The sequence below is a fragment of the Pagrus pagrus genome, assembly GCF_965226575.1.
Source record: "Pagrus pagrus genome assembly, chromosome: 16".
Taxonomy (NCBI): Eukaryota; Metazoa; Chordata; class Actinopteri; order Spariformes; family Sparidae; genus Pagrus; species Pagrus pagrus.
In genome coordinates, this window is record NC_140200.1 from 9,350,075 (window position 1) to 9,421,627 (window position 71,553).

Sequence of the window (71,553 nt, forward strand, 5' to 3'; positions counted from 1 at the left end):
ACAGCAAGGCCTGATGATGAAGACACAGGTATGCTCGTACCTTCTAGATGATTTGACCTTTTCCATATAACTCACAGTGGCGGCAACAACAGCTGTCTTGACTGATTTATCAAGCGGCACTCTGGGAAACGGTGTCTAATGGTTTAAAAGCAGTCGCAGAATATACAGAGCATACAGGCTAACCCGCTGTAGAAAAACATGTATTTTCATCTTATTTTCCAGTATTAGGAAATAACCACTTCAGTCCAGAGTCTAATTCCCATCCATCCATTCTTCATACATCCATATCCTGCTTTAGGGTCACAGAGGCCGGGATGACTGACCGTCATCAGCTCATCAAAGTGCTGTCTCTCATTCTTCCACTAAAGTTCAGGTAGGAAACGCTGCAGATGTGAACCCGCTTTCATCACCATTGTTAGTCATCCTACCCTCATTTGTTATTGCCCTGTGGCGAGGTGTTGATAGATGAGGTTAAAATACAGTGAATAACCACTGACAGTTGTTTCCTTCATAGGAAGAAGACATACAATGAGCCCTCTGATTCTGTTGTTTCCCAGACGGGGTCCAGATTGAGGTGATGACTTCCTATGACTCCTCTGACTCACTTGCGTCTGCATCGAGGATCCACAGTATGTTGACCCAGACCCCGTGTGTCTGTCGCAAATAACAGACGGTAGATGGAGTGAAAAGACTGTTTTTTTGTACGGTAAACACGATACACGTACGATTCATGTGCACAAAAAGAACAACTAGTCACTTCATTGCAAATGCTCCCTAGAAATTCAGAGAGAACACAGCTGATCTTAAATTGAATAAATTAAAGTGAGGTTATCTTTTGTATTCAATTCAATATTCCTCCAAATTCAAAGTTGAAGACAACGGCAAAGAAAACCAACACAGCACACAGAATATAGTCATATGGTGAAGTGAGTAATCCCACGCTGCCTTGGCAGACGAAGCAAAACATGACAAGAACTGAATGTGCAACTTGAAGCAATTATCAAACAACACTCCTCCTCTTACCTTTCTTATCAAAGACCACGCATTTGTGGATCAGAATGTACATGGCAACATCACTATTCACGGCCAGTATGACAAATGCACTTGTAATCGTGTGTTTTTTTGTCCGCATGCACAGGCATGTTTCATACAGCTGCAGAGCATGTGGCCTGTAATTACCTGCTAATGTGTCACAGCATTAGACAGAGCTGTGACCCCTGGTGCTTGTTAGATTCCCCAGAGAACAGCCCGAGGCGTTCTCACACCGCATTCGAGCTGAACTTTCAACTCACATCAGTGACACAAAGGATAATGGCCACACACACAACCACACGCAGACACACACATATGTTGCTCTATTCACGTAAAAACTCATAAGCACATGCACACAAAAACTCAGTATGACAGAAATTGCCAATAACTTTGTTTGGCCACAGGGGGCGGCAGAAACAAGTTGTAAACACAAACTTACTACACACTCAGAGGTAATGGAGCAACATTGTGTCAAGTTTCTGGCCATCTGGCAAATGTGAGTCCAATATTCATTCTCTTTTAACCAGCCCAGTCACCCGGATATAATGTGAGCAGTTAATGTTCCTGCAGCCACAGATACATCAGGTTGACATTTGTAAAGTAATTACAAGCCACAAGGCCGCCGAGCGGTTGACCACAATGTCACTCTGTGGGGAGATTTCCAGCTGGTTTTGCGGCGACCAATGCAGGCCATTTGTTACGGGAAGGCGGACCGTCTCCAGATGTTTTAGTAGCAACAAATCAGGTGTTTGTTTAAGGACACCTGGGGACATTTCAAGACAGTTTTGCAGCAACCAAAACAGGTTGCCTATTTTCAGCCATGATGTTTACCTAACCCTAACAAAGTAGTTTTTGTGCCTACACCTAAGCAGACCATAAGCACAGCATTGTGACGAGCGAGGAAGAGAGAGATTTAACCAAAACAAACGTAAAGTAGCAACATGGCTTTGCAGAAATGTACTTGCCTAACATTTATTCTGGGGATTGGGTTGCTTTTGACTCTGTTTAGGTCTCTACCAACTTCTGAGGGAACTATCTGGGTCTTTAGCTGCTAAATGCTCCACTATGATTAGCTTTTTACCCTAAAATAGCTGCCTGCTGCAGCTGAAATTGACACTATGAGGGCGGTAAAAGTGAACCAAAACAGTAAAGTTTGCGGCTGGAAAGCCGACTGCAGACTTTTCATTACCGGGATAGTTTGGCCTTTATTTTTCACATAAAGAGTGTCAAATGAATCCAAGTCTCAATGTCTCTGTTTTATGTTTAAAGTTAACCTCATATGTCATCTTTTACTTTCCACTTCCTGTCTTTGTGTGTTTTCCTGCTCACCTGTGTTCAGTTAGTTAATCACTCCCTGTGTATTTGAACCTGTGTTTTTCCCTCACTCTTTGTTATGAACATAAACAAGCTAGCAGCTGTTACCTTTTCTTTTGCAGGGATGTAGCCGTTCAGTTCCCCACACGGAAATGTCCCACCAAAATAAGTGCCCCCTAACACTATTTAGCAGTTATATCCCTAGTTTTGTGGCATCTAAGAGCATTGTGATTGGTTTAAAGAAATGCAAAGAAACCGGAGTGTTTTCCCCTACAGCAGTATGATAATGGCTGCAGCCAGTCCTTTCTCATTTGCTTAGCGAGACTTTGTCATGGTGTGACACCAAAACCAATGAATAATATTACATTATTTAAAAAAAAAAAAAAAATCCAAACTATTACTTTAATGTAATAACGGCTTTTGATGGTCTTTTTTATCTTTGTTCAGCCAGAGCAGGTATTCAGCCCTGATTTATGTTCAGAGTTCTTGTAACAAGCTAATGAAGGAATTCCCCACTGAAGTCCCTTAAAATTGATTAAGCTAAAGAGTCCTGGGACTGTCCCTGGGGGGATTTCTTTTCTGAACACGAGACCAGGATAAAGGAATAAGGGGACATCAGAGACATCCTTCATGGCACTATATGTTAGATTCTGTTATTGAGAAGTGACCTTTTATAACAAGATTAGAGTAAAACGTCAAAGCGTATCAAAAACATTTCCAAAGTTTGCAAAAGGGCCATGTTTACTGTCATTTGAGGATGAAATGCTGCCAAGCTAATGCATTATTTTGAAAATATGTCATCAAAAATAGAAGCAATTCAGAGCACACAGTTATTGTGTGATTAAAAATCATTTAAAGCCCCGACAGAGTTGAGGTTGTGTTGTGTGTTCATTTGGCTGCGTCAAAGGGAAACCATAATTTCTGCTGTTCTTAATGATCCCTTGAAATAATCACTCACAAGCCTGTTAAAAGCATGACCTCCATCATCAATTCTTAGAAATCCAACCAAACAACAACTTATTAAATCAACTTCCACTATTTTTTCTGTGTCGAAGTGGAAAAACAAAAACTTCTGTGTCACCAGACTCTGTTCCTCATCATTTAGCACCCGTAATCTCCCAAGGCTTGTCTAACCCTCCGAGATAACTCTAGCTCGTCAGCGTTCGCCTCCCTCCTCCCAGCCGTCAGGTGTAGTGTGTCCGACAGCTTTATTCATGCAGTAACACCAGCAGTGAGGTTCACGCAAAGGTAATTAATCTGGAAACCCAAGGCTGCTCCCCATTCACAGCGCACTCGCTAGATAATTATAGCTACAGGCCTTTGGGGGTACAAGGGCAATGAAAGTGCTGAAAGACAGGCTTAAACGAGAGGCTGAAAAGTTATATCTAAAGTTTTTTCTTTTTGTTTTACCCTCCAGAGTTTCATTTGCTCTGTTAACCAGCCGTCCTTTGGGGAATGGGGAATTATCATACTGTGAGGATAGAATGAAAAACAGCACCAAACCTGTGCTTTTTCCATAACGCAACATAAAATCATTACAAAGGAGCTGATCACCATATTCCTCCTCCTCTCTTTGTGGTGATGCAGGTGTGGAGCTGTGTAACTAATGGTGCTGATAGATGAGTTAAGAGGGCAAGGTCAAAGTTCAAACCTTTAGGCCATGACGGCAAAATGACCATCTTAATGATCTCGCTGTTTGGACAGTCCACGACATCTGTGGGATTCCAGATCAGCTTAAATCCATCAGAAAATTCCAGACCTCTTCTGATTGCTGTTTTGTCATCACAACCATTTTGGTTTTTTTCTTGTTGGCATCCAGCCACCGCAGCCTCCACAGCCTCTTTACCTCGGCATCATCATGTGTAATGCTCATAGACTTATGGTCAGGCCTGATGGGAGACGATCGTTGTTAAACCACTACTGTATTAGCTATGAATATTGAATGAATACAGCTCATCAAATGCTTCCCCCAGTTGCACCACAAGGTCAGGAAATATTGCTTTAACTTCATCGTGTGGGCTTTTCCTCCTCGGTCATGTGCCTACTTGTGGCCAGGATGTTAAATGCTTTTTTATTATTACGAGTGGCTAATGTACCATAATGTGGGGGATAAAAAAAAAAGTGTGGTAATTTAGGTGAATGCATAATTTATAGGCCACTCCTGAATACATTTATTACCACTGAGTGATTCTTTTTTTTTTTTCAAACGTGAAGCTTTTCTTTTCACGTTCTCTTTTAACCGTTTGATCACATGCATGTAACAACATGACAGTTTGTAATAGTACACAGTAATGTTAATGTGTGGGGTTTTGTTTTTTATAACTAGCGAGGTGATTGCTGCACTCGTACACACAGCAGCATCAGAGAAGCAGGGAGTGCATGCAATAAGAAGTGTGTTAAAGGGACAGTTCACCCCAAAATCAAAAAGTCTATATGTAGATCCTGTTGTTAAAGTACAATATACGTGATAGGTTATAATTTCTCTTTTCCCTGAATTGTTAGGCATAAAACACATAGAAAAGGTGGTTATCAGACAAAACTTTGGATTTTAAGATGACTAAAAAAACAGCTCAATATTAAGTAGTTTGTGGCACTTTCTAAGAAAACGATAGCATACACTGTTCAGTGTGAATACAGTACTTGAATACTAGTGACCACTTCTTACTCAGTGGTTTTGGAAGTTAGCAGAAATGTCTCTGCATTTACAGTGAGTCACTCGCAGTAAGACACTTAACACCCACGACCTGTCTATATTAATATTTCCTGTTGCAGGGAAAAGTCCTTTGTGTGGGTGTAGTGCATCTCCATATGATTTAGTAGTGTTATAGTTCAGGATAATCAGGATCAGCTGTGAATAAAACACAAGTTACAGGACATAATAAACCTGTCAAATGCTGCTGAACCCATCAATAATGAATCTCTCGCCAAACCAGAAACACGGGTGGTGTTGAACTTTGATGAGAGCCAAGAAGAGACCCCATACCGTCAACCATGAACTGAGATATAATTATTTTTGCAGCTTAATATATTCAAAAGTAACATGTTAATTATTATAAGATTTTTCATTGAATATCATATCTCAACATTCATGGAGGAGATTAGTCTTATCAACATCAGTGATAAACGAGCTCCGCAGGGTATCTCATTGTGCAACTTCTCCCTCCTTTGGTCCTCTGATGAAAGGCAAAACTCGGCATCCTGCTAATACTCTAATTAAAGCCAAACAGCCGCGCAGCTTGCTCCAACACATAATCAGTCATCCCCTTCACCAAGATTCATTTTCACAATAGCATGCTTTATCTCCCTTATTCTGTCTTTCTAAGAAGATTATTAGTTAAAATAGCCTGAACGTGATGTGCTTCGTAATGAAAGAAAGGCTTTGTTGAAGAAGGTCAAAGAAAACCTGTGGTTTAATCTTACTGAAAATATATAACAGTTCTTTAAAAAAACAATCTCGAAAGCTACACTAGATGACAATGTCATTGGAATAATTTCCGAGATGTTATTTCAGACTCTCATTTTGTGTAATTTTATAAAATATTAGGGACCTCGGGACCAAATGTCAGGCCCTAAGACAAATGTAGAGTGTAAGAAAATCTGTGGTTGGACCACTTTGCAAAAAAAAGAGGCACCACATATGTTGTCTATTCGAATGGGAAAATGCACTTGTTGAAGCCAACCAGCTGCAAATGCAATCAGCAGAGGTTGTTACACGACTCGGTGAGGCGTGCCAAGATGTGAAGGTTTTTAACAGGCTGCAGCTGAAGAGTGTCTTGAGTAGCTGCAAACTAAACCTGGCATTGCTATTGATTCAGAACACAATATATCCTCAGCAAATGCTCAAGTATAAGTGTAAGGACGGGGGTCAAACCATGTCCCGGAGAGAAGAGCATGTGGAAAGTTAATGCACTTTTAAAACATATGATTATCCTGGGTCTTCTGCAGAGCATGTACTTGTCCTCAGACATGTGCTGACAAGGTAACAAAGTTCTTTAAAAGTACAAATTTAAGCAGCGACTGAGAGAAGGGCATTCACACCGTGCTGCAAATTTTGAACAACAGTTTTGTATTTTTAGAGAAGCAATAAAAACTGAGAAAACCACATGGTGAGCTCTAACCCGCGGGACTCTCTTAATTACCACACATCTAGGACACAAATGATCTTGTGCTCTGGCTGTGTTTCCATCGTGTTGACCTGCTGCATCGACAAGTACTGCTGTCTCCGACCGAGATGACACCTCATTATCAGAAGATTCCTTGTAATTTACAAGCTAACTGCATGCATCTACAGTCAGCAGGAGCAGCATGAGGATGATATGTAAAAATGTGGTATTGTCAGTGTCTGGTTTCCTGTCAGGTTTCATTAACATGTGCACTTAAATTTACCAGAATTTTCACACTGTGTCTTTCCACATAAACATAACAGATGCACCTGATGTTTTCCTTTTAACAAGACTCGATGTGGCTTGCATCTGAAACCACTAAATTTGTCAGACGTGCCGATGTTTACTCTCTGTGCTGTTGTGCCCCCTGACATTGCATTTTGCTCCTTACATGCCTTTTTAATGATTTTTAATTCTATGCATTTACATTGTAAGGGTTTTCTGTCAGATGGACTTTTCATTTTGCATCTTCCTCTGCAAACTAAAGTGTTGATCCATTACACATAATCTCTCCAAAAATGGTGGAGTTGGTTAACACAATTTATTGGGCCTGCAGCGTCAACACAAGCCAAGCCATAAAAAGAAAACCACAGATCTTTTCTGTGGAAAAATGGTAAAATCTGACAATCAGAAGGCCACATTTGCTTCTTGACAACTGAGAACTTGCTCTGCAAACATTCAGTTAGCTTCAATGTTAAATGAACAGTGAACAACATTTGCTTTCTTGCCAAGAGTTAGGTAGTAGCTGGTTAGCCTAGCGTAAAATAAAAAGAGGGGAAACAGCTAGCCTGGCTCTGCCCAAAGGCAAAGCAATGTGTATGAATGATGCACTGTGGTTTTATGGGAGGTTATGTAGATTTTGTTTCCTTTAGGCAGAGTTACTCTAGCAATTTCCCCTGTTTTCGGTCTTTATGCTAAGCTAAGCCAACCAACTGCTCTTATAGCTACATATTGAGCGTACAGACATGCAAATTGTAAATTTTGAAAATCAGTAGGCCACATTTGCTTCTTGTCAACCAAGAACTTGCTCTGGCAACATTCATGGAAAATATCTTATTTGCTTTCTTGATGAGAGTTAGCTAGTAGCTGGTTAGCCTAGCTTAAGTAAACAGAGGGAAACAGCTAGCCTGGCTCTGCCCGGAGGTAACAAAATGTGTACAATAGACCCATTGTGGATTTACAAGGGGTGTAGGGCAGAGACACACTCCCTGTTTCCACTGTTTCCAATCTTTATGCTAAGCTAAGCTTACCAGCTGCTGTTATAGCTTCATATTGAGCTTACAGACATAAGAGTGTGGTATCAAACTACTCCTCAAACTCTCAGCAACAAAGCACATTTATTTCCCTAAACGTCAAACCATTTCTTTAAATAGAGACTCATTGTCTCCATGTCCTCAAGAATCAGTCACGTCTGTAGGCTACATAAGATCATAATGATATTAAATTAGAGACAATGCAGACTTGTTCAACAACCAGCTCATATCTCTTGAAGAAGCTACTGTACCAAAACATACCCAGTGTGTGTGGGTGGTTGGTGTGTGTAAAAAAAAATAGGAAGAAGATTCATAAAGACAAACAAAATATTCAGTCCTTACGAATTATGCTAAATTCTCTCCTGTGGGCCAATTAATAATAAATCTTACAAATCACAAAGTTCACATATTACAGACTGCAGTTCAAAAGGTCCTAACAGTTACTGTTTTCCAGGTTGCATTATTCTCTCAACAGGCTGTCAAAACTTGACCCGAACTCCTACACAACACAAAGATTGATATTTGAAAATGTTTCCAGCTGTGTAACCCGGACTCATCCATGCTCTGTGCTGGGGCGGCTACAGTGACCCACTGGATCTCTCCACTGAAGCTCCAGCAAGTTTGGAAACAGTGATTAGACCAGCTGTAAATCTTAGTGGGCTTTCACTTCCTTTCCAGACTAACGAGTGAAAGCTTCGCCACTCCAACTATGTGAATCAAAACTGGGTTAAAACCCTTCACGATCTGGGTGTAGTCAAATCTTGTCCTCAGATAACCTGTTGGGATTTCCTGATTTACTGCACTGCACAGAAGACAGTTGAAGGGAATTGCTGCACATTTGGATGATGCAAACGAGCTTCGATTGCACTTGTGACTTGCATGTGCGTGTCTTTGCAGCACTGGAGTTAATTCTGACATCACCTCTGTTTCTGAGTGTTTGTGCACAAAATCTGAGCAGCCGTCCCACTGTGTGACTGCATATGCATGTGTGTCTTCCTTTCTGTGTGAGTGCGATACGAAAATGTGTGCGTGTGGACACCCAGCTGCAGCAGCTTCATTCATACAGGTGTCATCTTGTCCAGGAAAGCCTGTATTAGGTTTCTGGACATTGTCAGAGCAGGTGCAATGAATTATCTTCCTGTGCACGTCTTTGTTAAAGCCCTTTTTCTGTAATCTTCCATCCTTTTCTTTTCCCCTTTACAACCCCAAGGCAGGATCGTGACTTATCCAAACTGTAATGTGACACTAGAAGCATATTAGTTTTCTTGAACAGGTTTCAGAGGCGAGCTGTCTCCAGGTCAGGTGACTTGTCGGCAGAACGAACGTCATCGCGGCACATGCGGTTGAAGAATTCGCGGAAGTTTATCAGCTGATTCACAACTGAAGGCTCTTCGTTTATGACAACATTTCACAGAAAGGGGAAGTAGAATTACCACAGTCCTCTGTGTAGGTGTGGGGGGAGACCGAGGCCAGCCGCAGGATGGTGGATTTGCGGTCACATACAAACAGTGCAGATGGTGTCTGAGTACATTTGCTGTGGGAATAAACATCAGATTTCTCAGAAGTGTTTGTCACGCTACTTTCTTATCTTGTGTCGGTATGTTGACAAAATGTCCATGCAAATGCAGATTGTGTTACCTGGAATATTCTAAATACTGAAACTTTTTATAAAAAGTACAGAGAGAAGTGACAGGAGTGACAAAGTGTACAAAATGGTCACATACCAGGGCATCCACATTCAAATTAGTTTAGGTTGTGAAGTATCTTTTTCTTATATGTAAAGTGAATCTGCCAAATGTCACATCTTCAATAGATAATCATTACATTTTCTTGCTTAACTAAATTAGATGCAGGTAAACAACACAGATGGACACAATACAGAGACCTGCTCATTAAAACATGGCTCTAAAGCACCCCTAGTGGTCAAAAACTTCAAACTGTACCTTTAATGTTATCGTTTCATGAGCTATATGTCAATTTCTTTAAAGTCAGACTTGTATGACATTTGGTAGAGTTGACAAACAGCATTCCTCTGTGATCTGGTATTTAATTTTTAAAAGAATTGTTCAACATTTTCGGGAAATATATGCCTCTGCATTAAGTACAGAGCTGGGATGTGTTCAGCCTAGCTTAGCATAAAGCCTGTAGGCAGGAGGAAAGAGCTAGCCTGTGTCCAAAATTCAACACCTGTAAGTGCACTTATCAACATGCTTGTTTAACCTACACTCTTACAGTGATGTAAAAAAGACAGTTCGGTATATTAACGGGGAGTTATGTGCTGTAACCACTTTCACTTCCAGATTATCCAAATGCAAACTTGTTTATCTGTGTTGTCATCTTCACGTGGTCCGACCTATCTGACGTCTCTGATGTGCTCTTTGTCATACACTGTGTTGCTTTGCTAGCATCTTTGATAAAAAACAAATGTACCCACCAACGATATCTCACCGCCATCTAGACTAAAGGCCCAGACACACCAGGCTGACAATCAGCTGCCGGCCATTCTCAGGGCTGTTGGTGAGCGTCTGTCTCCTGCTGCTTAATCATAACACGGGTTATATATCCTCAGAGAGATGTTTCCTTTCATGCAAGTGCAGAACGTACAAGCTTGTTGGCCGGTGGCTCTTGACGGTGTGTTCAAATGAGTTCTCGTTTTTAGATGAATGGCATGGACACACTTTGAAATAATATCATCAAAAAGGCAAATTAAATTGCATGACAGCTACGTGACGCAGAGGTTTTCTACCCTGAGGTTATTGTAAACGGACATTGTGATCGGTTCTACACATACAGTACCACCCGGTTTGCACTCAATAATGTTGAAGAAGACAGCGTACACGTCGGATGAGAAATGAGCACCACCATCATGTCTCAGAACGTGCAGAGGGCAGACGGGGTGTGTGTGTGACGGTGTTTTCACTCTGCTGATGGATGTTGTTGCAATACTATTGTTACAGGGGTCAGTGAAGAGGTCCTTCCTCTGCCTTGATCCAATATAACGATAGTGAAAATGAGCGACAATGGGATAGAGCACCTTTCTGCCCTGAGATAAATTTGTTTCTGCCATACTCCAGAGTTTCTATCAAAATGCTGCCCTCTTCACACACTCAAACTCATCCACTCATGCTTCCTCTTGAAGGTAAATGGAAAATACAGTAAGTTGTGGTTTGGATGACAAATTAGTAGAGAGACCATTAGGCTGCGGTTTGTGTGAAAAGTTTCCCAGCGGCTCACTTGGTTGAAACACAAGTGCCCATCAGCACATGAATTTGAATAAAGACATTTTTAGTAGAAAGGGTATAACAATGGTGATTATATCACTGGTAATCATAAAGAAAGAATGGTGGAGATCCTTGTATGACTGAGGCTTGATGTGAAGTGTCATAACATTTATGAAGAAAGACAATGTTGGTGTTTTTAAACATTAAACATTTGTGCATCAGCATGACCTCGTGAACAAAGCAGACAGAGAGACAGAACAGGCAGCGGCGGCGGCGGCAGTTGAGAGTGTGTGTGACGCTTGTCTAGACGGCGAGCAAGATCCTTCCCGTCATTGTTGCTTGGCATTGAGGGGCTACAAAACAGGAAATAATCTCTGAGGGAAAACACACAGCGATGAACATTAGAAAGTCAAAGACGCATGCTGTACAATACAGCGCTGGAGGATTATATCAAATCATATTCAGTTTAAACTCTCACACTGACAGAAATGATTTAACAAAGCACAAGCTGCACTGGTTCATTCACTTTTGATTTTCTTCACTATAACTATAGTGTGTCTTACACGCAGCCCCTGAATACCTTTTATGTGACCCATTAAAAACTGAAGAGACCGTACAACATCAACTATTATGTCAATTTAGCAAAATTAAGATGGGAATATTACAACTTAAATCATTTAGGTCCGCTTTTTCTGTTTTTAAACTCCAGTTGAATTCAGTATTTGAATGGTCCGTCTGTGATTCCAGATGTAGGTTTCTAAATGAATTCTGGTCATTGTTTATAGGAGTAAGTAATCCATTACTGGACTATGACATTGCCTCTCGGTGGGATTTGTTCCCACAGTGGCGTGTACTTACTTAACGGTCTCTTGCACCATCTGGTGGCTACAGCAGGTTTGAAATGGCCCAATACCAAAGACACGTTTGTTTTATGGTTTATGACCTAAGGAGCCTAGTCTATTTGTTGGTAGAAGTAACTATAGTTTGTTTTGTTAAAAACAACATAAAAAATGCAACAAACATTGGTTCTGTTATCCCAATTTCAAAATATAACAACAAGGTCATGACAGTCCACTGCCCTAACAGATGTTTTCAATTAGTCTGGCAAATTAGACTCCGCTCAGGTTGAAGTTGGCAGAGCACTGCAGCAAATTACATATCATCAATCACTATGTATGAATAAGAATAGGAAAAGATGTCAACTTCAGTAATTCAGGAACTAAATGATTTGGTGGAAAATGGCTCCATCTTCTGATGGAATGGCCTTATGTCTAATTATATGTGACGGCTTGATCTCATTCAGGAACACTGAGTATTGTTTGGCATATTTTTTAAATATTCTTTAAAATGTTGACACAATAGCTGAAAAACAAAAACAAATGTAGACTTTTAAAAGCTGCTCCAAGTTTTGTGGTAGTTAAAAATAACTTTAAAATCTTTCTTTTATTTTTTCCGTAAAATGAAGAAAGAGGAGTTACATAGGCTAATGATTAAACCCCCTAAAGTTAAATTAAGTTTTGTTCCAGTTTTATTCCTTTTGTTTACTTTTTATTTTTTTTCTTCCTGTTTGTCATTTGAAGATTTTTAATAAAGTTTTATCAAAAAGCCACAGGCAAACGCATTCGTCGACCACGTGATCATACGTCATCTTTGTCCCTGCTGTTCTTGCTAACGGTGTAGCCGCAAAAACAGTCCCCTGCTTTTATAACTTTTTTTATTTGAATAAAGCGACAACCATGGAGATTGGGACAGAGATCAGCAAGAAGATACGAGTGAGTAGCATTGTGTGCTGAATACGAGTGCTTTGTTACGGCCTTTTAAATGTCAGTGTAGCGGAGCAGTTGCTAGCTAACGTTAGCATGCTAGCGACATTTGTCGGTGCGGTAGAATGGTACCAAGGTTTTTATTTACAAGGCCGAGGAGGGGTTTCCTACATGACCTAACGCTGTATCCAACAGGCACGTTTACAGACGTGTTAGCAGCTTTTTGTTTGAGTGTTGAGTCAACTTTTGCAGTAACGATACGTACGTGTTACGTTGTTGGTTGTTGCAAATGAGTGGTATCAGTGGAGCCAGCGTGCTGTCCACAGTATGTTCAACCAGGTGATGGCTATCATCTAAACTGCCCTTTTGGTCTGTTTCAGGCTGCTATCAAGGGCAAGCTTCAAGAGCTCGGTGCTTATATTGGTAAGTGAGTAAAATGCACATCTTCTTGATGCCTGGTACCCTTTTTAAATCAATCAAACATTACATGCTGAACGTGTTTCCCTTTCATATCCTCCGGTTTAGATGAGGAGCTTCCTGACTACATCATGGTGATGGTGGCGAACAAGAAAACCTCCCAACAGATGGCTGACGACCTCTCACTCTTCCTTGGAAACAACACCATGAAATTCACAACCTGGTAGGATCAAAACATACAAACACAAACACATCTCTGTCTTATTAAATTCTGTCGTTGTTCTCAACACAACCCTCTGTCTCTTCTCGCTGTAACTTCGGGTTTTTATTTTAGGTTACAGGGTGTCCTAGAGAAGTTGAGATCTGTCGCAGTCGGTGAGTAAGACTATGTTGAATACATTCAAGCTTTCCTCCATGTTATAACCAACTGTAGCAGGCATTAATGGATTCAAAGGGATGCTTGATTAATGTATTGACATGGTGGTGAAGCCTTCTGGGCACACTGCTTTATTTATGATGGCTCTGATGCTTGAAGTGACATTGACTGAGAGTTATGCACATTGTTTTTTCCCCTCTATGGTGGCGGGATTACACGTGACTCCATATTACGTGTGACATATTGTATAAGGCTGAGTGATTGCAACAGCGTTTTTGGTATTTGACTGTGTCCATGTGACCAGTTTCTCTCTAATGTCAGATTTGTGTTGTAATAAACTTGCATATTTAAAGTAAGGACAACTGAGGCGCATCAAGTACATTTTTTTAATTCATAAAAGGCTGACCAGAAGTACACATTTTTCCACTTCACCGCCTGAAGGGGTAACAGTTTTATACCTGTTTGAATGCATGTGACCTGTGGTTTTAGTGCCTCAGACAAGCTCATGTTTCCTTTCTCTACTTGTCTACATGGCTGTTACAGAGCCTGCATCCCTCAAACATCAGCTCCAGTCTGACAGTGGTGCGGTGGCCGGGAAGAGCCGGTCATCTGTGAGTGAAGACATCAGAGCAGAGGAGTTGAAGGTGCTGACGGTGTCCAGCTCTCGCTCTGATAGGACTGAAGCTCGTGTGTCCAGTTCCGCTCATGAAAACAGGTGCCTAATGCAAAGCTAGAGATGTTTTCGTTTGATATTTATTTTATTGTCTCTCGCTTATAATGTAAAAATCATTCTCAAACAACTCTCCCTCCGTTTGTCATCAGGAGAGGCACCATGGAGAGGACTTCCTCCCGACTCACCTCCACTGTGAAGCCCCTCATGGAGCTGCTCCCCTCAGAGGCTGTCATTGACATCAAACCGGAGATGGATGACGACCTCATTGCGGAGGACCCAGTGGAAATAGGTACCAGCCATGGTCGAACACGCGGCGCTGCTGGTAGACCCACAGCTGAAATCTACAGACCGGGTCAGAGCAAGTTTACATCCTCGAGCTCTGCAGACACATGTCGACCCACAGAAGGATCCTCTCACAGAAGGGAGCAGGACAGAAGGGAGCAGGACAGCAGAGGCAGCAGAACCTCCAGAATGGGATCCAGTAAGGTACGATTCAATGAGATAGATACACAATTTGACAAAAAGTCAGAAAAAATGTAGTTAAAGAGCCGTAATGTTTATGTTCTGCCATCTTTGTTCAGCAGGAGGAGTTTTCACGGAAACGTAAGGCGCCAGTCGCGAGTTCGGTGGTGCGAGTGAACCGAGCAGCAGACGAGGACAGCGATGACGTAGAAGAGGAGGAAACAGGCTACGGAGGAAGAGGCCTGTCCAGTAGAGTGTCCCTGCCCTCCAAACCAGAACGCAAGTCAGTGTTAACGCCTCATATAAGATTTGGGAACATTGCATGTAGGGATGGGGGAAACAAAATGTATTCTTAAATTGCGATTATGTCTTGATGTTGAAAAGTCAATAACTGGAAATGTAAAACCCAGTTGCTGACATTATGAGTGCTTGTAACAATTTTGGAAAACCGAGCTTTAAATTCCCAAACGACTGACATGTTTCTGGGCTTTAGCATTAATGTGGTTTCTGTTGTTTCAGACCGACTCTCCCTCCAGCCAAGCAAGCCAACAGGAATCTGATACTGAAGGCCATCTCTGAGGCTCAGGACTCAATCACCAAAACCACAGCCTACCCCACAAGTATGTTCAACATGTCACCATGAACAACTCAGTTGTGGTCATCACTTTCTTACACTGGCCTCTCTTTTCCCTCGACAGTACCACAGAGGCAGACTGTTCCTGTGGCACCTCGTACCCGTTTGGCCAGCAGTGAAGAGATGACTGCAGCCATCCAGCTGGTCCAGGAGCACCTCCACAGCCTGACCCCCAGGGTTCCGGCCTACAACTCCACAGAACTACCTCCTTCCAGAGCACCTGGTATGTGAAGAGTATAGTTACTACAGCAGTGCCAGCAGACTAGGCTAACAGCTCAAGAGTTTGTTTTTAGATAGCTGCTTGGGCTCACCTAGCCCTAGCAACCCACATGAAGGCCAGTTAGGTCAACGACCCAAAGTGACAACAAAGTGGCCCTATCGACTCTGAAACTCAGAGCTCACACGTGTCCTTAACGACTCTGTAAGGACACTCCCAGTGACACAGAAGCTACTTATTCTATCATTTCAAGTGAACTAACATCCAGAATTGAGGGACATGGCAATGTTTTTCGATCTCTACGAGGGAAAAAAGTCTGGTGTTTTTGTTTTGTGTTGTTTTGTTTCTGTTTTGATGCCTGATATTACGTTTGCCTCCTCAGCTCCAGCGAGATCTTTAGCCTCCCGCCTCCAGTTGGACTTAGCAGAGAGGAATGACGGAGGAGAGCAAAGTCACTATGGTGAGTCATTTTTGCTCAGTTATGCATTTGTGTGGCAATTTTAGAATAGTGTTTCTTCTGCAGATTTTTACTCAACTTGGAACATTTTGTATGTAGTAACTGATCATAAATTTCCCAAACGAGGCTTACTTTATTGCCGTCTGCATAATGTACCTCCAGGCGCTGAGGCTGCTGCAGGCAGTGATTCAAAGTCATTTGACACCCGCTCCTTCATAATGAGTCGACCGCAGCTGCAACAACCTGCAGCCGGAAGCCAGCAGCGTCTTCAGGCCAGGGAGGAAGTCCATTCTGCTATACCACGCACTGTCCAGGCCAGGTACACACTATGAGAGATGCTCTCAGATCCGTCCATCTATACATAAGCATAAGTGTCAGCTGTTGTTGATTTGCCAGATGTGTAATTTTCTCCCTTCTGCTCTGTGGATTTTCCCTCTCACTAGTAAGGAGCGTGGCGACACTGCCAGCCCCAAGTTTATAGTGACATTAGATGGGGTACCAAGCCCGCTGGGGATTCTTGCAGACTGTGAAATGGAGTTGGATGACGTCAGACCACCCACAAAGGTCACGGAGGCGACGGTTCACGTGAACAGGGAGCCCAAAGTCAGCGTCCTTCAGAGACTACAGGGAGTAGTCCCATCATCAGAAGGTGTGGGGTCTCGGCAGAATTATTCTGTCCTGTAAACTGGGGGTTTAGCAAAGGGTGTTTTTACTGCGTTGTTTTGGTCATATCCCTCATGTCCCTCACATTCTGTCTTCTTCTGACAGATGATGTGATGGACGTTGATATGTCGGAGGAGGACGCCATCCCTTTAAAGAAACAGAAGGTGTTGGAGCGTTGCAAGTTCTGGCCTGTGTGTAAAAGTGGAGACGAGTGCTCGTACCATCACCCTACAACACAGTGCAAGTGAGTATTTTTGTCCATAAACTCAAGAAACGGTGATGGAGTTTTTGCTCGGCATACACTCAATCATGATTTTTATGTGTTTTTGCTTTTCAGGACTTTTCCCAACTGCAAGTTTGGGGATAAATGCCTTTTCGTTCATCCTAATTGTAAATACGACGCCAGGTGTAGCAAGCCGGAGTGTCCCTTCACTCACGTCAGCCGCAGAAGCACAGCCGCTCCTCCGACCAGGCCAGGTACTCTCTCATGAAGATACATTGTTCAGCCTCTCCCTGACCATAACACGGTTTAGAAAAATGTATCTCTAACTTGACTCTTTGTGTTCATAGCTATGCAGCCGGTGCAGAATACTTCTGTGTGTCGCTTCTTCCCAGACTGCAAGAAGATGGACTGTCCGTTTTATCATCCCAAGGTAAAATACTATAAAGTGCAGATGTGGAGATTTCAGTCAGGACATTCAGCACAAGCCCTGATGTGCAGTCTGACTTTCTAAATGTTTTCCTCTCATCTACAGCCTTGTCGCTTCGCGGGGCAGTGCAAACGATCCGGATGTACCTTCTACCACCCGAGCACATCTGTGCCTCCGAGACACGCCCTCAAGTGGACAAAAACACAGAGCAGGTGAACAGATGGGGGTCACACAAATATATCACACTATATCTGACTTGATAATGTAGTTAATTTCTAATCCTAATAATAATGTAAAATAAAGACTTTCAGTTGAAATGCAGCTTGTAAAGAAACACATCTGTATTCTTTGCACCTACTGAACGCTGTCCGTCTCTGTCTCTCTTACAGCTAATAAAGTCCAGGGAGTCTGGCGGGAATCTGATAATGGTTAACATGTGAAGCTACAGAAGATGCTCTGTACCTGTGTTTATGGATTTTCATTCATTTGACTGTTGTTTTGTTACATTTTAATGTGTTGTGTGGACTGCTTTTTAAGAGAAGTGTTTTGTAAGATGAACCAGTCAGGTTTTTGCTGATGCTCTCAGAATATTAAATGACACCATAGTGAACTTTACATCATCTCATCTCATTATTTGTCTGTATTTGGTTCGTGGAGATGTTTCACCACTGACAGATGATCACATCGTTTGATAAATTAACGGGCAGGTCGGTGAGGATAATTGTTGGCTGTTCGCTGGAGCTTTTGTTCTCTACTCGAGGAGAAGATCAGGTGCAAGACACATGCAGCAGCACAGAGCAGACAATGAAGCACAGAACAGGCGGTAAAATTTGCAGTTACATTAAAAAGATATCAATGTATATATAATGTATTCTACTTACCTTAAAGATTGTATTCCCTGTTAATAGCAGTAAAGGACTTTAAGAAACTAAAACATCACAAGGGAGGCATTAAAAACAGATAAATAGAATAAGAGCACGAAAAGGAATAAAAGATGGACGGATGAGGACTCTGACTTGTCCCCTTTTGAGAAAATGTGGATTATCTTGGCATTTACAACAGCTGAACGGATACTACTGAGACACTGGAGGAGAAAATGCCCACCCTCTGATGAAGAACGGACCAGAACCATGGCCCAACTGGCTGCATACCAGAGAGTGACATACTCCCTACTGGACAAACCTGCTGGCTGGCTACACGACGTAAAGGCTGAAATAGTACCTATAAATCTGTGTGTAATTCAGGGGAAACTTTTTGTTACTGTTTGCAGTGGTTTAAACTTCAATAAAAAAATGTGCATTATATAAAAAAAAAATGGAAAGATGAAACATCAGTGTAAAAATTATGACTTCACATGAAAACAAGTCTATAAAAGTGGGTTTAAAGAAGTAATTAAGAAGAAGATCACTGATTCACTGATTCAGCCTTCATCACTGGAGCTGCAGTTCGATTAGTTTACGTCATGCGTGATGACGTCACGTCAGTCCAAGTCAAAACCACTATGAGCTCCTCCGATGGTCGCCGGGTGCGGTGGCGCGCGCCTGTAATCCAAGCTACCGGGAGGCTGAGGCTGGCGGATCGTTTGAGCTCAGGAGATCTGAGCTGCAGCGGACTATGCCGATCGGGTGTCCGCACTAAGCCCGGTATCGATATGGTGCTCCTGGGGGAGCCCGGGACCACCAGGTCGGCTAAGGAGGGGTGCACCGGCCCAGGCCGGAAACGGAGCAGGTCAAAGCCCCCGTGCCGCTCAGTAGTGGGATCGCGCCTGTGAATAGACGCTGTAGTGCAGCCTGAGTAATACAGCGGGACCCAGTCTTTTTACACTCACCGGGACGCTGCTGTCACAACACACACACTCAAACATGACATCTGTGCGCCACACAGCGGCTTCTTCATCTCCTTATTCCCACTGAAGCCGCCACACACCTGCTGCTCTGCGGGTCCTACACCGCCTCCACCTGGAGGACACCTGCAACTACATCAGTCTCGTTAACGTCCTGCAGGTGGAGGCAAACTAAAAACTACAGGCAGTCAACAGCTTCCTGCTCACTCGCTCGTCCACAGTGTCGGGGGTAACGCGTTACAGTAATACGTTACTTTTAGCGTTAACGGAGTAATCCATCCACACCAACATGACCATATTAATACAGGCTGTGTGTTTAATGTAGCCGAGCCTATATGGTGATATTTGATATTTCTCTGTGCATATGCCCATGCAGTCCTCCTTCTGTGGACTGAAATTAAATTATGGCACAGAAAAAGAGATTTTTGTCTTGCCGTGTCATTATAGGCTACATTACAGAAGGTGTAGGTCTATTGTGTTTCATATGACTGAGCCTACAATTAAAATTATTTATTCCTATCTCATAATATATCAGATCAGATCCCAAAGATCTGTGCTATTTAATTGTTCTATAGAGGTTATTTGGGCATTATTTACTAAAAAAGCAACTAAAAAGTAGTGTAATAAGTAATATATTACTCTACACAGACAGTAATATTGTAACGTCATCTTTTACTTTAAAATGAAGGTAACCAGTAATATGTAATATATTGCATTTTGAAGAACCACAGAGGACCTCCACACGTTACAACGCATGCTTATAGCTTCATCGATCCAACAAGTATCAGAGATCATTGATAATAATAAGAATTAAGAATAATAATTTACATTAAAAGCACATCTGCTCTTCTACCATATAAATGATTTAAGACTACATGCACTTGTTGTCATGCACTGGCCATCTTCGCTTCATTAACCTGTGTCCCTGCACTGAATACTTCCTCTGATGTCCTGCAGGTGGAGACCGTCAGCATCCTCCAGTTACAGTAAACTGTTGAGAAAACAAACTTCAGGCCTTCATGAGTCATTTACTGTCAGTGGGTCATTCGACTGAAAAATGACACTGCAGCAACCTTTTCTCAACATTTTCAACATCATTTCTCCACATCTGATTCTCTCTATTACACAAGTGTCTAACGCACAATAGATCCTTGTACTTTATGTTTTTAACAGGCTCAGCCGATGACACAAAAGTGGCTTTCAATGTGTTCTCGCTTCTTCCCACGTAAAAAAACTGAATGATTTGCTTCTCCTCCACCACCTTCCCTGGAATACAGCTGCGGTCACTCATAATAGGACTGACTGAAATGTTCAGGTGTCAGCTCCGAGCAGCTGTCGCTATCATAACATTATAACCTAAGATTCCCCGCCCCCTCCTCCAGTTGTTACAGATTTACAGATTACAAACTGGATTATTTGTGGAGGACGTCCTCAGGCGATGAGGAAGTGTTTCATCATAGGCAGACTGACAACATTTTGGAATAACCTGAGGAACCGTTCCTGTCTGAGATGCTGTGGCTTAAAAAGAAAAGCACAGAACAACCTGAGGTGTGTTTCTTAACCTGATGTGAAACCACGCAAGGGTGGGAATTTACCACCATGTTGTTTCCCAGATTAACATAGGGCCATGCTCTGTTTTTTCACCAGAAACAGGTCAACCACAAACTGTGCCAGTGGTGAAAGAATGACCATCATTTCACTTGCAGTTACTCTTTAAAATAACTGTACAACAAACAAGGCTCAAAACACCTTCACATCAGCACAGCAGACTGGACTTTGACACCTTTGACGAGTCATAGATGGCCTTTTGTTTTGTGGTGAGTGTTTTCAGCCTAATTAAACCCACGATATGCGCACCAGTGTTATTTTTACGGTCATCGGCGTCTACTCGCTTCTTCACTTTCCCTCAATAATTCAGTGCTTATTAGAAACCTCCCACAGTCATTTCCAAGGAAGAGAGGCCACAAACGAGGGCATCTCATTCTGCTATCTCAAATAAATGGCCCTGAAGGGGTTTTTCCAAGTGTGAGCGAGGCCCGACGAAGAAGAGCGAGAGCAGCAGCACTCTTACTTTTCAGCCGCCGCTTCTGCAAATTGTTTTGTCAGGATTTATGTTGTTGTGTGTCGCGCGTGAACTCCGTCTCGCTGCTTCTGTGAGCTCGACTGAGCTGAAGAGGGCAACAAACTCTCCTTGTTTTAAAGTGGACTCAGGTGGAGCAGAGCATGCATGCATCCACAGTTCACTGAAGAAAAGGTCAGACTTAAACAGATAAACTCATTTTTTTATGGGTTTGTTGTTTGTTTTTTGTTTTTTTTACAAACTTTTAATTATCTCAATCCACTCCGCTTAAAGACGTGAAATAAATAAGGGTATAAATCATACTTACTCATTTTTATTTCATTTTATTAATTTTTATTTCTCAGGCTTCTCATCTTTAGTTCTGGGCAATCAAGAAACACCAGCATATTACACTGCAACAAAGCACAAACACACAACAACAAGCAAACACAAGCAAGCGCAGACATGAAATGTAAGTTACTGATTGTAATGTAGAGATCGACCGATTAATCGGTTTGGCCGATTCAGGAAGTTTTACAAATTTACAAACTCCGGTCGGATCCTTTACGACTAGCGGACGAGCCTCTCAGGAGAGAATTTAGACTCTGCTGCTTCCACGATTTTTAATTTCTGGCTTCTCAACTGGAATCACTGACTGAAAATAATAACAATTGTTATTTTTTTAAATGTAAAATAAAGCTACCGTTATGATATCAACTGTCAGTCGACCGCTAATTAAACGTATGAATCAATGCAGGATATAGCATGAATTGCTGTTGCTAACCATTAACAAATGATCAGGATACTATGACTTTATCTTATCAGTTCACACTTAATAGATAAGTAGCTTTACACATGACTCAATGTGTGACCAAATTAGCTGGATTCCACTAACAAAACCTCCTCAGACCCTGAGAAGCAGAACAGCACCTATTCTCACAGAAACATGAGGCTATTTTTTTAATTAAACCGGTCGTCAGATGCAAACATTCACATAATAAACATAAATACATAAATACAGTTGCATAAATAAACCTTGACGTAACTGAAATCCAGCTAACTTGATCGCATGCCAATTCATGTTTGAATTAACACACTTTTACTCAAGGCTGCCCAAAGTGAGGCCTGTGGACCAAAGCCTGTTATAAAAATGTGTCAAAATAATACTATATAAATATATTAAATGGTCTAGGATTCAAAATTATTTATTATTTTTCATAATCTGAGCACGGAGCAGAGCGACACTTTCTGCAGGAGTTCAGCCGATGAAGGGAACGTGGGATCCTTGTACCATTTTGCATTTTAACAATACAATTCAATAGGTCGTTGCTTTTGGCCCATTAAGCTTCAGTCTCGGCCCTCAGAAGGAAAAAGTTTGCTTTGACTGATAACCTATTAAACGCACAGTATGTAATTTCTGCTGCTTCGGGTCCCTCATTCAAAACAAAAGACGTATTTAGCGAAGGATCATGGGAGTTGTGGTCTTCATTGCTGACGGACGTGACGGACGAGGAAACGTTTCAAAGTTTTATCCCAGTTATGTTTAGTCATGTGCGCTGACGTCCTTTCCTCTCTCTCTGACTCACTGACACGAGTTACAGCGACAGACGACCGACGTTACCTCGAATAAAAATGCAGATTTCTCTGAACATCGTTGGAAACATTTGAGATGATGTGAGTCCACAGCTGAACATTATATACAAGAAGGGTCTAGCTGTCTTTAGACATTTTAATGCAGAAATGTTACATATTATATCTTTAAATGTGAATTATCACATAAAGCTGTAGCAATGTTAATACTGAGCGGCAGGAATTCATGCATCAAACCATCACGAGGTTGTGCATTAGTGAACCATTAAGCATATTTTTGTAGTCTTATTATAATGTGTGACCGACTTGTCGTACCTCTAACACCATGAGGTCACTTCGGGTCTGGAAATGAGCTGAATGCACAAAATGGGCCGCACTAAGTCGAAGCCATCGCCTTGTTTTGTTTTTCTATATTTGTACTGGATTGTGTCTGAATCCTGGTTAAAGCCGCAGAATTTGACTAATCAGCTTTCCTCTGCTGTTCTCTCTTTTTTCTTTTTACAGTCTCAACTCTTTTGGACGGCGCTAAATGCCAAGCATTAGAAATGTCTGCCCTTGCCCAAGCTCTTCAAAATTCCTGTGCTGGTAGAACATGTTTTTGTGTGGGAGGGCTGTTCTGCCAAGCAAAGCTGTTTTGGTCCTGATTCGTTTTTTTTATTTTTTTCCTCAAGAAAATCTTGTTCTTGCATCACCCAATGCTACCTCGTGATGGGGGCAAACAAGAAAATAATACAAGATCTCGCATGTGCAGCTTCGCCGTCGTCACCCCCCCTGATTTTAATGCAGATTTTGTTGACGTTAAAGCTGCACGTACGTGCCAGACGCACACTACCGCTTCTTTTTTTAGCCACTGCTAAAAACACAAAAAATTCACTAATTCCCAGCATGTGCCACCACCAAACCACTGTGTACATTTAGTGAATTCCAGCTCCTCAGACTGTACATTTTCTTCAAGATTCCCCTCGTACATACAGTCATTTAAAGTGAAAGACAATGAGGGATTTCTGGGGTGGGGGTTTGGGGAGCCCCTTGACCATTTCTCGAAGCCCGGGGCCCCTAGGCGCTGCATCACTTTGTTGCAGCTGGCGTGTCGCACACGTGAAAGCGTGGTGGAAATTACCAACACTCGAGAGGCAGTCGTCCATGTGGAGTTTTAGGATGTGCTGTCTCTGGAGGATTTAGTCGAAACATGATATCACGCGTGGCCGCTAAAAAAAAGAGGAAGAGGGAATGCCCGCGTTGCCTGTCTCAAACACTTGCAGCCATACGTATGCCCCCCCAAACACATACAAATGCACATAATAACATGTGAAAAAATGTTTCAGCAAGGTAAATATCTTGTCTTCAAGAGAAAAGTTTAATTTTCTTGTACAATCTATAATTATAGATTGATTGTAGCTACATCTCTACGTAAAAAAAATTGTTGTTTTTTTAAATGTAGTCTGGTTGGTAACTATCTGAAACTTCTTCTCTGACACAGCATCCACCCATATGTATTCAAATTGCGACTTATACCCTCAGCATGTTATTTTTCTGGAGTTTACAAGATTACCTTATGTGCCTTAACTTTCCATCAGACATGTGACTTCCAGTCTAATGCAACTTACCCAGATTCTTACCAGAAGCCACATCAGATACAGCTAATTAGGCAGACAGCTAGTCTCACAGTGTGTGTGTGTGTGTGTGTGTGTGTCACAGAGAGAGAGAGAGAGAGAGAGCGAGAGAGAGAGAGAGAGATAAAGGAAGAGAGCATGAGCGAGAGAGTGAAAGAGAAGGAGGAGTGACAGAAAGGGAAAGAAAAGAGGGAAGAAAGACACTCATTAAGGCAAGTTCTTCTCAGTACTCGTTCTGCTACACAGACTCTCTCTCTTTCTTTCTCTCTCCCTCTCTCTCTCCCTTACACACACACGCCACACACACACATATACTCAGAAACACAAAGCAGAAGTGGACAGAGACACACGGTTTCAGTCGCCGCGGTTGGCTATGGCTCAGGGCTCTGACAGCAATGACACAAGTTACAAGTCCCCATCTCCTGGAAGCAGACCGGTAAGTGTGCGCCCTCCACGTACGTACTTTTCTCATGTGACGATGTGCCTCTGTTGTGCCACCGAGGATGCAGATGTGTTCAGGTGTACATGTTTGAAAGCGTAAACATCAGATGCTGCGCGTTTCTCCCCGCAAATCTCTTGATTGGATGCGGCGCTTTGACGGCGCACAGCAACAGTCGGAGACACGCTGCGCTCTTGTCCTCGCCGAGCTCTCTTTTTTTTCACAGCTTCTCTGAGTGTTTCACTTGCACACATGGGCTGCAGGCATGACTCGTTCAAGTGTAGGCTTTTGTGAATTGCAAAAAAAAAGAAAGAAAGAAAAAATCATCACTCATCCAAGCAGTGGGGATCCTTTGTTTTGCAAGTGGCCAAACTGTGAATGATTAGAGGGCTGTCAGGAACACACAGTGTGGTAAATACGGTACGTGCTGTACTGTTTTCTGTGCATGTGGGACTCCTCAGCATCCTGAGTGCTGACTGGTTTCACGTGCTGCTGGTCCTCCAGCAAGCACACTGTTGCTCCTCTTCTTACTCATTATACTCTTTCTCTCTCACTTCATTCAAACTGTGTGTGTGTGTGTGTGTGTGTGTGTGTGTGTGTGTAAGTGCATGTTACAAGCTGGGGGCCTAACCTTAAAGGCGGATGAAGCCATCTCCAGCAGCAACAGTTGTTTTGGGGTTTTTTCGGTGATGCGTTAACGGACGTTAGATAATTAATGTCTTATCTCTTTGATGTACAACTGACTCAGCATGTTTTTGAGATGAGGTTAGTTATTACGATACCAAGAAAATCGAGCGTTCAGGACATGAAACAGGGTGTGCGTTATACCTAACCGATGACTCAGCCACTCCCCGACCCTGCCCTTCACATTAGGTGTCATGTTGAACCCGTCCTCTGCCAAACTGCCACAGACACTTCCAATTTCACACCAAAGCCCACCAGCGGCGAGGAGCTGACGACATAAAAACCACCACAGTTGTTGCCCTCCGTCGTCAAATACAGGAAGATCAGCTTTTTCCGGCCTGGTGTTTACGTCACGTTAACAGTCAACAATCTGTGTTTTTTTTCTCAGAGCTCCTCAGACGATGCGAAGAAGGTGATGCGGCGGGAGAAGAACCGGATCGCCGCTCAGAAGAGCAGGATGAGGCAAACTCAGAAGGCTGACAGCCTACACTTGGTGAGGAGACTCATGCTCATTCATCACCAGCAACAACACACTTTAACACTGACCTCTGACCTTTGCAGAGACACGAGCAAAAACAGACGAAGCACTGCACGTTTTCAGGAGGATAATCACAGATGGAGAAACTGAGGGATTACTCGTAGCCTTATAAATAGCTTTATATAATGTCCTGAGGTGCTGGTTACAAATCAGATCATGCACAATAGGTATAATGATGCCTAGCACATACAGCATTAGTCTGGGTTTGTTGCACAGAAAGTAAAGGGGTGAATTTACAACTCACTACTCGATATTTTGCTGTGAAAAATGCTAAAAACTGATCCGTTTCCAAACTAACTGCACGATACATGAGCAAGAACTTCCAGTAACTGTCTGTTCTGCTTTCTAAGTGTCCTTTTCGAGCCAGCGGGACTGGCTTTGTACTATATTTACAAAATGCTACCTGACCATGTGGCGAATGTGTCATGGCTTCTGTTGGGCTGCACATTTGGACGCTGCTCTGTGTGTTTGCAGAAGCTTAAGGAATAAATTAACACGTGTGGGCAATCACTCCCTTGTGCAGCAGAATCCGGCACCAGAGACTGCGGCGCTGAATACGATACAGGCCCAGCCGCTTTGTTCATTGTCCTGATTGTTGTTTCATGTGAGAGTTGCTCCTCACTTTGGCTTTTTAATTATCCGACTCTGCACGTCGATGATGTTGATCAGCTCAAACGTCAAAGATAGCCTCTGAACATCTGGATTTCTTCGGTTCACCCAAACTGTGTATGCAGCACGTCCGGCTTCACCTTAATTATGTGATTATCTTGTGAATCCTGCATCAACTCTGCGTGCAGTCACCACTTACATCCCACACATTTCAGCGTACTGACCACATATCGTCTCCGTGTGACGTCCTCGTTGAGGCCAAGATGATTTAAAATATAAGATGTCACCATGATGTTTTTCAGAGGAGGTGCTTCTTTGAACTTTATCAGATGTACCTAAGAGATTTTGACCTTCAGAAAACCACACCGTAGTGTAGGCCGTAGTAGATCCAGCGATTTGACTTCATGAGAATCCTCCCTGCGTATTCTGGCGTATATTATCAATCTCTTTAAATACAGACACAGACACAGAGAACACTGGGGGACCGCAGAGTTTAGTCTGTGGTTTTGCTTTCATCGCCTCACTAGATAAACAGGAAGGCGAATTTTCCCTCTCTATGACACAGCGGCGTTTCCTGTTTCTTCAGTAGTATTTTTTTTTTTCTTCCGTGTAAATGAGCTTGAAATCGTGTGTCGTGGGCAGCAGGGGAGAAAAAGGCAGTCACTTCTTGTAAAGCGCTGATAGCAAGTGGGCTGTATTTGGCTAAGTGACGCAAGTGCAGGGGTTTGCCCAAAGGCTCTGTGACAGTAAGGACCCACATCTCAGTGTTGTGATCTCTCGGCCACGGTGCGATGACCTTTACGTTAAAATGGAAGATTTCTCCCCTACTATTCCCACACCAAAGAGAAAAACATTTGACGTACGGTTTGCTCTACTTATATTATCTCGAAGTGATGATCTGTACGAAAGGCACACAACCCAAGAGCCTGTTTTGGAAAATGTGCTTGACGTGTTAGAAGGGCAACTTTTCAGGTTGTAGGTGAAGTAGGTAGGGTGTTATGATAAAGTTTAAAAATACTTGACCTAAGACTAAAGTAGCTGTAAGGCAAGCTAAGCTAATTTGGGTTTTTGCTTACTCCCAAGTGACATTTGGTCCTTATTTCTGTATAGAAAGAAAAATAAGTTGAATAGACTTAAAAAAATACATGTAATAGTTCCTCTATAGTGAAAATAACCTAGTTTTATTGCTTATTATTGCTCTCTGGTAAACAACAATCAATGATTTCACCTGCACTACCATCTGATTTTAAGGCGACTGAACAAAAGCACATGCAAAAAAGTTAGGTCCCTTTATGTTAGCCCTGTGGTGAACTGGCGACTTAACCAGGGTGTGCCCCGCCGTCGCCCAGTGTCAGCTCCAGCTCCAGCCCCCCCGTGACCCTGAAAAGGATGGATGAACTAAAGCATGTTTTAGCAAGAGTTAAAAGTATCTTTATTTTTCTTATATGCACATTTTCCCAGCAAAACTGCTCTTTATCTTCAGACGGACGATCATTATCATGTGTAGACAATATCTAGTTTCTGTTGAATGATAATTCTGTTGAATGCAAACGTGACCTGGTGCCTCTGCACACCTATCTCAGAAAAATATCTGCACGTTCACACCCACAGAGCTGAATGGAAACTAAGGGCTGCCATGAGTTTAGAAAAACAAGACTGAGTCGACAGCCATGCCAAAAGTGCTGCTTTCAGCCAAAAACTAATGCCAGCGTGCTAACATACTCACAGTGCCAATGCTAACATGCTAATGCTCATCAAGTTCACCTCTTCATTTTACTGCATCAGTATGCCACTATTTGCTAATTAGCACTAAACAAATAGCACAGCTGAAACTGGGAGTGTCATGCTACAGTGGTAACGCTAACATGCTAATGCTTATCATGTATAGAATTATTAAGTTCAACTTTGTCTTTTGCTACCAGTATGCTAATTGAGCTAATTAGCACTAAACACAAAGTACAGCCGAAGCTAATGGTAATGTCATTAGTTTCATGCTAGAGTGGCAATGCTAATATGCTAATGCTGATGAGGCATAGGATTATTAGGTTCACCTTTTTATTTTATTGTGTCAGTATGCTGATATCTGCTAATTAGCAATAACAAGTACAGCTGAAGGTAATGGGAATGTCATTAGTTTCATTTCAGGCACACTAATCAGTCGTTGTGGAGACCTTTCACTCAAAACCACAAATGTCAGCCTCATAAGGGTGCTCCATACAAAGTCAGAGGATCAACCGAGTCTGTAGGAGTTCACCTCTGAGTAACATTATTGTGTGCACAAAATGTCATGACAATACATCTAGTAGTTGTAAAGACAACCCAGTTGCCATTATAAATGTTGACATTGCAACTTTTTCTATATGTTTTAATTTTATGTTGGTTTAAAGGACAGCTCACCAGTAGTGCTACTTATCAATCAACACAGTCCACAGATCTTGTTGTGAGCAGGTTCACACAGGACCTATTTTCTTTTTGTATCCCCGAGCAGAAGGAAGCTAACAGCTAGCATCATAGCTCAGCCGAGGGAGGCCCCATCAATCAGTCCTCACCTCTGTCTGGGCAGTGATGCGGTGTAGTTGGGTAGAAACAAAATAGTTCCTACATGAAACTCCCCACAACAATATCTGTGGATTATTTTGAGTAACCAGGTCATGATTTTTGAAAAGAGACTCTGCTGTTGAGTTTTTCAAATGTATTTTTTTGCAAGCCGAGTGCAATCTAGTTCTTTTATATTCAAGAGAGGGCAGACAGCTCTACGGCTGATATCTCCAACTCTCTGCAACTCACACCAAAACAGTCTAGATGGATGAACAGAACGACGGGGAAGAAGAAAGATGTGTAGTTTTGATTTTTGCGTGAACTGCCCCTTTAAAGTCCGGTCAGGAGAGTCATGAAAATGACCCGGTTAAAGTGGTCTCAGACGTCGGTCTCTCGCTTAGCAGCGGTCTCGCCACGACCATCACCTGCTCCTGCTTCCAATGAGAAAGTCAGCTCACATACGCGTGATCTGACCGTAATATGATACGTGTTATAAAAACGATATGATTCTTATGAAATGTACAAAATCTGACTTTGGTTTGCAGAAACATTTCATCCAGGCAACTGGGCCAGAAAAGGTGGACCAATAGACAGACTTTGCCACCGATGACGCAAATTCAGTCAAAATGTTATCTTTCTTTGGAAAATCATCAAAGGAAAATGATGTTTCGGTTTGTGGTTTTAAGCACTAAAAACATAAAAAAAAAAAAAAATACCGGCATGGAAACAGGATATAATGCTGCAGATTTGGCTCCCTGATAACAGCCAATGAGAATCACTTTTCATGTCATCCAACCTGATGGTAAAACCACTTTTATCGCTAATAAAAACATTTCCACTCACACATCCTGTCCCTTCGTGTTCCCCCAGGAGAGCGAGAACCTGGAGAAGGAGAACGCCGCCCTGAGGAAGGAGGTGAAGCAGCTGACCGAGGAGGCCAAGTATCTGTCGTCCGTGCTGAGCAGCCACGAACCCATGTGCACCGGCCTGACCCCTCAGACCCCCGACCTCCTCTACCCTCCTCATCACAGCAGCTACCACCACCAGCACATCACTGTACCACACTACCAGCACTGACCTGCGAATGACTACTGAGAAGGAAGACGTGCGGCGAAAACAGACGACTGACCTCAATGGAGAGAAAGACTGACTGGAGATGTGTCTTTAAACGACACGACAGGCCGATATGTCTGCCAAACAATGACAGTGTGGAACCCAAACTGTACCGCGGCAGTGTTCACAACTATTTATTTTTGCTCTGTTCATCTCTTTGCTTTAACCTGATTATGAATATCAGTGATCTGTGTGTGAACTTAAAAAAAAAACCGGCTCTACCAGTCTATGTTTACATTGGGAGACAAAAAAAGAAACAACCTTCTGTTATGTTCACGTGACTCAAGACGATGCAGTATTTTTGTAAATGGCTTATTTTTTTAGTGTCACGGATGGGAAAGGCCGTCATCCCTGTCATGTTTTGAGTTGTTTATAAATGTGATTTCAGTGTGTTCATGTAGTTCGATAATGCTCAGGAGCTTTTTATTTGTATTTTTTTTTCTGACAGATTTGATTGTGGACAAATGAGAATGTAAAAAGTCAAGATCCTTAAAAAAACAAGTACAACAACAACAACAAAAAAAAGAAGAAGAAAAATGGCTTCGATGTACCAAAAAGAAACGTCTGGCAGTGAAGAGTGGGCATTCAGAGGGTCTTGACTTGTGTGCTGGTGATGATGCTGGTTTTGTGAGGAGACCCCAGCGAAGATATTTATTAAATGTGATGCCTTTTAGGTGATTGTTTCTGATCTCCAGATGGTTTCTTTATTCTGTGTGTGTGTGTGTGTGTGTGTGTGTGTGTGTGTGTGTGAAGTCTGTTTTGTTTCTTTAATGGGGGGGTGTGAGTGGTTGGGTGGTGGGGGGGTCTCTAGATGGCGCTGTTCACCATCATGACTGTAGCTCACGTTGTAAATAATCACTCACAGCCTGGCCCGTGTACGGGTATGAATTAACTTTCGTCCTTGAACACAACTGAGGCGTTCAAGTCAAGTCGAGTCATTCAAACTTTTTTGCAGCCATTTCTTATAATCAGGGCCTGAGGGCTGATACGTGATCTGTCGCAGACTATTTTTAGGACACGTGTAATAAAGTAGTTATGAGGAGGGAGGGTTTTATAGGCAGAGATAACAGAGGAGGGAATCGCGCACATTTTATGGCGTTTTCCAACTCTTAGCAATGTGAGATATCTCAGCAGGGCAGGCTGGTAAGATAACACAAAGAACCGTGCATGAAACTCCGCCCTTGAGCCCTGAGCTGACCGACTTGTTTCAAGATCCCAAAGCGGTTTATTTAGGTCCGGGTGGAGGGTCACAACAGGCGCTCCTACACGTGTAAACACTCGGGGCGGCTCGGATCACATTCATTCATGAAACGACCTGAAACTTATGTAAGCTCCGCGCGTAAGTTGAACCAACTTCAGGAAATACATTCATGGACGCGCTCAAACTGGGACTTTTAAAAGCCGCTTGACAGATCGACAGCCTGATCGACAGACTGATCGACAGACTGACACTTATGCTGAGGTCGAACTTCTGCTTTTTGAGCTGGAAACATGAAGTTGTAGGCTCATCCGGCCGGAGCCACTTTCGGTTCAGTTTGCACGGTAGCTGAGTTGAGTGAACTCTATGTGTGTGTGTTTAGGAGGCTACTATGAGCGAGAAACACGCGTTTGAAGACACGAACGCAAACGTGGATCAAACCAAAGTGCTGACTGCGAGCGACTGCGAGAACCATGTGAAGCTGGAGGCGGGAGACGCGGCGCAGCGAGCCGCCGATCAGAGTCAGCTGGACGGTCATGACGCGCTGCCGCCGACCCGTCTGTACAAGCGGCGCTGGCTGATGGTCCTCCTCTTCAGCTCCTACTCGCTCTGCAACTCGTACCAATGGATACAGTACGGCATCGTCAGCAACATCTTCATGAAGTTCTACGGCGTGGACGCCTTCACCATAGACTGGATGTCTATGATCTACATGCTGACATACATCCCCTTCATCTTCCCGGTGGCCTGGCTGCTGGAGAAGAAGGGGCTCCGGGTCATCGCGCTGGTGGCCACCGCGCTCAACTGTGCCGGGACGTGGATCAAGGTGGCCAGCGCCAGACCCGACCTGTTCCCCGTCACCTTCATTGGGCAGTTCTCCTGCTCGCTAGCGCAGGTGTTCATCCTCGGGATGCCGTCGAGGATCGCGTCGGTGTGGTTCGGCTCGGAGGAAGTGTCCACCGCCTGCTCCATCGGTGTCTTCGGGAATCAGGTATGTTTTGAGGCACGGGTTGCCCCCTTAGTCAGCAATTAGGCCAGTCAAGTTAGCCCCTCTGCTACTCGATCACCGATTGAAACAGTTATTTACGTGACTAACCGTTGTTTATTTGGACCTCCCCACATCTTTTGGGCACGTGTGCGTAATTACGCACGTTCTGGGATCACAGTGCCTTCAAGCCACAACACTGCCTGCTGAGGATGTGAGAGGATGAATGAAAGCATGCGAGGCATTCATTTCTAATTGCAACAACAAGCTCTATTTAACTAAATCTGCATGTAGCCTCTCTTAAATGTGTTGTAGCTCATTGTGAATAAATGATATCACAGAGAGATGAAGATAAAAACAGTTAATGATCATGTTAGATGCATCTTAAACCAGTAGAGAAACAGATCTCTGGACACAGACTTGTCATTCATCAAAATGAAACACATGAATCATATCTGTGTTTAATAAAGGCTCATATTTGTTTAAACATGTCAAGCCTTTATCTACTTATTCCATACAATGTATCAAAAAGTTGATTGAAACAACAACAACAACAAAAAACCCATGAATAAATAATCCAAATTTGTGTTAAAACAGGGAATCATTAAATCTGAGAAGAAGGAGCAAAGATAATGTTCATCTAGTTTATACAATTATGTCTGTGCCCACTGATAAAGTAAGTTTAGGTGCCCTCAGGTCCTCTGATCTGTTCCACAGATGTTGGTCCTGGTCCAGGGAACACCTTAACAAGGAAATCACAGGATTTAGAAGAGGAAGCATGTCTAATACGCCTAGCCAATAACTGTATTCAGAGGCATAATGTGTTCCTCTCACTGCATTTCATTCAAAGCTTTCTTGGTTAGACCGGAGACGAGAGCCCTGCTGTAGTACATACAGTGATTAGACCTATATTAACTGCATTTACTCAAAAACGTTATTTTTTTAACCAAGACTGATCAAAGCTGTAAATACACACAGAAATCAACCATCTATTACGTGTTAGTGCGTGTTTTACTTCACCACATTCACTTGACCGTGACTTGCGATGGTCACTTCACATAAACAAAACACACAGTCCTTCACATACACACAATGCTCTTTTTACTTTTAAGAAAATGTATCCGCACACAGCAGCAGCTGCAAGCGTGATGCTGCTGCTTTTTAAAAGGGCATTTTGAAAAAAACCCTCACGAGCAGCCAAACATGAGTGCAAAGATCAGCCTCGCGCCACTGTTTGTTTAAACTCATCAGATTCAACACTTTAAATTTCGGAACAAACAACACTTGAGTCAACGTACGGTACAACAACTCCCAGTAAATGTCACTGAAAAGTCATCACTGGAGAATTTGGTTTGAGTAATCCCGAGCACGAGCTGGGCTTTTGGATCTGAGAGAGCAGAAACAAACATTTGTTGACTTTCTAACGAGGATGTTGTCTTTTAACAGAAACTTGCAAACTTTGTGTATTCAATGTTTCGGTCTTCAGAGAACTGTTCCTGCTGACGCCTGCACAGACCCGGTGAAGAAGCTTTTTTTTTTTGGTCACATAATAATCGACTGGGACGGATGTCCCGCATCTCTGATAATGATGACTCAATTTGGTTGTCATGATTTATTTTATTGCATGCAATCTGCCTTCATATCACACCCTTTAATGGCCTACAAGAAGCAATATAAACCTGAGCGTGGCATATGTCCAACACATCACATTGCAGGCTTTATTGCTTTATGTCCTCTTATTTACACGGTCTTAAACGGTTAGAATAGCAGTTAATTTCCGGCACGGCCATATTCTGGGGTTCGGGTCCAGCCTGGGCCCTCTGCTGCATGTCATCCCCGCTCTCTCACCCCCCTGTCCTGTCAGTCTTCGCCTGTCACTGTCAACAAAATAAAAGCATAAAAAGCCCTCAAAAATGTTTTAAAAAGTTATATTTTAATAAGGCACATATAGTAAAGTCTAAACTTATAACAACATGCATACTTGGCTCAGGCCGATATTAGATATTATCTAATATCGTGATATTTACCGTCATATGCGATATTTTTCACAATATCAAATATCAAACAGCTGTTAAGGCATCTTCATGCTTTTATTTTTTAAAGTAAATGCACGCAGAGCTGTCGTGGCTGTGGAGGCAACTTACTTTAGGTTGTTTGGCCTGATGTGGCAGCATTCACGCAGCGCTTTATCATACAGACACGACGGACTTAGCTTCTTAGAAGAGCGTCAGCTCACCGATGTGGTAATATTTTGGATTTAACACCACATGTTTGCGGTCTCACCTCATAATCCATCGCCTAGGCTAGTTCTTTCAGCGAGTCTGGCGAGAGCAGGCGATAATATCATCCATCGCAATATTTGGGCAGGAGAATATCGTGATGTGAACTTTTGGATAATGCCTAAGCCTAATGCAGTGGAAGGATTATTTACATTATCAATCAATCTGCCGACTATATTCATGATTAATTTTTGTGAAATTGTCTTCACGTTGTCTAAAACCCAAAGACTCTTCATTTACTATCATAAATGCCAGAGAAAAGCAGTGAATCCTAACATATCGTACCATGGAACCTGTTTGACATTTTTGCTTGAAAATTGATGAAGAGTAATCAATTAACAAAAGAGTTGTGTCAATCTATAATTAATAATCTATGTAATTTGAGGTCAAGAGTAATCAGGGTATTATCCTCAACAGTCCAGGTATCCTTCGGTGATCAGTAACAAAGACTTCAAAATATTAACCTGTTGCAGAAACCCAAAAATTCTCCCCACATTCAAATGAGTTAACCTTCACATGAGACTTTTAAAATTCAACAGAGGAGTACTTTGATTCTCACACTTAACTATAGAGGTAATTCAGGGTCTGAGATGGTGGGAGTGGTTTGGGCAGGATTGGAAGATGGCCTATATTAACATCACATGACAGGGCCGAAGATATGTGCAGCGAGTTGTGAATGGACTCCAGTAACTCCAGCTGTGCTCGCTCTCTGGCTTCTCTTAGAAAAGCATCTCTCCGCAACAGGCAGTTTGCACTCAGGACAGCAAGCTGTTTAAGGACACAGGCTCTGAAATTTCCAGACCTCTCACCTCTCACGTTCCAGGGGCCCGCTTCGAGGAGTTTTAAAAAAAATGCCACAAAACAATAAGTTGAAGGGCAACCATGAAAATTCTCAGCCCGGTGGTGAAGGCTGGCCGTGGTCCAAGGCTGCACAGAATCTCGCTCCGAGCCTCGCTTCGCCTCAGTGGAGTCCAGGACCTTTGGGCAGAGCCATCTCCATTGGCTCACGCTTAGATGCTGAGACTTTACATGGTGACCGGTCAGAGCTGGTCCCCAAGGCTGAGACCAAACTCTACCACCGTCGCTGGCTCATGCTGTTTCTTTTCAGCGCCGTCTCAGCCAGCAATTCCTTCATGTGGCTCCAGTATGGTATTATTAGTAACATATTCATGCGCTTCTACGACATCAACTCTCTGGCCATCGACTGGTTGTCCATGATCTACCTGCTCACTTACATCCCGCTCATACTGCCCGTCCTGTGGCTCCTGGACAACAGGGGGATCCGGGATGTGGTCCTCGTTGGCTCGGCCTTCAACTGCATTGGTGCTTGGATAAAAATTGGTAGCGCCGATCCCGATATGTTCCCAGTCACCTTTTTTGGCCAGTTTGTGTGCTCAGTAGCCACAGTGTTTGTCCTTGGCATTCCTTCTTACCTCGCCTCAGTGTGGTTTGGAGAGAAAGAGGTTTCCACTGCTTGTTCCATAGGAGTTCTGGGAAACCAGGTTCGTCTGAATATCTAATTAATGGCCATTTAATTTCTTCTTCTGCTGCAGAGTCCATGTAGCAAGACTGTCTGACAGCTGTCTGTAGATTATGCAATGCTGCACTGGATGCCAGAAACGCATAAGACTTCTAGTGTCCTGGTGCGAGAGTCCTGAGGAAATTGTGTTAACTGTTTGCTGAGACGTCCTCGTCACACTTTGTCCGTTCAGCTGTTTGAATGTAAAAGTACTCTTTACCAACTCTGCTGTCACTGATGCTGTTAGGGTTAGGGTTAGGGGGTCATGTTAATAAGGCTTCTAGATACACATGCTATGGTTAGGGCTGCCCCTTAATAGTTGACTAAACCATTGCTCAATGAGAAGAGTCATAGTTGAACAAGTTTTCCTTGGTCGCAGGAGGAAAAAAAAAAACCTGTAACGGCTCCATTCAGGAATGTTTTAAGTATAAGAGGGACAGTTAAAACCCAGACCTGTCTTGTGTTACACAAATGTTTTTTCTGTTGTTATCTTACCTTGTTGTTATCTTATCTTTTCCAAGTTGGAAGTTATTACCGTGTTTTGAGCAAGGCTTGTAATGTAATTAATGGCTTGAACAAACAACTACTAATCGATTAGGAATTTCTTCAGTCGGGGGGCGGCCCTAGTTGTGGTACCATTCAGCCAGTATGAGATGTAGGAATTAAATTATTAACAATAAAGTGGCAGTCAGTGTTTTCACGTCCTAACAGTTTTTTTCTTTACTTTGTGTTCCCTGTGTTCATTGTCTCGTAGCTGGGTATTGCCATTGGGTTCCTCGTGCCTCCCATCCTGGTGCCTAACGTGGACGACATGGACGAGCTGGCTCACCACATCAGAACCATGTTCTACATCACAGCAGGAGTGGCCACCTTACTCTTCATCCTTGTTGTCTTTGGTAAGATTTGTACCCCAGAACCTTGTTTTGGGAGTAACACAGTGATGTCGTGCAGTTTTGTCCGTCACCTCCTTAATGTTGAAGCGGCGGCAGTGTTCTCAGACGCAGATCTCTTCCATCTTCTGCAGATAAAACCGAAACTCTCTGCATGGGTAGACACCATGAATATTTTTTTGGCAGTTTCGACAGTTTTTTAAAATTTACATAAAATGCAGATTAACTGGATTTAAATACTTTTTTTAGACTGATTCTACTGAACCATTTAACCACAGATATTTTGTGAATGGATAAAGCTGTGGTGGTAAATGAAGCACTCGACGTGTCCTCACCTCATTCTCTAAACTCCTCTACTTACCATAATTTCCTACTCTCCCTCAAACATTGACTATCTCGACCTTTTACCCACAAGCCAGTGGGAATTTTTTCATTCAGATGATCAACCTGAGGATGGTTTTACTTTCTAGCGGCTTTAAACTCTGACAAGAAGCACCATTCAGTGGACAGGAAAAGTGCTGACCTGCAGCTTTTGACCAACACAAAACCCTCCCTGAAGGGGACGCTGACAAAAACGATACTGTTGTGGTGCAAGTAAGCTCAGGGGGAAATGTCACGGGAATGGACACAGAAGAGCTTCAGTAAACTACTTTGTTAAGTATGAGTAAAGGTGATTTAGAAATATAAGGCCTATGATCACACAGAAGGAAGTTGCGTGACCTTACTTGTTCCACAGGATATGAGTTGTCAGGGAAAAATGCTTAGCTGTAGTCTGCTTTGTATCTGCTACACGTGCATTTTGACCCTCTTTGTCTCGTTCCTGCTGTTCCCTTATATTATAATCTGAGAGTTGATATGTTTAATTGCACATTTAGCACCTTAAATGTAGCAATCACACCATTTCTATTGTTTCTTTTCATTGTGGAGGGAAGGGTTAGTAACACACGTGTATAGTCAGAATACAGAAACAATTATCTAAGTATGTGGTACTCCTCTGTAGAGAACACGGGGCTGAGTAGTCGTCGGAGCGGAGGAGGAGCTGTTGTCCTGTCAGGGCCGGGGGAGGGCGAGGGCGCTCGTAAGCGTTGTGCATTCAGGGACACAAAAGGATGCTTGTGAAGGCATTCCATAGTAGCACCAAGTGTAACATTCAGACTGACTCAACTGTCAGTGCTGTTGGTATATGGACCATCGTCTATTGTTAATGAAGCACCTTGAAATGCAGAGTTCAGCTCATTCTCTGCTCAAACGACCAGTTGGATGGCATTAGCATTTTGGGAATCTGACGTTGAACATTTAGTTGGATTCTTGCCAAGACTAAGGCGAAGAAGATTTATACCAGTCTTCATGGGTGTGCTTCAAGTATTCAAGCTACAGCCAGGAGATGGTTAGCTGAGTTTAGCTTAGCTTAGCTTAGCTTAGCGTTAAGCCCTGAAACAGGTGGAACAGCTGCCCTGCCTTTATCTGAAGTTTGCACCTACCAACACCTCCAAGCTCCCTCATTATCACATTATACCTTGTTTGTTCAGTCCATACAAAAAATTCAACATGTGAAAATGTTGTTTTACTTTGTAAACGTCAATAATTGGTCACGTGCAGTGACTTCATTTCAGTTTTTCTGAAAAAAAAAATGGATTAATAACTTTTTACAAAGCTGAGCTAGCTGTTTTTCCCAAGCTTCCAGTCTTTATGCTAAGCTAGGCTAACTTTCTTCTGGATCTAGCTTCTTAGCTTCATTAGAGCTTTAGACACACATGTAGGCAGATTTGTTTTAGCTTCCAACAGAACTAAGATAGCAGTTTCGATTCTTTATGCTAAGCTACGCTAACCGTCTCCTGGCTTTAGCTTCATATTTACTGTACAGACATGAAAGTGGTATCTATCCTCTCATCTGACTCATCATATCACCCGAGAAACTGCAAACTGTAGCTGCCGTTAGCTCAGTTCAACGTGCAGCTAGCGATTCAGACTGGGAGCTCAGAATGGTATTGTGAGACAGGACAGGTCGAGGCTAGCTAGTTGGATTTCTAAATTCATTAGAAAAATCTCTGCAAAAACATTACGTAGACGTCTTTCATACGACGTCAAACTTGTTTTTTTGGTCACTTTTTGTTGATAATTTCAGTTGATTATTAAATGTTTTAAACCAAACTTATTACATAATGCACCTTTAATCGAAACCCTTTCATTTTGATGATTGTAGGTGCACAATGAAGTAAAACTGAAGTATTTCACAAGAAAAAAGAAAAGATTGGAAGAGCTGTATTGAAGCTTTTTCTAATATCATCCCTGATAATCATCTTTTGACCTTTTTATTTATCCTCTTCTGGGAGAACCAGCCCTCATGTTGGAAACCAATGATGTATTTAATCTCATCCAGGCAGCAGTGCACTTAAAAGATAGATAAACTAGACTTAAAGCATAAATATTCTGAGTTTTACCCACATCAGGACACTTATTACTTCCAGACTCTTCTCTGCTTTCGGCCATGTGATGGATGGTACTGGGCGAGGGATGTGACTTATGCTGCTCTTGGTTACTCCAGCGGGATAATTCACGCCAGTTGGCCGCAGTGGTTCCATGATATGACACATATAATCACACATATAGCACACCCTCACACATACATGCAAGACGCCATGTGTGAGGGTTGTCCTGCTGGCCGGGCCATCTGTAGCCCTGCAACAGGCCTGTGAGTCAGCAGGGCAGACAAAGTCCCAGGATCCAGAGATTTGCATAAACTGTGTGCAAAGAGAGGTGAGAGAAGAAGTTTGGCCGCTGCCTCCCTCTAAACAAATTGTCAGCCAGAGTTCACCACAGAGAAAGTCCGCATTGAGACCCGACACGAGTGGATCCGGTAGACTGAACGAGGGGAATCCCTGAAGGTGTTCAAGTAAAATTAGCATGCAGGCACGGTTTTACAAGTTATCCGAATCAGCACTCTTTGTTTCCTTTTGTAGTAAAATGCAGCTGAGATCATTTAACTTCAATCCCTTCTCAGCCCGTGTTGTCCGAGCAGCTGGAACAAAGAGCAGGTTGGTTTCAGAAGATCAGTGACGACTGGTTACTGGACACAAACCCTCAGGTCAGATCTGCTGGCTCAGCTCCAAGAGCCACAAAGACAAGCATCTGCGTTTCCCTGTGAGGCCTGAGGACACATGCTCTCACCAAGGAAGAAGACCAACCCGAACAGGTCTCATCATGTCGTCCACCTCTGGGCTAGAGATGAGCTGACTGTCCATGAGAGCAGGTTATCTACTGTACATCATGTTTTGGGTGGAGTCGAGCAGGCTGTACATGTGTGGACCTGTCTGACTGTGTGTGCCCCTCCACATGAAATCTCTGAAGCTCTTCAGGATAACACGGCTCATCTTTGCCGCGGCACAGCTCCGTACTCTCCTCAGACATTCATGAAGTGGAAAGAGGAAACCTATGATGTCCAACTTCAGTTATTTCAGAAAGATAAAACCCTGAAATGCCCAGTATTCTTTGCAAGTTTCCCCTTTAGTGAAAGTATCAAAGTCAGATAAACATCAACGATAATCTGCTTGCGCTTCAGCTCATAAATTTTGTGTCATTTACCTGAGAGTGCTCGATTGGTACCGTTCGTGTACAACTCTAGACAGTGATGAGAGGGAAGCAAGATGGCACACTGCTTAATTTTCACACTGTGTCTTGAACGTTCCATTTTAGCTACAGAGTGAGACATCTCGCCTCTGTTCAATCTTTGGTGAGAGCTGCACGTGCGCATTACTTAACTGGCTGGATGTAGCCAATCAGACTGCCTCATTCTTTCTCCTGTTTCTACAGGACTCTTATTTGTTTCATGGGTTCTCAACCTGAGGCCTGTAACACTACTAATGTCACTCTCAGCTCAAAGCCTGGTCTCCCTAATCGCCTGTACAGTAACTGGCTGTCAATCATTTCCTCATGTGGGGTTTGTTTGTTATTTGTGTTTATTTGTGTTGATTTTGGTCTCTCCGTATGTCAGTCTTCCAGGAGCGTCCTAAACTTCCTCCGACTCAGGCCCAGGCCACGGCTCGTAGCATCCCACCAGAGCAGTACTCCTACACAGCCTCCATCCTCAGGCTGCTCCGCAACAGGCCCTTCATCCTCCTCATCATCACTTACGGTTGGTCAACACAAGTGCTTTTTTATTAAACCGAGGAAGGTCCTTCATCAATTTTAAACAGGATGGTGATGTAAAAATGTAAAAGCAGCTTGAAAAAGTGGGGAAAGTGACCTTGGTTGATTTTTATTGTCAGTATGAATCATTACTTTGACTTTTAGATTCACCAGTACAACTCGAGTTGTATATTATCATATTCAGATATTTTCCAACACATTATTAGTCAGTGATCTTCCTGGATAATATCTGTTACATTGTTATATAAATCGCCTACATATTGCCAAGAATGCCTCATCACAATCTCTTTAAAGGTCAATCTGACTGTGGAATCTCATAAAAATACACACAAGTCTTTAGTTATTGAAAAGCTCACAGTTTTTCCTGCAGGGGTCCAACGTTTGTCTATAGTCTGACATTGTTTAACAAATGGGTTTGATTATGAAGTGGAAGAACCAGAGGAGATTTAGATATTTGCTGTCTGTCAATTTCTAAAGTCACAGCAACAATGTCAAACAGCTGTGAGCAATTTAAGGAGACGCTTTCACCCTCCTCGACCTCACCGTGTCCCTTCATGTGACTCAATTCATGTGACTATTATTAGTGTGTATGTGCGTGTCGCTCTGTCCATCTGTCTTTCTATATATGATCTTTGGGTTGGCAGATACGTATGCAGGGTCACAGATTTACCTGTGATCGTCAGCTCCACCTGTCACTGTCTGTTTAACTGAGCTGCCGTCTCTGAATGTCCTGTTATATTCAAGGAACGGGATCATTTACACACAAATACCTACCTGACTAGATTTATTCTCTTAACAAGTTTCCGAAAATCAAGTTTACAATCTTGAGAGTGATTTAAGAGTGTTTTTTATACTCTTTCTTTGTAGTTTATGTCTGAGTTATGACTTTATTTGAAACCTTTGTCCAAGTAAAAACACCTCGGCACAGACATTATATCCTTTTATAGAAGTCCTTGGTGTTGGGATCTCTCTGTTTAGGAAACTGATGAGGTTCATTGACACAAGTGAAAACCGAAACCCTTTGACTGCTCTCGCTCGAGGAAGTCAGCTCAGTGCTCCCTTTAACGTTGTGGGAAGTTTCCTGAAAGATAATGTTGTCCAGTTTGTTTGTGATTTGTGATGTATGTCAGCAGACTGTTTGACGATATTTCTCAACTCACAGGTTTGAACGTGGGTTGTTTCTACGCTGTTGGCACCCTGCTGAACCGCATGATCATCGAGCATTATCCTGTAAGTTCTTCCTGCTGCCTCTCTATATACATATACGTGCATAAAGTATAAAACTGTGTTTTGCTTGAGTGCATCCTCTGTATTGACCTCAGCTAATATCTCTTACCCCAAACTCCCATAGTTTGACATTTCAGCGATTGACAGGCTAGTTCAGCTCGTATATTTCGCATAGCGTTTACACCTATCAGCTTGACATATTGGCACGTGCAATGTGTAATATGCGTGAAAGAATTGTATTATGTCAAAGACTGTACTGTGCTGCAGAGACGTTTACTAAAATGATGACGCTAACCAGCTAGCCACACCCGTCCTATCTTACTTACCACCTTTAGGCAATAGTCTGATAAGTTTAGCAGCATGTTTGCGGATTAGCGACATGTTTGCTACATTTCACAGTCCCTTAGATTTATCGATATGACCTGCCCATGGGTCGTTTTGACCCGACCCTTGGATATGTGGATGATTCCTACATATTGCACCTTTAATACCCAGAAATAATGTAACACAAGATCAATAAACTGTGCTGTGGTGATAAATCAGTTTTCCCAATTCCCTGGACACATCATTTATTCATTGCTAATAAAATGTTTGTTTTTTTCAATCTTGAGGTTCTATTTTCTGTAGGAGGTGTTGTAATGTACATAGTAACACGATTTCATACAGGACAAGACTGAAACTATGGGGGAGCGTGAAGGTTTTTTCTCTGTTGAAGTATCACTACAGGCTGATGCTAAGATATGTGCAGAATTTTATGGAATAATATTCCTTCCTTGCTTTCTAGAGAAAGTATCGAGGTGACACCACATCATTGTAGCAACTTGATTCACCTCAACTTTCTTGCTTTACGATGCCCTGCCTTTCCTTGGTATGTAAGGCCATAAGGTCACTAGTCTAAGCCCTGTCTTTCTTGACCCTTCAGGGAGAAGAGGTGAACGCTGGGAGGATTGGCCTCACCATTGTCATTGCGGGGATGGTTGGCTCCCTCATCTGCGGCATTTGGTTGGACAAAACCAAAACCTACAAGTAAGAGCTCAGAGGGGGAGTTACGTGACTCATTTGTCAACTCTACGTGACTTTTTACCTGAATTCTATCCAACACAACAAGTCTTTTTATGTTCCATTTATTGTCATTTGGCTTCACATCTCGCTGTAGATCTTGTTTAGTGTTTATGTGTTGCCTGTTGGAGGCTCTGTGTCTGTTTGTCCAGGTGCGACATGCTGCTCAAACAGCGACCTCTTGTTCCTTCCTCGTGGGCCCTCTGGCTGTGTAGTCAGAGCGGTGGTCGCCCTGCGGGGGGCTTCACCCTCACTTGTCCTGCAAATGGGGGAATGCTGGTATGGAATTCATGCAGGGACACATTCAGTCCCACCTGGCTTTGTTGTCGACTGCAGATGTGTTAATTACTCTCAGTACACTCCAGTCGAAGCCTGGATTGATGGTCTGTTGACATTTATTTTGTTTCTGACCCATGAAAGAGTAAATCAGAAGCAAGAGACAAAATAATACATTACTTAGCAAAAGGCTTTAAACATTATTATGTTTATACAGACAGCAGTTTTAATTGTCTTTTGTTTGCTGTTAGCAATGCTCAACCACAAGAAGGAAATGATGTTTTCTGTAGCTATCTCGCCTCTTCTCTCCAAACATGTCTCGTATAATTAAAACTGAACGCGTGTTGGTTATTATGTAGTGAATTTTAAAGGCACCCTGTGCAGTTTCCTTGCTGTTGGCATAAGCATTGTTTATGTTTGCATCCAGTGTTGCTCACAAAAACACATTTTGTGAATCCTTGAGATCTAAAAAACATGTTAAATGCATCTCCCTCCTCAGAAAGCTCCTGCCGAGCCCATTTTAAAACCACTTAAGAAGCTACAGTGGTTTGAAGTTTATCCACATGAGTTGAAAATGCAGCGATACTCTGAATTTATCTCAGTAATGACGATTTTGGCGTTCGCTGTCTTGTATTCCTCTTGTGTCGTTCCAGGCAGACGACGCTCGCGGTCTACTTCATGTCTCTGGTGGGGATGATCGTCTACGCTGCTACACTCAGTCTGGGGCACCTCTGGGTGGTCTTCATCACTGCTGGAGCTCTTGGGTAATCTGTCATTCATTCATTGTTTTGTTTTTGTGGCGGGATAGATGTATGGATTTATTTATTTTCAATGTTTTTGCGAATGTGTCTGATACTTAATTCTAACTACAGTTAATTTGTTCAATCAAGGGACGGAAAACTGAAAGAAAAATGTAATATTAGTACAGAATCACCTAAAATACTCTAATTCCCTCTGTAATATCACATTTTCAGCTTTATCCATTTGCACATTTCTTATACAGTGGCCGTGTCTCTTTCACTGACTTCTGTGATGGTAATTTCTACGAGTGCAATCTTTCTGTTGACATTTGCAGCAATAATTTACAGCCATGCTTGAAAAGCATTCAACTTTGGCTAGATAAGCATTTCGCAGATACACCCTGTAGTAGGACCTATGATAAAGATTTGCCTTTAAACATACTGACCCAGTGTTCCAACTCAGTAAATATGGAGCACAAACGTATGGATAGAGGCCACAGTCATTAAACAGTTAACTTTAATGATCCCAAAGGCTTCATGTGTGCCCGATCCAGCAGTACTTGTACATCCAGTTTTAACCTTTATGTGGCTGGTGTGAAGTCATTACACCTCTTCAGTGGCACAGATCGGTCCTCCAGATTGTGCTCACCCGCTCTGTGAAGGCACACCTACATAGTATGCCATTCATGCACACATTCATGCCAGACAGTGGACATGGCTCGCTCGACATGTGACTCAGGCTGAGTTGTGAAATAACACACAGAGAGCTTAATATTTTAATGGAGACTGAGCAAGCTCCACAATTCCTGGTATTCAACTGATAAAGTTTTCTCCATCTTGTGCAGCCATTGTCAATATTTGTCTTTTTCTTTATGTATCAGTAGCAAATTCCTAAATAGACTCCTGGATTAGAAATATCACATGTAACAAATAAACGACAACACGCGAGAGTATCAGGTTTACTGCTCTCCGTTCTTATCAAAGCGTGATTATAGGCAGAGAGGTAATGTGTCCGGAAATACATTACGTTCTGACTCAGGGTGTTTCACTGCTGCTGCCATGTAGGAACCTCGTAACTGAGTTTCACTTGTTGTCACTTCAGTGGAAGGACGACATGATTTCAAAACCTGTTGTTCCTGTTTATCACCAATGTCATTTAGCCACAGACTTGGCCGTTTGTTTAATATTAAATTAGTACCAGGAAGCTTGCGGTTCAGTGAAGCAGAGCTGCACAGATTTATTATAATTTATTATTAATAATGTTCACTGTGTTTCTTTGTTCTCCTGCGTGTGTGTTTGTGTGCCCAGATTCTTCATGACGGGCTACCTGCCGCTGGGCTTTGAGTTTGCGGTCGAGCTGACGTACCCTGAGTCAGAGGGAACCTCATCAGGACTCCTCAACTGTTCAGCACAGGTACGTCTCACGCCTAGTCTACACTTACAGTAGATGGGTACTTTTGGAAAACGACACACTTGCTAAGCTGCAGAAAATACAAGGAACAAGGCCGGGAAACGTAACTGCTCATCTCTTGCTGTCTCTCTGCTCTTATCTTCTTGGATAATTTGTCAGCAAAGCATTGTAAGCAGCTGTTTTGTTTCCCATTGTTGTGTTATCAATGTCCGTTTGTGTCTTTCTAAATATGATGTCAAACAGTATAACATCCACTGTCTATCACTGAATGAGGTAACACAATGATGATTGAGCCTATGGCCCACTGATGCATTCACCCAGCAGTGGTTACACCTGCAATTGCCGCTTCCGGAAATATTCGAGGGTTGCCTCTTTAAATATTATATATTGTTTTATAATATTATATAATATTTAATATTGTAACAAATAGTCTGAGCTTAAACGCCTTTTACATGTTTACAAAAGGCCAAAGCGCGTAGAAAAAGCTTTGTTTTAAGAGGTGATAGATCCTTGGTGGCCTGTAGATTCACTTACTACATAATAGTGTAGAAAAGCCCGGCATGTCAGGAAAGAGATAGGATGAGAACAAATGTCGAGAGTGGGTCATTCACCTTCTTTTACTCAGTATCAATGCAGGTACACATACAGTAAAACAATACAAAGCTCAAGCAGTAATGATCTGCAGAATCAGGGAAATGTGCTAAAATGCAGCAGAAAGGATGCAGATCAGTTTGTTCATTTTAGACTTCGGACCTGTTTCACCAAATTTGCAACACGCAAACTTAAATTTAAAATATGAGACAAACACAAAACTTGGAAGAGAGAACCCTGCAAGACTTGAATATTTTTGAATTTCAGCAACATGATTTACGTTTACATTCTTTGTGTAAGCAGTGATTGCAAACAGGCCCCTGGACAGCTGGCCGCAGGTTTTGGCTCTGCATGATTCCCTTGAATGCAGCATTTTTTGGCTGTGGGAAACTTCTGATTAGGGTTGCAATAGTGTGAGATTTTCACAGCACGATCACCATACCAAAAAAACGTCAAGGTCTTACAGTATTACATAAATATTAGTATTATCATCAGTTACAATTACCCATGAAGGAATAAAAACAGAAGGGTTTCTGGTTGAACAGATGCATTATTTTATTTTTTATTTGATATAAACCTGAAATATACATATTGTTAATAACACTAACGTGGTAGAATTTAAACACACTATGAGAACCGCCAGTTTTCACACCATCGCTGCTGCAACCCTGCTTCTCACAGGCCTTAACAGCTGAGTGACAGAAGTGGGGAGAAGCACAGCCGTTTGTGCATTTTGTGTTGTTGTTGACGCTGTTGTGTTTGTGGTTGCAAACACCAGCTTCAGTCCTAACACTCTGCATGTTCTGCATTCACAGGTGTTTGGCATTATATTCACCATCTGCCAGGGGAAGATCATCGACAGCTTCGGCACGCTGGCAGGAAACATCTTCCTCTGTGTCTTTCTTCTAATCGGCACAATAATGACAGGTAAGACCTCAAACATAAGCTGCGTGGAGTCATATCAAGCTACTGATTTTATATCACAGACGGCGATACACAAGAATTGTCTTTGTCACAGTTTCTGTTATGAGTTTATTTAACGTTCCTGTGGGAAAATGTTGGATTCCAAGAATGGACGTGGTGGTTAGTGTGTAACCTCGAAGGACTGTTTCAGGTTTGATTGTTATGATTTCCAACACAATGACAAACGTGTTTTTGTCGTTGCATGTGCTTATCAGTGGATTTCATCGCCTCCTTACAGGAAGCTATTTGATCCTGGGAGCAGCTGAGGGTTCAGAGTTCTTAGAAAACCTTTTCTCGTTTCCTTAAATGTTCCTTAAACGGTTAAATAGAAACAAAAGGCTGCGCTGTGTTTGGGGAAAGACGGTGTGGGACCACAGACATCTTCGTCGTTCTGTCGTCCTCACTCTAAAAGTTTCTCCAAAAACAAGTCAGGGAGGAGCAGCAAACATTTTGCTGTCCATTGACTTGAGCAATGGAAAATATTGCATGGACGCTGTGCACAGGAGCAGTTTGTTTTCAGGTTTTACATGTGAAACTTCAAGCCACTTAGGTCTATTTGCATGGCCCATTGAAGGGTTCATGAGCAATGTATAACTTTTTAAAAATGCTTTAGCCACTGGAGCGCTAAACTTTGTTGCAAGACTAGAAAAACACTGCAAGACTATCAAATGAGACTTTTCTGCTCATAAAGGTCAGCAGACTGACTCACCGTCTTTTGTAACTCACTCAGCATTTAGACATATGAGTGGACTTGTCGTTGTGGGCATCGTGCCCGTTTATTAAAGGAAGAAGAGCAGCTTTTGTGAGAAAACCACAAGAGAACTCCTACTTCTTTAATGCGTCATGTACCGCAGAGTCTGATGTGAAGCTGCAATCAAAATGCACGTGAAGTGTTGGCTCTCGGTTACAAAGGTTACAATGTGTTTTCTAGTGGCAATCGAGTTTAATGATTAAGTTAACATTGAGCTGAGGGTCAGTGAGGGATGACTTGTGTTGTATTTACTGTATTTTCTTTAGATTTGCATTTGTTGCCACACAGTCTTGGCAAATACTTTAAAATGTGTATTATACTTAAAAGGAGCCACAGTTATGGCAGAAATGTGTCTGTGCACAGGAGCCATCTACTGGACAGACAGCTTTATTACATCATGTCATTCACCCATGCTGCACCTGGATTATTCCTTAAGGATATTCATTCTAAACTTTTTTTTTTTTTTTTTTTTTTTTTTTAATCTTTCATTTATGCTGTGTGCCAGCTCAATTTACTCAGACCCAGTGACATATATACTTATACTTACACATCTGAACACATATTTCAGGTGTTCCTTTTAATATGACACCTTGATTATTCAAATGGACCATGTTGTTGCAGAGATACACTCTGTTAAGTGTCGAGCAGAGACACAAAATAGAGGCCAGTTCTTAACAGGTTAGGCTAAATCCACATTCGGAGAAACAGATTTTTCTGTTCAGGGGATCAACACGTGGAATTTGTTGCCTGCAGACCTCAAACTGGATCTCGACTGGGAACATTTTAAACTCAAACTGAACCCGTTGTTGTTGTCATGAATGATCTGGTTCTGCTTGTTTTGTGGTGTTTTAGTGTGTTGAATTACAGTTTGTGTCTTACTTTGTTCCGTCTGTATTTTCACATATGTATTCGTTGTTGAGTCTGTGTTAGTCTCTGAGATTTCTGATTTATGTACGTAAAAGATATTAAAAGTAAAAAAAACTACTATTATACTATTACATACTACTATAGAAGCTCCTCTCTCCCACAGAAAACAATGGTGAATGGTGAATGAATCGATATAAACCTGTTTGTACCTTTCCAATGTATTTACAGCAGTTGGTTGGACTTGAAATACTGTTCTGTGTCTTTGTCTCCCTGCAGGTTTGATAAAGTCTGACCTGCGGAGACAAAATGCAAACCAGTTGGTGAAAGAAGCAGTAAGTGTTGAAGCGTCCAAGTTAAGCTTGGATTGTTGGGGATGTACCGTAGCGGTGGCAGCATAATGTGACATTTTTCACAGAGGACGTTTTGACATGTCACAGCAGGAAAAGCACACGTGTAAATAATTAAATCCATGTTGGCTGATTTCCATTTAGCTGCTTCAGTTTCAGGGTTCTGTCACAGCTTACTTAGATTAATGAACAGAACAGAGCCATTGTCAATGTTATTTGTGACACATGTGTTTTCCTTCTATAACAAGTCAAAATGTCTGTTGTGAAAAAGGCCCATGTGTTATTTGTTTGTCATTAGTCAGTCCCATGTGTGACTTGTGCTGCTCCAGAAATAACTCACTCCGCGCTCCCTATTGTGCCTTTTTTTGCTGTTGTCTTGTGTCGGCCTGCTTGTCTGCACCAATTTTCCCTATTATTGAATTAACCCGATGCTTCTACTCTGTGGCAGCTGCATGTTTGCATGTATCTGCTCGCATATGGTTACATGCTAAGAAATGTATGAACTCTCAAATACCTCAGTAGCTAATTGAATTTGTCTGGATGTTGTCAACAGGAAATCTTTTACTGCTGTGATTTCTTAAATCATACTAACTTCTTTTCTGTCATAATACTTTTTTTTTTTTTTTTTTTAACTTCAGCACTGTGTCACTTGTCGACCTTTGGCAGCATGTTGCTTTGAGTCTGTTGCTTGAAAAAGAACCTGAAAACAATCAAAGACACATTATCAAGATGTCAAAAAAACAATGTTTGAGTTTGACACCAAAGCCACACTGCTGCAAGCAGGAGACATCTCCGTGGACAAAATCCTGATCATTGATGCCTGGGTGGGTCTCCAAGCGCTGTGATGAAGTTGCTGATGAACAGGACTGCAGCAGTTAAACGCCTCACATGTAAAAAATTGGCTCAAAAATTCACATTCTGGTGGAGAGTTAGACGAGACAATCGATACCATTCTCACATCTGTCCGTTAGATACGATGTGATTAGCTTAGCTTAGCATTAAGACTAAAAACAGGGGGAAACGGCTCGCCTGACTCATTCGAAGGCATTGAAGTGCACTAATTAACTCATTATAACTTGTAGCTTAGCTGGGAGCTCAGCTCAGCTAAGCTAACTGGCTCCTGGCAGCAGCTTTATGTTCAATTGACAGACGTGAAAGTGGTATTACGCTGCCTTCAAACGGGGTCGTGTTTCTATGCTCACAAGAACAGTTCATGTGAATGAAAGTGAAAGTTGAATTTTTTCCAAACCCCCAAGTTCATGAGGTGACGTGTACCTATGAAGGGTAATTTTAAGTCGATGGTATGGTAATATAATGAGTATATACATATTTTGGGGGGATTTCATAGAACTGTATGTCCTTTATTCCTTTTAACTTCCTGTATGATGTTGCTGAATAAATAACAGAGCTTGCTAAACTGTTAGCCTCGGTGGCTTCTTGATGCCTAGCAACGGCCACTTGCTTGGCATGCTGTATGGATACATGACTCCCCATGTCGTCACCACAAGCTCACGAGCTACATAGCGCCTCCAGAAAATAGCCATATGCTCGCACAAATTCAAAAGTTCAAATACACGATTAAGATGTGCAAATGCATTTTCAACATTGTGGTATCAATTTTCTTGTCTAACTCTATAAAATCCAAAAATGTATTTCTTCAAGCCTAAAATCCAAGCTGGATTTAATTTAGACTTGGAGTATTTCAAGTGACTTTCATCACCTCCAAAATACAAACTAGAAAAGGGGAATTCATTAAAGCAAGAATTCAGTGGTGAAATGACTTCTCATTGCAACAACTTCATCCCACACTGGAGACCCACGCCTCTGTAAACACTGAATGAGAAGTGATCAGCAGCTGTTGTTTTAGGTGGAGAGGCAGAAGTTGGGACAAGACTACGGAGCCACGGCGCTAATCTCCAAGCCGCAGACTCCGCCTCCTCAGGCCTGATCAAAAACCCTTTCTGCTTCCACAAACACAAATCTGCTCAAATCTTAGCTCAACACGCAGATGCACAAAGGTAGGAGCACAGAGCAATCAGCACACACTACCAATCACCACCAGCATCTGCTGCACATCCTTCCACCTGTCACTGCCTTTTTCTTCCTGTCCCTCTCAGTATCTACAATCACGCTGGAAAATATTCACAAAATCATGTAAACACGAGGACAAAATTCCCCAAACCTCTATAAGATTGTGATTTTCTCTAATTTTTTGCACTTCCACCTGAATTTAACTCAATTACATAACTTCAGTGAGCTCAGGTAATAATTAATCCTATCACAGCCTGTCCACCTGATGCGTCTGCCACAGAATTATTTCATCGCTGACTGACTTGATTTAGATCCGCAGCTTTATTTCTGAAACTCCAGTCTTATTTATTTGTATATTGTTTTGTAATGTATCCGTACGCTACAAGCCAGAAGACAAGAAGACATTTTGACATGTAAAGCGCAGGTGTAAATATCGACATTAACGTTGGCTGAATTCCATTTAGCTGCTTCGGTTTCAGGGTCCCGGCACTGGACGTGTTCCTGGGTAGAAAACAAACATAAGCGGTTGAGCGCTAATGACAAAAATCTGAAATCGTGCACGAAAGGGAAACCTCTCAGCTGGCTCCGAGTACAGAAATAACTGTTAGCTGCAGAGAGCTGGTCAAAGGTTACATTTTGTGAAGGCGGTGGATGGTTTTGCACTGAAACTGCAGGAAGAAAATGCCTGTTTTATGGTAGGACAGCTCACACTGTTTATGTGTGTCTAAGGCTGTTGAGTGGTAACATTTGTCAGGCTCTGTGTAACAGCACCACATGTTTAAGCTAGAAAAAAATTTTGCAAGTTGCTTGATTTTTGAATACTAAAAATGTCCATGTTTCAGGCTCTCGTGACAATGTGGCAGCATGTTTTCATGTTTTACTCCCATTAAACTGTTTATTCTTAGAAACAAAATAGCAAATACTTATATCACAAGAAACAAGCAAATGAAATCTCCTCATTCATTCCCTCAGGGATCAGAGTGTCCAGGAAGTCTATCCAATATGCCTCTCTCTGGAGGAGGCTTCTGTCCCTGTTACTCCCTCTCCGAGGTATCCTCACTGCCTCGATGCCCACATAATGAAGTCCACTCAAACTATGATTATGACTGTTGAAGCGCCGAGCCACTGATGATATAACATTGAAGTTATGAGTAGGAAATGCTACTTGTTTCCCTCTGTACTGCTGCGTTACCTGTGAATTTCTCTGAAGGGGGATCAATTAAGGAACATCTTATCATGTATTTAGTCTCCCATTAAACTGTGTCTCCAAACAGTTTAATGGGAGTGAGAAAAATATATTTTTTAACCTGTTTGAATTGTGCTTTAGGATGAAGCTCAACGGATCTACAACTTCTGTGTTAATCCCATGAAACCGTTGAATTAACATGCTTGTTTTGATCGATAGGGACCTTCCGACAGCCCCGATGGAAGCCTGGCTGCACCTTCCTTCGTCGCTGAAGCCAGATTTTAGACCGCACACTAACATGAAAGCCTTAAAAATGACCATGACCTGTTATAGTGTAACATACTGAGGTAGAGCGACACCATCAGGAAGTCTTCCTAAGAGGAGTTGGATTTACAGTGTTGTATTAACTATTTATATAAAAAAGAAAAGAAAAGCTGTGATTCTGACTGAAATCTGATGTTGAATGCACAATTTTGAGCTCAATAATTCACTGTTGAGAAATATTTTTATATGTAAGTGTAAATGAAGTGCTCTCACTGAATCTGCCTGACAAATCTGTGAAACGTTTGGTTTTGTCCCTCGTCAGTATTTTCAAAAGTGTACAGCTGATTGTGTACAGTATAAATAGGTACATTTGTCATAATTCATTGACACTAATTTTGTTATTGAATACAACAGTTAACCATGTAAATAAACCTGTTTTTATGAGTGATTTTGGTAGAAGATTGAAATAATTTATACATCAGCATGTTAAAGGGTTTCTAATCCATGGCAGTCCACAGTAAGGGATCAAATACTGATGACGCACGTCTGTGTGATATCGTAACAGTGTTCATGTTTGCTTATTTAACATGAAATAAAACTGTTTTGCAAAGTTTCTTCCCCTAACTCGGTGTCATGTTTTACAGTACTGTGTATCTCATGCTGCAACTTCTTGAGCGAAAGCCATAGATTATGTAAAACCGTAACCAAATCAATCCAGATGCACAACACCCAAAACCAGACAGGAATCAGAGAAGTATCGTGCATCATCACAGTACACTGCCAGTGACAGTTTGTCACTCTGTTATCTCAAAGCAGATGCCGCTGATGACAGGACCAGACTCAATTTAAGATAGATACCTTGTTGACCTGCAGCAGGTCAAATCTGGGCCCCCACTTCTGTTATCTCTCTGCTGTGATCACAGCGATTCAGTCACATGCAAGCGTGGTAGGAGGAGACAGAGCTCGAAAACAAACCAGCAAGCAGGTGTAGATATTGTTTCAGTCAGGTTTAAAGAAGGTGTTTCTTGTTTTTTTGTTTTTTTTAGTTATTTCATGTCTAAACTATGCTCGGATTATCCTGCATATTTTGTTCTTGTTGATACTGACCCATTTCAGCTTGTATTCTGTGTGGTTGTTAGACTCCAGGACAACTAGCACACACTTGTGGCAGCTAATGGGGATCCATTGTAGAATAAAGGAGCAGCCCAACAAAAAATTGCAGACTGCAATGATGAAGTAAAAGTGCAGCAGCCTCTCAAGTAGTAGAAGTATAAAAGTATGATGTTTCACTTCCATAAAATAGTTTATAGTGTATCTATAACTATGAACTCAAGTATCCCCAAACCGCTCAAAATGCCAATTTCTACTTAATGTTGCTTTAAAAGAATGAACAATAAAGGTGCAGCCCAACGAAAATTAAAGGCTGCTATGCTAAAGTAAACAGGCAACACCCTCTCAAGGCCAAACACAGAAGTATAAAAGTGCAATGTCTTGCATCTTCTGACCATAAAATTAAAATAATTATAGTAGTCTCTTGAGTACTTCCATTTTTGTTACCTTATACTTCTATTCCACTAGATTTTACTTTCAAATAATGTACCTTTCCCCCACTTCATCTCTCTGGCAGATGTGGTTACCAAAACAAAACCTCCTTTAAAACGCAGTGTCTACTTGCATGGGTTGAAGATGTATAACGAGTTTTTTCTTATTTCACAAAAAGCAAAACAAAAAAACAAACAACGGGATAAAAATAAACAAAACAAGACATGAATATACATTGTATTAATCAGAACTTTGTTTTCACCAGCTTGATGTATGGACATCTGTTGTCTGTCAGTTCATCCCTCCTCTTTGATTCTTCCTGAGGTTTTTTCACATGTTTTTTCCCATTAGTGTTTTTTTTTTCCCTCACATCAGAGCTGTCATGATTACACGATTGTCATGGCCAAAATAAATTCTGATAATCGTGATATCTACAGAGTAATTAAAAAGAAAAAGTGTTTACAGTGTCTTTTCTCTCTAATTTTGGCAAATAAACATGAGTGTCAGGAAGTAGAAAAAGTAAAAAAGTGCACAAAAAGACCAGTTACACATAATGAGGTGACCAGATGAACTGATAAACAAAAGATCAATAAGGCCTAACATCTGCGCTGAATTAATAGTATATGTGTTTTATTAACAAGATATTAATTTGTTATTTAATTTAAACAATACATGAATAAATACAGTACTGTGTGTACCCCTCTTGGCCACACGGTGGTAGCATTGTTACATACACGCACCTCAAATGAACCAGAAGGCCCAGAAGGATTCAACCGAGGAGGAGAGCAAGAAACATAATTAAAAGCCCATTGCTGATACAGTTTCTGTTCTCAGTTCCTCTTAATTGCTTTGTAATCAACTTCAGGCCACAGAGGAGCCTCAACAAAGCTGAGATCGGCTGATCTAAAGTGTCGGTCTGAATAGATGACCACATTTAACATCTCACTGGCAAAAATAGAGATAAATTTGCCTCTGAGCAGCTCTGTTATGAGATCATCCTGACTTGGGGCCAGTACTCGGAGAGCAGCTCCCATTTGACTGATTCTCTGATGATCTCATTGTTCTCTAGTTAGCTAATGACTGATCCCTGGCATAGATTGGTTGTTAAAGTTTCTGTCAGAAGTTTTTCCTGGTACCTCAGGTTCATTATCACATAGATCTGTGGAAATACTATCCATTGATGCAAAATCCAGCTGAGAGGATGACATAAAACCACTACTCTCTTTACTCTTATCTAACTTCATTCTAACAGTTTTACAGCAGCCGCCGCCAGTAACCAATCAAACCATCTTTTAAATGCTACTTTTATTATTGTTGCACTTTAGTCCTGGAAAGAAGTCAGTAAATGAGAAAATTGAGGAAGAGATTTCTGTGACAGGCTGACATCATACCCAAACCAACACTGCCCCTTTTAGTCATTTGTTGTGTCAACACTATTTATCCCACACAACAGTTTCCCTCTTTTTATGACATTTTATTAATGTGGAATATATGAACTGTAGACAGGAAGGTCACCAAAGGACGAGGACGAGCAGGGCGTGAGCTCAGGCTCAGTGACGGCCTGCCCACCCACATGTAGAGATGGCTGTTTGAATAAGGCCCCTTGTATACATATGACATTTCAGAGCCGCTTGGAAGAACTTACTGTACATGCAAAAACGTTAGGTCACTTGGATGTTACTAAGAGCTTTTGCTTGTTTGTTGTCATTTCTCTGGCTCCCTGAATTTTTATTTTTTTTGGTTTACAACCCAACTAGTGTCCCTTGATGCAGATTAAATCAGGTCTACGTAGGCTGAGGTTGGAAGGAGGATTTTATTTCTGACTTCCTAACATTTATTTCAACAGATTTTGTTCGGTCACATAAAGATGGCTTGTTCATGCAAAATTCATCTCATGAATTCATCTCTGATAAACTGTACAAGATGATATGTTTCCTAGAAATCCAACTGAAAACCTATTTATATATAGGACTAGAATAGATCGGTCCCTCTATCTGGATCTGCACCAAAAATTAACGGGGTCTATTCTGGGCCGAGACCCATCCTCCATCAAAGTTTCTTGGAAATCTGTTGTGTAGTTTTTGTGTAATCCTGCTGACAAACCAACAAACAAACATAACCTCCTTGGCAAAGGTAATAACCTGTTGGAAATCAAGGAGCTGATTTAAAGATCCATTCTGTAACATTTCTGCATTAAAATGTCTTAACAACAACTAAACGTTTTGAGTTGTGCACTTACATTATCCCCAATGTTTCTAACAATGTTCAAAACCCAGAGAAATGTGTAATTTTATTTAAGGTAACAGTGCGATTCATTTGATCACCTGTCACTATTATCCCATGCTACTAACAAGTTTTGTTCAGATTTGTTTTGATTGAGAGACTCTTAGTGGGTTTCAAATGCCTGAAAAATTGTCATTTTTACACTCCTTTTTGTCCTGCCTACCCATTCCCCCCTCCAGTCTTTACACTAAGTTAAACTAAACTAAGGTAAAATAAGCTAAGCTAAGCTAAGCTAAGCTAAGGTAATCGCACCTTGTGTGGTATCAATCTTCTTATTTAACTCTGGGCAAGAAATCAATGAGGAGGAGTTCCCAAAATGTCAAACTATTCTTTTAAAGGACACTAACTCTGTATAAACCAGATGGCATTTCACGCTATCCTCTAATACCATACGTATATCATCACCCTCTCCAAACATCCTTGCAGGAATGGTAATGTGGCAGATTACCAGTATGACCAGAATGACCACAGGATGGCGGACGGTGTACCTCAATCTCATGGCTTCCAGGCCGTGAGCATCAATACTGAATACTCCTCCGTGAGGATTCACAGCATGACCATCTATCCTTTAATGCTGTGGCATGATGGTCACATACGTCATTGCCCTGAGGGCGGCAGATAGTATCTGCCTGCTGGCGCTTCACAGATACTATCAACTATCCGCACAATGACCCATCCTGCACCCACAAACCCAAAACCTAAAGTACACAGCTAAATTCACAAACACTATATTTAGTTTGTATAGAGATGGGGAGGAAGACAGCATTGTGCAATCAGTTGTATTCTGTTTATGTCCAACGCTTCGCCAGAATAAATGTTGCCACCGAATGTGGACATGCTGGTTAGGTTTAGGCCCAAACACTAACAACAAAAACACTCGGTTAGGGTTAGGAAAAGGTCATGTTTTGGCTGAAAATACCAGTTTTGTTCCTGCAAACACAGCTGGAAAAATTTCCTGACATCTTGTTAAAAATACCTGCTATTGCTGCCACAAAGAGAGCTACAAAATGTCCTGATGGTCGCTAAAATTTCCTGGTTTTGTCGTTTGAAACGGGAAGCGACAGTGATCTGACACAGTGGTTTCTTGCTTGGCAGCCGTCTTGCCTATCTCTCCGATCCCTTGGCATCCCCTCCTCCTCCTCCTGATAAGAAAGTCAGCTCATAAACACGTAATCTCAATGTAATATGATACACGTTGTAGAAATTTTGATATGATACGTACACTGTTGGACATTTTCAAAAAAACACAGTGAACGTGCACTCTTAGATGCCCCTATGGTAGATGAAACAAGACAAGGTGCCCCCCAGTGTGCAAAAAACCAGTGAAGTGCCCTCTCCTCACTACAAATATATCAAGACTTTCTGTGTGCTGGTATCCCCCCTCCCGCCATACATGCGGTGCCCTTTTTATTTTCTTCACCCCTGCCCTTCAAACATCCTGAGTCTGCCACTGGATCTGTGGTTTGCAGTAACAGACAATGGCAGGATTTTACCTGGCCACCGGGACTAGATTGTAGGCCTTCTCACAATCACTTAGAAACCAGAAATAAACCATCAATTTGCCAATAACAAGACTAGTCAGTGTAGGAGTGCAGATAGCCATCAGAGCCATAAAGCATGAACTGGAAGGAGAAATGTGGGTGGGAGGAGGCCGAAGCGAACCCAGCGTGACGCAGTGCCTCCTGTTTGTGTTGACTGTTCAAACAGCAACAGAGATTGATGGCGCTGGCCACGTACGACACACAGTAGTAAAGAGTGCAGACACGCAGGCGGGAATAAGAGAAAGAGATAAAGCCTCATAGCAGTTTAGAGATGAGGAAAACAGAAACGGGGGAGAGGGTCCAGCTGACAAGGAGGATATCAAAAACAACTGCACAGAACAAAATACTTGAAAGAGAGGAGATGAAAGTATTACTAGGGCTGAGAGTGAAACACAAGTAGGTGCGGTGAGGACTGTGTCATACGCAGATGGCCACTCGGTGTATTTTGGAGAGGCCGCTGAACCGGCACCTCATCCATGCACATTCTGGAGGAATATAACTCACTCACAGATGGAGTGCAGAGAAGGGAGGTGCTGCTATGAAGTCAAACTGTAAACTGAATCTTGATATTCAACACTGGCTCGGCGCCAGAGGAGCTGTGCTTGGTACCAGTGTTTTCTTCTTCCTCGCTCCGCAGGGAGGATAAAGGCATTTTCATATTTCAGTCAGGTTTTTTTTTGTTGTTGTTGTTTTTTTTAAGTGTGTCTGTGTGTGGCCTCCTCCAGTCGTTAATGTTTGCTAAAAAATACCAAACAAAAAATGGATGTGCGACTTCCATTCTGTCTGTTTGGTGTTTTTGGTATTTACTAATTTGAGGTGGGGCAGAAAATGATAAAAAAAAAATAAAAAAAATCTGGAAAAGTCAACAACTCTCCTTCTCTGGTGTACAAACCAGCAGAGATTCCTGTAAATTACACGTCAGTCTCATAAAGATGTTTCATATTTTAAGTAGACTGCCCTCGTCAAAACTACTTTGACCTTCATTAAATCTTTCTCGCGATGTCGTTAAACATCCCATCCCAGTCTTTAATTATCTAAGATTTGCAATAACTTTATGTCATGGTGAGCTTAATGTGGTCTACCATGATGACAGCACAAAAAACTTTGGGTGCCACATTCGCCTTCAGTTCGGTCTCACAGAAAGGGCGTCGCGATGTGTGTTGTGGTTGTGTTGATTAGCTACTGCACTCGGGGACTAATTTCTTCCAGTGTTCCCCGAGGCTTATGTGTTGTTTTCATTTTATTGTTCACAGGAAAAATGGCTCAGCCGGTAAAAATGGAAAAATCACTTAATTTTTCCCCCACTGTAGAGCTACTGTTTTGGCTTCCAGAGCGCAGTCCTCCGCCTACTCAGTCGCTCGGAGACTGGATTTCCATTAAATGTCTTATGTTTATGGGCATGTGGAGGTAAAGGTGCTACCAGAGGGACACATTGTAATGACCAACAGTACCGTGGAACATAGGAACATTTTTCTTAAATGAAAAGCAAGGTATTCATTTTCATTTCTTTACCTTGATTTACCTTGAAATTTGTCTTCCGAGCAGGAGCGGCCTGGGTCGTAGCTGTCTTTCTGTCGGAGGAGGTTTCTCTGGATGCCTCAGGTTTCAAAGCTGGCAGGCTGATCAGAGCGCAGAAGGTTTGTGAGCCGTGGCACTAACACACAGCACCAGGCTTTGAGGACCCAGATTAACCTGCACAGTAGTTAAATAAACACACATCCATGCGTGGCCGCATGAATGGACGTTTCATCACCGCTCGCCACATTTCCGTGATCGTACTGGACTCACACCCCGCTGCACTCCATGATGCAATTAAAAATAACAGTCGAAACACAAAAACATATGTGGAATGGCAGAGAGGTATAGGTACAGTGTGCACGATGATGAAAACTCCCTCAACGAGCTTCACTCCTTCACTTTTTGAGCTTTTTCCATTACATTTTTTTCACTCAAGATTTGGTTTCGATGTTAGTTAGTTGTTCCCTTATTCACTAATCAAGCCTTGCATTGTGCACTTTGGTCCCAGTAAAATTACCTCAAGACCACATTGGCTCGACACCAGTGTGTGTATGAGTCTGTGGCAGAGCGGGGGCTGACTTTCAGACAACTGCAGGCCGGGAGCTTAGTAGGGTGTGAGGTAAACCCCCATGGTGGCGGGTCGTGTTAAAACAGCAGAGGTTAGGAGGGGGCAGGGCTTGTGTTTGTACACAGGGAACCCCGGGCAGCTCTGTAAAAAGAGCTTTATTATTTAGGCCTCTGCCAAGCAGAGATCAGGGTGGAAAATACACAGGATCCCCGGCGCCAAGTCCCTTGCTCTTGGAAAATCCGCCCCAGAAGCGTCCAAGCGAAGGGCCTGGATTTAATCACCCACTGCGGCATTTGTCCTCAGTCTGAAGACAGAAAGCTACAATCAATCTACATCAGTGTGACTCTCGATCCCTCCACCAGCAATCATATTAAAAAGACACGTTCTCTATTGTGTGAGTAACCCTCAATTTTAAGTCTGGACACAGATTCAGAAATGACTGATGTCTGTTAAAAGAAACTGTCAAACTTTTACTTGCTCTGGCAAAAAAGTTATACCTCTTTAACTTCATGTCCACTGATAATATACACATTTGTGCAGTGCGTCATAATGACATAATATTTATGTACTCTATATGAACAATTGTGTTTGCAAAGCAGAAAACATGTCATGCACCGTAAAGCTCATACGTTATCTCAGTTAATTCTGCCCGACAATCTTAATTTTCACATTTTTCTCCTTTTAAAGTTAAGAGTGGGGAGATGCATCAGCAGAGTTGTTCCCTTTGTTTCAAACTGTGGTCTGAATCCAGTGAACCAGGAGGATGTGTAATGTTGAAAATGGACTGCATGGATCTAAGCTCTCAGACACATGAATCTGTCACTGTTTTGCTTTCGGACAAATCCAATAGGAGAGCTTTCACTCTGAGCCAAAGTACTCGTTAGTGCAGCGAGATCTTGGACATCCTGTATTATAAAGTTCAATATAACCGGTGATGTACAGTAATAAAAGAGTCAATAAATGGAGCGGTGGCATCGAGCCACATCTGTTGCATTTGTTGAGCTTGAGGATTTGTTTGGCGATGGAAACGTCAACACTACCAGACAAACAGTCTTAAATCACTCGTCTCATCCATAAACACACCAGAAATCAAAACGATACATGTGAAATAAAAAAAGGGTGGAAATAATATATGACTTCTGTGAAAGCCAACAGGAAAGCTTTCAAGAAATCACTGGGCCAAGTGTAAAGTTGATACAGTTTTGGTCAATAACCTCCACCTTGGTCGACAGCTGCTCTATTAAACTCGGACTTTCATGCTTTATAATATCATCACTGAAGTATTAGGCATTTTTTTTGGCAGAAAAACGTGGGGACAAACATGAGGCCTGACAGAGGAAATCCTCAGACAGCTGTTTCTGTTCTTTTTGTGAGCATCTTCTCTCACACCCTGCCCACAAGCAAAGTCAGATCATGGTCTTCTGCCCAGAAAAGACAAGGTTGCCTGCTTTCCGGACTGCAAGCCAGAGATGATGACCTCAGTCCTAATGAAGACCAGAGAGTGCCTGGTTGTGTCCTTCATCAAATGTGTCACACACACAAATCAATATTTAACTGTGTTGACTCTCCCAGTATCAGAGTCAAAGTGATCTGAACTTCACCTGGGACCTGGAATACCTACTTTGCTAAAATAGTAATTTCTCTGTGTTTACCCCTTGGTTTTGTTTTTTTAAGAGACCCTGTGTGGTCCGTTGCTCTCCTTCAAAAGGATACAGCTCCCCCTATTGGGATAAATCTGTTGTGCAGTTTTGGTTAACCTATAATTAGCACATCTGTGTAGTTTTACTGTGATTTTGCCAGAATAAACACTGAAGCAGGGCGTCTTGCCCAAAACGTCCATGTGGCAAGAATAAGCAGTTTGATGGGAGTGCTGTCCCCTGCTGTTTCTTCTGTGATTACCACTAAAATTCCCAGTTAAATGCACTGGTGGCAAAGGATTTTTATAACTGGAAAGAAAAATGGATACTTACTTTTAAAGCCTCAGTGCTTCGTGGCTGAAGTTTCGAAACACCTAATGATCCGGGCACGCCTAGAAAGATGAACACAAGCTGTTTTCTGCAAGCTGTAGTTGCCCTGGTAAACACACCAACCGCTTGGGCTGTCGCAACTGCAGTGTCTCAGGGCTCGTTAGGTAGAGCAGACAGGCCGGGTGGCGGGGCAGTGGCAGGGCAGTGGCAGGGCAGCCCGCCGGCAGTCCGCCATCAGCAGAGCTACTGTGTGAGTGCACGGTTTGAGTCAAGCATAGAGATAGCCACCAACGAAGCCAACCAATCACAGGTGGAGTAGGCTGGGATCCAAAATAACTCTCCACTGATATCTCCTCTGTTGCTTGATGCTATGTTTTAAAATGCTGAAATCAGACATGGTCGTAGGCAAAACGCAAAGAAAGATATTTGTTTAGATTAGTGTTTCTGAATTAATGAAACCTTTGATGATATAATGTAAAGACACACCTTTATGATGAATGATCCAATTATCGACTGATCCATCAAGCTTCTTAGTGTCAGAATCCAGTTACATTTCAAGCTTCCACAGTTACTTTGCCGCATACAATAGCTGATAGAAACAACAGACAAACTAACAAAAATGTAGTTAATGGAACTGTAGTACTGTGCAGGTTTGCTTGAGTTCATGCACAACTCATTACAGAGATCATCGCTCTCTCTTCCAAGTTAGCCTCAGAAAACAAGTATCTGAGCCATAATATTCAGATTTAATTTTTCTTTTTATTCTTAGCATTACTACATCATGCTGCACTGTTCCAAAAACACTGCCGGACAGCAACGCCCACCAACATGTGTTCAAAGACAACCTCTCCTGAGACAAACACTCCTGAGATCAATCACCTGCCATAAAAGGGGGAAAATTTAGCCACATCACCTCCACGTCCACTTTGATCCGCCGAACAGGTTCTGAGATCACAAGAAAACCGAATTCTTCAACTGACGATCATCATCTGGATGAAGATGTTAGGAAGTTGAGGCAGCGAGAGTTCAATTCACAACACACCCTGTTTGTGATTCACCAAACAAACACAGCTGCTGTTGGACGATAGCGTCCAGGAAGCAATCCAGCCTTAACAGTGTTGCATAGAACTGTGAGTTCACCACTGAAAACAAACACGAATAGATTTCCTTCTCTCAACTTTCCCCATGTAATTGAATTAATCAATATAATGTTAATATAACAATTAAGTATTTCACATTTTCTCAGCAGATTTGTTGTTGTGGTGCAAAGAATTGTCCATAAAAGAGGACATTTGCCACACAAATTGGACTATACCTGTACATCAATTACCTTGTTGTTCATTTTTCTCTCTTTTTCTGTGCAATTCCTTTTCATTTTTAGCCCATGTGAAAGTAGTTGCAGCTGTGTTGTATAAAGTACTCAAAAGTCATACTAAAAGTAAAGATTTTGTGATAAATATTACTTTGGTAAAGGTGAAAGTCACCCATATGAATAGTACCTTAGTAAAAGTACCTGATATTAACTGTACTTAAGTATCAAAAGTAATTTTCTGGCAATAAATGTGCTCAATTGTACATATATGTCCATGCACATTGTACACTGTGGGTCGGCCAGTTATTGTATTTGATGATAAGCACTTTTTTAACATAATCTCTCTTTTTTTTATCTGATTGCTGATAAAATAAATACATTTAAAAATGTGTTACTTTGGCTCTGATAATCTGATCTGCAATCTGCAAACTAATTAATCACTTATGTTATCAAATAAATGTAGTGGAGTGAAAGTGCAATATTTGCCTCTACAATCTAGCAAGGTGGAAGTAAAAAGTAGTAGAAAATTGAAACCCTTGAGTAAAACTCAAGATTGTACTTAAGTACTGTACTTGAGTAAATGCACTTCCCCTCCGCTCGACTGCCAATGATCTACTGGAGCACCTCGCTGCTGAAGTGCCAGATATTTCCCCCAGGAGTTGGTGGAGAACAAAACAGAGCTTGAATTATGGGCTTACATTAGTCACTTAACCAGATGCCAGAAACATGATTCTCAATGAATGTAATGTTGCTCAATGGCTAACGGATGGGTGAATTGTCAGTAGCTTGCAAACAGATGCAACGTAACTTTATGATGTCATAATGTGTTAATGTTGTGTTAATGTTGTGTTTACAGGTTGTGACGCTGCCCCCACGTGGTAAGAATCCACTGATGCAGGTTTAATAAGCCTTTTTTCTGGTAAGAAATACTGCGTCAAGTCAGCTGAAATCAAAACAAAATGAATCATCTCAACATGACGTAAATCAAAAATGATCTCCGTCTCCTTGAGCCATCACTGTTCAGCATATACTATAATGTATGTTTCATGGGACTGTCAGAATCAGCTGCTAATTTATTTTGTTTTGGGGTAAAAAAAAAGTAAAGTAAATCGAGAAGAACAGAGAAGATTTACTGAAATAAATCTTTGAAGCACCTGCTCTTGTGGTTTATGGTGCGCGATCTTTGTCCTCTTTGATTTACTCTGCTTCAACAACCTGCTGTTGAGTCATCGTCTGGCCCCCTCAGGCTAAACTTGATCCAGGATCCTCTGGCCGGCTCTCATTTGTTCGCCTCACTATTGGACGAAGCAGGTGTATGAATCACCACGCGGATCTCTGATTGGCCACATCGGCTGTCCGTCTGTTTGCCTTTTTGCCCTTTTGGCTGAATATCATATAAACTCTTCATGTTTGGATTTTTAGTGAGGTAAGAAAACGCCATTCCTCTGGAAACGATCCCCCTGGCAAGAGAAGGTCAACTGTGAATGTGATCACTGAGAGTGAAAAGGGAAGTTACATCAGCCCTTCAATAAGCCAGGTTAGTGAATTATGGTCAATCATAGTCTGAGACTTCCACAAAGCCCAATGAATGTGTAGCAACGGCGAGCGCTCGCTTTGGCTTGGTGAAGTCAACTACCGAACCTGCCGTCTCCGCAGCCTCGGATTTACTGGGAGAATTTATCAAAGAAGACACATTTCTAACACACCCAGTGTTTAGCTAGCTAGCATGCACGGTGGGATCTGTGTTGCACTTAACAGCATTATAGTTTGGTCAAGTGAGGATTTTTTTCATGTGGGTAAGAATGCATGTGTGCATGCGTGCTTTAAGTCCGCCACTAAATACAGAACCAGAGTTAACAGGGTCAAACAGGCTTCTGGCAACTGCCGAAGCCAATTTTTTGAGCCTGTAAGCCTCCTTTATCCCAGTTTACCCTCTGCCTCAGTGTAAGGAAGTTACTAAAGTTATTATTTTAATCCCACACAGCAATTAGCCTGCACTTTTTGTCTTGGCCTTTTTGTATTCCTTTCCAAACATCAGTCATCACACAAAAATGTGTGAGTGATGCAACAGATATCCGTCGTAGTGAAATCCAGGCTGACAACGGATCACATATAGTCGGTTAATGGGGTTTTCCCCCCACTCACTACTGCTGAGCTCGCTGGAAGCAAAACCGATGTTAATCACAAGCTAAAACGAAGCTTTAATGATGCATGAGGGGAACTTTGGTTGCTCTATCAGCAAAAAGCAAGAGGATATAATAGAGAAAATAAATTGATGTGGATGGTCTATGCAACTTTTCGAGCAGGACAAAGCCTTCACAACACACACAGTCCTGCTCAAGGAGACTTTATGTGTCTGTATGTATGAAAATATACTCAGATAAAAGATGAGTAATGTAAGAGAGTGGCAGAAATATTTTCAATCACTTTACATCACAATATGTGATATAATGTGCTTATTTGGGAATCACGGATTAACTCACGATATGATCACGATACATTGCCCACAATAACGATGATATCACGATACTTGATACGTTGAAAGTCAATCATCCCACCCCTGAAGAGCAAAAAGAAGGAATTATATATTAAATCACTGCATTGTGCTGTCGGTTTCACAGAATTTGAAAGTTAAAAAACTAAACGATGTACAAAAAAGTGCAAACAGTCGTACCTCAACACCAGTTTAACACAAACACACACAGACTGCAACTTGGGAACTCTTGTCGTCTTAATAAATTATGGTCCTTCCATAAGAAAACATCACTAGCCACATGAAGCAGTGTCTACAGAGGTTTACTCCGCGAGGAGTTCGGAAGTCGTTACCCTGTCAAACTGCCGCTGGAAGCTGGTGAGAGTACCTGCATGTTTTCCTAAAAACAACAAAATACGCTGCTTTCTCTTGCAATGTGATACTCTGCTATACCAATATTTTGTCCCACCTCTCCCCACAGTTGAGAGGAAATACTATTTTTATTTTAGTGAGGCAATAATGGTTGATAGTCTGATGTGGAAAATAGCACAACACAAATTAAAGCACGCTATTTTATAATAAACACTCAGTTGCCACTCACCGAGGTTTTCTGAAACTCATACAGTTCTCTCAGTCTTTTGGCACAAGTGTGAAGTCCTTCCCGTGACTCTGTTTCCTATAGTCTTGGCCACTATGGCTCTCTTGAGATGACGTAAAATGCTTTGCTGGTTTAAAACTAATATTGTTGTATGGGATTTGCAAGGAAATTAGGGTTTTGCTTGAAGCCTACGGGGCCCTTCGGCAAGCTGTTCCCAGTGAAAAGTGATCTTATGGAGGCTTCAATCATCTTTATGCCCTTTAAGATGAACTCCAGTTGTTGCTCTTAGGTCGCTTTCCACGAAGAAGAGATCGCGAGTTTACAAGAGAATTAATATGCTATCGTGCGTTGCAATCAGATCATGATTGATTTCAAAATACGACTTCTCTGTCTGTGTACATTGACAAATAGACGTGAATCACACAACACAGATTGTTGTGGCTTTATGTTGGTGGTGTCAGCATTCATAGTCACTAGTGGTTATATTGCTCATTTGCTTCTCAAACCGCGCATTACGGAGTGGCTGCTACTTGCACTTGAATCCTGGTGTCTGTTTTCGCAACAGCGCAAGAAAAACACAGCGCTGCCATGATCTCTCACTCGACTCTCCACATCAATCCCCAGTGTGGACTGCTGATGCCTTTCTCTCTGCATATGACTCTTATTAGCTTGATATGAAAACCCGGCTTCATCTCCATTCTCATGGTCGAGAGCCATTCGCACTGTGTGTGATTTTCAGCCTCCCATCTGCAGTCTTTTCTGCTGCCTCAAATGAGTCCCTGACCAACAGGCCACAAAAAGACTTATTTGTTTTGGATGTACAGTAGAGTGGTTTTGCACAACCCTGGTGTTCAAATAAAGCCTGTTTGATAGTTATGGTGTGAAACCTGGAGCAGATTTATGTCTATAATAGCAACGGTAGGCTAAATGGAGATCTTGGATGCCATTTATATTCAGCCGTTGAACTTTTCTCCAAGGTCAGAATTCTTATTACATTACAGCGTACTGTCAATGAATGTTTCTCATAGCGCTGCCATTAAACCGAACGACCTGCAGTTCGTTTGAAGTCTTTGTTGCATTGTGAGCTGCTCAAGGAGCCATTGGGAGGGAGCCCTCTGGATAAGGTGTCCTTGCACTGTCAACACTTTAAGAAATCAAAGCCTCCCCGTCCCATCCTGTTTGAAAACGCCCTCATGTTTTCAATTTCCCAGCGAGTGGTGGACTTTTGACTCTTTTCACACACAAAAAAAACCCATTATGCAGAAGTCTCTTGCAGTATGTTTGAGCCTGCCGAGCTGCTGACATGTGCACCAGCTTTAGCTTTCACAGCTAATGTCACCCGGCCATCACCGGTGATTATGTAGCAGCAGGCGTGAAAGCCCACTGCGGTGAACTTCTCTGTGGCGTGTTATCTGTCGCTAATTAGATGCTGATGTTAACGTTAACTTTGTCCCAGTTTACATTGTTATCGAACAGCATTTTGATAAATTGTTGGGGTCAGATGTAGAAAGTGTCCCATTACTTCTTTTACTTCTAGCTCTGAACCGGTGCTCATGTTAGGTGTGTCAGTTTGTTTAGTTAGCTGTAACATTCCTTTTTTTTTTTTAATCTTCCCAGGTTAAATTATTATTGAACTGCATTTTCATCAAATTTTAGATCAGATACATCGACTGTGTCCCATTTCCTCATTTACTTCTCACTTCTAACTGGTCTTGTTGGCAATCTAACGTTAGCCTCGTCAGTTAGTCCAGTTAGCTGTTAGCAAGCAGGAATGAAAATCTTCCCAATTTGCGTCGTAACTGAGCAGCATTTTGGTTCAAGTTTCAGGTCAGACTTCTGTTACGGTTACTTCTTACGGTCATGTATTAGCAACGTTAGCTTCATCAGTTTGTTAGCTGTAGCATTTGCACAACGCTAAATATTTGTTGCTGAGTCCAAATATTTAGCATCAGCTTGTCTATTTTTTTGTGGCGTGACCTATTTTATTTTAGTATCAAGTCCCCACTTTACTTAGAACTTATGCACAGCTGAAGCAACTAGCTCCCGATCCACAAAGAAGCTAACTGCATTGCACCACAGTCTTTCTACACCACTGTCAGAGCGTAAGTCGATACCTGTGCCTCTTCTAATTGATACTTTCTGAATGATTCGTAAGCAGTAGTGGAAACTAGTGAGTCTAGAATAAAAACTGAGAAAAGTCTGACAACACAGACTCTTGTGGTTTCGCCTCATGCAAACACTTATTAGCTGCAAGTTGCTCCGTCCGTACGATTCTACCAGAACGTGTCCGACACTGCCTCGAAATCTCTCAACCACGGACGGTGTCATCTACCCACATCTACGGCACACTTTAGTATCCAATCTGTACAGCTCCTCGGCTTCACAAGAACCACATGGTCGCGTGGTTGCTGTTTGATATGTGTTAAGGCTGAAGCTGACCATTTTGAAGTTCCCTATTCAGTATATCCGTACCAGATGGGGCCGAGCCAGGCGATGCAGACTCCGAGGCTGTCGACTTCGCTCAAATGCAATTTGCAAGTGAGACATTTCAGAATGAGCATGATGGATGTGTTTTTCCCGCTGATGCTTAATGTGACACAACTGTTTAAAAAAAAAAGCTGAGTACAGCCCTGCAGTGTCACGAATATTTCCCTACGCTTGACTTTTAGAAGACGGTATGTAGGATGCACTCTTTCCTTCTGTTTGTAGGCGGATGTTCTCACCTCTCACCTTGATTCGTTTCTAAATAAAACTTGGTCTAATTTTGTCAGAGAGAGCAGAGAAGGCACGTGAGTGAGGAAAAAACAGGGAGGAGAAAGGTGATGCTGAAAGGTGACTCCATGTGTGTGGTCTCCCCGTATCAGATGCCCTATAGGGAGACATGCACGCACCATGTTGATATTCAAAAGCCTTGGATGTTTGTTTAAAGTGAGTAATTGATACTTGCCACTGGAAGAATTTCCCCCAATTTGGCACCGAGTGTGAGAACAAGGGGAGTCCAGTTTGCCATGTCTGCATGCTGTCGGCATGTGTTATGCTACGGGAAATACGCTGGCCCTGGTCCTCCTGCTTCTTTGGAGTTCACTGCAATGGCAGCACCAGACCACACATACTGCCACTTTTATGGTTTTCGGCTGAGGATTCCTACTGTCGCTGCCAAATTGCCTATTATTGAAACTTTCAATAAACAAGCAAAGAAATGTAATGCCTTTGTTTGGTTTGGAACTGCAGTTGAAACACTTTAAGACCAGTTTTTAGGACACCAAAGAATGAACTATTTGAGGAGAGCACAGACATCTCAGATTGAAAATATGAGCTCTTACTGGAAGGCCTTGGAAGATTAGTAGCATTCCCTTGAAATGCTCCCTAACTGAATTACTTTCTGAATTCGTCTTTTGAATTACTCGCTCCTTCAAACTGTCTTCCCAGCCTATTGAGAGTTTGTTGATCACTGCTCCATTGAAAGAAACACTAAAGTGGTTATGGCTTCTCTGATCTCAGCCTCTTTGACACCTTAAAACACGACATGAAAAAGTGCACTAAAGGGGCTTAGCCGTGGCAGGATTCCACCTCAGCTGTTATCTTTGCCAGCATGGCGCCGCCTCAGAAAAGGGAGGATCTTTGCACTTTGTTTTGATTGCCGCTACTTACACCGCCAGCATCTCCTCTCATGCGCAAAATGGTGCTTGAATATCATTTTGATCATTTCATTCTTCTCCTTTCAGCTGCCCTCATTCTTGTGTCAGTACAAAGTGTGGGCCCTAATCCTTTAATGAATGTCTTCTTCTGGGGCTTCACATGGCAGCACATTCCAACCTCGGGACAGTGAACAGCTGGATGACTGCAGCGCAGGGTGTTTTATTTTATCCCGCATTGTCAGATGTTCATGTTTGCAAAAGGGCAATTTGTCCGCGTAGATATCGGGGATGACAGCCGAACGGGGATGAATGGAGGTGCAAAGTGGAGCCTCGCACACGAGAAATTAGTTTCAGAACGGATATCAGCTTAGCAACGCGCTCGTTTCTGCTCAGGAAAACCTGCACTGGAAACTTCCCTTTAGTATTTTTGCGGGTCTGGGTGACTTACAGCGTACTTGACAGTTTCATTTGAGAGTTCATTTGAAGATTTGGTTTGATTAATGTAGGCGCACATGGAAAAAAAAAAAGTACCATCATATTCTACTCTACTAGTTGAATGATTGCTTCCCCAGTTATATGGACACAAGTCAGGGTAAAAGTTATTGCCGAGAACTGTACTGCAGTAAATGTAAATCACTTGTGTAAAATTTTTTTTTATCCGAAGCCCTGTTAACTGACACATCAGCAGCCACAAATCATTTTGGGGTCACAATTTCAACATAATTTTTCTATTTCAGAAGGGCCTTTGAGAATGAAGTTGATGCATTATCATCAGCTCACGGTTTGGGAATGTTTCAGTTTTACTCATATCAATGGATTAAATGCTTCACATCAGTGGCAGACTGAGGATGTTTGAGGGGCAGGGGCGAAAAAACATAAAAAGGGCATCAGCTGTATGTGGTGGGGCAGTAGCACCTAAACGTTGTGATACATTTATAGTGAAGAGAGGGCACTTCAACATGCTCTGTCCACTGGAAGGACACCCTAGAGAGCACTTATATCATATACTTATATATACACTCATATTTTATCTACCATGTGGCCGTCCAAGAGGGCTCGACC

The 71,553-nt window shown here is 42.1% G+C and overlaps 3 protein-coding genes across 9 annotated transcripts; all 3 read left to right on the top strand.

The window, feature by feature from the left end:
- The first annotated feature begins 12,605 nt into the window (after window positions 1-12,605).
- On the top strand, window positions 12,606-17,910 carry zc3h14 (zinc finger CCCH-type containing 14). 4 transcript variants are annotated; one of them, XM_084376696.1, is made up of 17 exons: window positions 12,606-12,755; window positions 13,127-13,169; window positions 13,272-13,386; window positions 13,498-13,538; window positions 14,083-14,254; window positions 14,362-14,698; window positions 14,794-14,957; window positions 15,194-15,294; window positions 15,373-15,531; window positions 15,908-15,985; window positions 16,145-16,301; window positions 16,426-16,631; window positions 16,751-16,889; window positions 16,983-17,122; window positions 17,216-17,298; window positions 17,401-17,507; window positions 17,685-17,910. In XM_084376696.1, the coding sequence occupies exons 1-17, from the start codon at window positions 12,720-12,722 to the stop codon at window positions 17,686-17,688; spliced, it is 2,082 nt and encodes a 693-aa protein (XP_084232822.1). In that variant the 5' UTR covers window positions 12,606-12,719; the 3' UTR covers window positions 17,689-17,910. The 4 variants fall into 4 exon arrangements, with proteins under 4 accessions (XP_084232822.1, XP_084232823.1, XP_084232825.1 ...); XM_084376697.1 differs by having other exon boundaries at window positions 14,797-14,957; XM_084376699.1 differs by lacking the exon at window positions 12,606-12,755 and adding an exon at window positions 12,809-12,941.
- Window positions 17,911-24,494: 6,584 nt separating this feature from the next.
- Window positions 24,495-31,004, top strand: batf (basic leucine zipper transcription factor, ATF-like). 2 transcript variants are annotated; one of them, XM_084377497.1, is made up of 3 exons: window positions 24,495-24,836; window positions 25,912-26,016; window positions 30,079-31,004. In XM_084377497.1, exons 1-3 carry the CDS (start codon window positions 24,774-24,776, stop codon window positions 30,283-30,285), a joined length of 375 nt encoding a protein of 124 aa, XP_084233623.1. In that variant the 5' UTR covers window positions 24,495-24,773; the 3' UTR covers window positions 30,286-31,004. The 2 variants fall into 2 exon arrangements, with proteins under 2 accessions (XP_084233623.1, XP_084233624.1); XM_084377498.1 differs by lacking the exon at window positions 24,495-24,836 and adding an exon at window positions 25,175-25,259.
- A 319-nt stretch (window positions 31,005-31,323) lies between these two features.
- flvcr2b (FLVCR choline and putative heme transporter 2b) lies at window positions 31,324-53,499 on the top strand. 3 transcript variants are annotated; one of them, XM_084377584.1, is made up of 11 exons: window positions 31,324-32,510; window positions 37,057-37,198; window positions 41,184-41,324; window positions 42,501-42,568; window positions 43,488-43,591; window positions 44,554-44,664; window positions 45,949-46,054; window positions 47,458-47,569; window positions 49,500-49,555; window positions 51,438-51,588; window positions 53,007-53,499. In XM_084377584.1, exons 1-10 carry the CDS (start codon window positions 31,911-31,913, stop codon window positions 51,516-51,518), a joined length of 1,521 nt encoding a protein of 506 aa, XP_084233710.1. In that variant the 5' UTR covers window positions 31,324-31,910; the 3' UTR covers window positions 51,519-51,588; window positions 53,007-53,499. The 3 variants fall into 3 exon arrangements, with proteins under 3 accessions (XP_084233710.1, XP_084233709.1, XP_084233708.1); XM_084377582.1 differs by lacking the exon at window positions 31,324-32,510 and adding an exon at window positions 35,238-36,285; XM_084377583.1 differs by lacking the exons at window positions 31,324-32,510; window positions 51,438-51,588 and adding an exon at window positions 35,233-36,285.
- Window positions 53,500-71,553: the final 18,054 nt, after the last annotated feature.

Coding starts and splice junctions, on each gene's coding strand:
- batf (XM_084377497.1), top strand. CDS start 24,774: ATGGCTCAGGGCTCTGACAGCAATGACACAAGTTACAAGTCCCCATCT. Junction 24,837..25,911: donor CATCTCCTGGAAGCAGACCG/GTAAGTGTGCGC, acceptor TTTTTTTCTCAG/AGCTCCTCAGACGATGCGAA. Junction 26,017..30,078: donor AGGCTGACAGCCTACACTTG/GTGAGGAGACTC, acceptor GTGTTCCCCCAG/GAGAGCGAGAACCTGGAGAA.
- flvcr2b (XM_084377582.1), top strand. CDS start 35,635: ATGCCACAAAACAATAAGTTGAAGGGCAACCATGAAAATTCTCAGCCC. Junction 43,592..44,553: donor GACAAAACCAAAACCTACAA/GTAAGAGCTCAG, acceptor GTGTCGTTCCAG/GCAGACGACGCTCGCGGTCT. Junction 44,665..45,948: donor ATCACTGCTGGAGCTCTTGG/GTAATCTGTCAT, acceptor TTGTGTGCCCAG/ATTCTTCATGACGGGCTACC.
- zc3h14 (XM_084376696.1), top strand. CDS start 12,720: ATGGAGATTGGGACAGAGATCAGCAAGAAGATACGA. Junction 13,539..14,082: donor GTTGAGATCTGTCGCAGTCG/GTGAGTAAGACT, acceptor TGGCTGTTACAG/AGCCTGCATCCCTCAAACAT. Junction 15,532..15,907: donor ACCTCCTTCCAGAGCACCTG/GTATGTGAAGAG, acceptor TTGCCTCCTCAG/CTCCAGCGAGATCTTTAGCC.